The 60,948-nt window shown below is 63.6% G+C and overlaps 2 protein-coding genes across 2 annotated transcripts; both read left to right on the top strand.

Annotated features, from left to right (window-relative positions):
* Nucleotides 1–24,060: 24,060 nt before the first annotated feature.
* On the top strand, nucleotides 24,061–42,814 carry CSRP1 (cysteine and glycine rich protein 1). Its single transcript, XM_081114524.1, has 7 exons — nucleotides 24,061–24,127; nucleotides 30,106–30,224; nucleotides 34,314–34,482; nucleotides 35,370–35,499; nucleotides 36,888–36,981; nucleotides 37,436–38,559; nucleotides 41,864–42,814. Exons 2-6 carry the CDS (start codon nucleotides 30,113–30,115, stop codon nucleotides 37,510–37,512), a joined length of 582 nt encoding a protein of 193 aa, XP_080970650.1. The 5' UTR covers nucleotides 24,061–24,127; nucleotides 30,106–30,112; the 3' UTR covers nucleotides 37,513–38,559; nucleotides 41,864–42,814.
* Nucleotides 42,815–47,076: 4,262 nt separating this feature from the next.
* Nucleotides 47,077–50,230, top strand: PHLDA3 (pleckstrin homology like domain family A member 3). The gene is made up of 2 exons (XM_081114525.1): nucleotides 47,077–47,774; nucleotides 49,618–50,230. The coding sequence occupies exon 1, from the start codon at nucleotides 47,328–47,330 to the stop codon at nucleotides 47,703–47,705; it is 378 nt and encodes a 125-aa protein (XP_080970651.1). The 5' UTR covers nucleotides 47,077–47,327; the 3' UTR covers nucleotides 47,706–47,774; nucleotides 49,618–50,230.
* The last annotated feature ends 10,718 nt before the right edge of the window (nucleotides 50,231–60,948 follow it).

A 60,948-nucleotide genomic window follows, 5' to 3' on the forward strand; every position in this document is an offset into this window, starting at 1 on the left:
CCAGGGGCGCGTTAGGAGGTGATGTGATAGCTTGTGGTTTCCAAGCTGAGACAGCCACAGAGCCCCCGGCAGGACAGCTGAGCGGCTTTGGGGGGAGGCGGGAGGGCTGGGGAGACACCGTGGGAGGTGTTTGGCCGAGACAGGTTGTTGCAATCAGGGGAATGGTGCCTCGGGTGGGGGAGGCCGGGAAGCCGGGCTAGAGGGCTAGGGAGTGCAGGAGGCCGGCCCCCGTTGCTGCTCCAGCCCACCCCACTCCCGGCCAGCAGCTGAGTGTGGACCTAGGAACCAGGAGGTCAGGGTTCGATTCCCGGTCGGGGCACAGGCCCAGGGTGCGGGCTCCATCCCCAGTGGGGGGGGTGCAGGAGGCAGCCGGTCCATGATTCTCTCTCAGCGTGGCTGCTTCTCTCTCCCTCTCCCTCTGCCTTCCTCTCTGACATCAATAAAAAGCAGCATCTCCCCCGGCGGGAAGCTCTGGGTCCCACGGGGACAGGGACGTGTCTGCGTCCCCCGGGTCTGTCCTGGAGCAGAGAGGGGGCGGGAGCCGGGAGGGCACGGACGGCCAGCAGGACGGCCAGCACACCTTCCCGGGAGGCCTCCTCCGGGCCCCTGTGGTTTCAGCAGGCTCCGTGCTGGACAGCTCCCAGCTCGCCGGCGCCAGGGCTCAGCCTGGCGCTACCTTCTCACCAGGCCCTGCCCCAGGCACTGCCAGCCAGGCCGCTGCAGAGGGAGGGGCCCGCCCATCCTCACCCACAGCCCCTCCCTTGCCACCCGAGTGTCACAGAGAGAATCCATTTCCCATCCTCTCTTGAGGGACCATGCCCACCTCCCTCCCCTCCTTCCCTTTGTAGCAACCAGACCCTCAGCTCCCCTGGGCCCCGGGGGCCAGGCTTCAGCCCGTCCCATCCCAGCAGCCCCTGCTCCTTCCCACGCAGTGGGTCCCCCCTTCCTCAGGAGGGGAGAGGAGACTCGGTCACAGCCTGTCCCCCCACTGTTCAGCCTGACCCTGAGCCTGTGGCCCCGCCTGGAGGGTGCCCTGTGCTCCCTGGGGCTGTGCAGGAAAGGCAGCCCAGAGTTTGGGGGAGGATGGCCCCGTCATTCTCAATCTGCCCCCCCCTGACTCACTAGTGGGGGTGCGGTGGGGTCCTGGGAGGGAGAAGTGGGAGCCCACCTCTCAGGCCAGGGAAGGTGTCACACCTGGGATGGGTTCAGGGTGGGGCTGGGGGGTCTCCCTCCAGCCCAGAGCCTAGGGGGCAGGCGGCAGAGCTGCAGGAGGGGGTGGGGGTGGGGGCTATATCTGCATACATTTGCATGCATTTGCATAAGCACACCTCCCAGCGCAGCCTGGCTCCATACCCTCCCTGCTTAGGCTGGGAGTATGGGGGCCACGGAGCCCACGGCGCCCTGGCTGGGCCCCACTCAGAGAGGCTGTTCCCTGCTCCCCGCCTGACAAAGAGGCCCCCCCCCCTGGGCACACGCCGCCTCGTCTGACAGCCTGTCACTCACGCTGCAGGGGTGACACCTACCCAGCCCCCTCCCCCGCCCCCTCTCTCCCTGGAAGGAGGTCCTGGGAGGGAGACAAAGATCAGAGAGAAGCCCTTTGTCTCGCAGAAGAGGAGGGAGCTGGACCCCTGAGCCCCCTCCTGTCCTCAGGCCCCACCGTGTCGCAGGGAGAGGAGCAGGTCGGGGTGCTGAGCGTGCAGAAAAGACAGCAGCAGCCCGGCCGGCGTGGCCCAGGGGCTGAGCGTCGCCCTAGGAACCAGGAGGTCAGGGTTCGATTCCCAGTCAGGGCACAGGCCCAGGTTGCGGGCTCCATCCCCAGTGGGGGGCGTGCAGGAGGCAGCCGGTCCATGATTCTCCCTCATCATGGATGTTTCTCTCTCTCTTCCTCTCTGACATCAATAAAAATACTTAAAAAGAAAAGGAAGCAGGAGAAGGGATAGGGGGTGCCAGTCGGGGGTGACACTGTCTGGGGTCATGGGCGAGTCAGTCACCTACACCTCGCTGCCCCCAGCACCACGGTGCCCCACCCCTGCCACCCAGTTCCCCAAGGGCAAGGGGCCTGGCTGACTCAGCAGGCGGGCGAGGCCCCGCCCAGCTCCCCGCAGCCCTTCCTCAGGCATCAACACCGGGTCCTGGGAACCAGCAGGGCAGGGCCGCAGGGGCTGGGAGCAGGGGCTGGCGGAGAGGTTCGGAAGGGGTGGGATGCTCAAGCGACCGCACACATCTGTACACCTCACGGCATCTGGTCTCGTGGGCGTGATGCCCCCCTCAACCCGCACACACGCAAAGGCAGGCGGGACTGACTGTCAGCCAGCGGGGCTGCCAACCTGCAAAACCCAAGCCCCTCCGAGCAGTGGGAGGCGCCGGCCCGCCAGGCCCACCCCGACCGACACCGGCGCCGCCGTGGGCTCAGTGACGTGCGCGCTCTCTCTGCAGGACTCTGACCGCGGGAGGGTTGTGGGCCAGGACAGGGGCAGGGCTGGCTCAGTGGCTCGAGAAAGCGACCGTCTGAGCAGCGTCTCATGCTCTTCCACGGCTGCCTGGGGCAGGAGGGGAGAGACTCCCGGGCTCAGGAAGGTCAAGGTTGGCCCAAGGTCGGCCAGCCGGTCTGAGAGCCACGCCGGGCCGGCTGTCTGTGGAGCCAGCCTTTGGCTCTGGCACCGGCGGGAAGGGGTTACCGCCGCCCCCCCCACTGGCGTCTGCAGGTGCCCGTCTCCAGAAAGGCCCTCAGCCGGGCCGTGCAGACGACGGCGACGGGCGCGGAGAGATAACGAGCGTTCTGTCCTAATTGCAGCGGAGAAACAGGGCCGCTTGTTGGGGGGCCTGGACAATGAGCACAGCTGGGGCGCAGGGCGGCTGAGCTGGGGACGGGCCTGACCCCGCCGGCTGCTCTCCCACAGGCTCAGGAACCAACGCCGGGCCAGGCCGGGGCACACAAAGAAATCAGCGGGCGGAGGATGGGGGGCTGAGGAACCCCCACACAGGCTGAGCCCCAGACCCAGAGGTGCAGCTCAGACACCAGCTGAGCCCGAGGTCACACAGCCCTGAAGAGCCAACGCCAGAACTCGAACCCAGCGCATCTGAGCCGCTGTAGGATCAGGGCCCCTCTGAGAACCTCTGGGTCAGGGCAGCCAGTGGTCTGTGGACAAGCTCCTTCTCTTCTCCCGTCTCCCCCCAGCAGGGTGGGCAGTGGCGGCCTCCGGGAGATAAGGGCTCTCGGGAGCAGTGGAGGCCACACAGAGGGCAGGGCTGGGCTTTCTTGCGCCGTGCCCAGGGCGGCCACATCTGGAGCAGCCACAGGGCCGGCCGGGGGAGGAGACAATTTGGGCCTCCCTCAGCCGTAGCAGCATCCTGACTGCGAGCTGGCGAAGGAGCGTGTGAGGGGGTGAGGAAGGACCACAGATCCGTTCAGAACCGTGCGAGGAAGAGCTGGCCCAGGGCAGGGCTGGGCAGGGGATGGACACACACGCACACACACACACACACATGTGCGCGCGCACACTTATTCACAATCCACACATCTGCAGCGTGTGCACGCACACACGTATGCTCACACAACAGGTACACGTATGTGCATAGAAGCACATGTATGTTCACACATACTTGCACACGTGTGCACATGCATACACGCGTCTGTGCACACGTGCTCGTGTACTTATCATGCACATGCATAATCCAGTGTGCGTACACACACATGTTCGCACAACAGATACACATGTGTGCATACCGACACATGCATGTTCACACACGCACACACGTGCACACACACTCTGCAGAAGAGAGATCCTCGGCCAGCAGCCGTGTTCTGGGAACTCGGTGCTCGGGGGTCGGTGCCCTGCGGCCGGCCTCGGCCTGACCTCGGGCTGTCTGTGTGTCCTCCGAGTGAGTCAGGGTGTCTGGCCTGCAGGGTAGATCCCTCAGGGACTGGCCCTGCGCCCTCGTCATTCCATCTGGGCTTGACCGCCACAGCCCACACCACGCCAGGCTCTAAACAAAGCCTGACTGTGGACTGAAGGGGGGCTGGTCCGTGGGGCCTCCCCAGGGATGACAGCTGCTTCCTGGCCAGTCCAGAGGCACAGGCCCCAGCGCCGTGTCCGACTCCCTGCCCTTCTCTTTTCTTTAAAAACAAACAAACAAAAACACTTGTATGGATTTCAGGGGGAAGGAGAGAGAGAGAAACATCCAATCCACGCTGAGAGAGAATCATGGGCCGGCCGCCTCCTGCACGCCCCCCACTGGGGATCGAGCCCGCAACCCCGGCATGTGCCCCGACCGGGAATCGAACCCTGACCTCCTGGTTCCTAGGTCGACGCTCAGCCACTGAGCCCCACTCCCCGCTCTTTCACCCCCATGGTCAGTGGGCCAGGCAGGCCTGAGATGACCCCTTCCCCCCCGGCAGGGACAGGGCGACCACAGGGCCCCTCCTGCCTGGCGGGGTGGGGTGCACGCGGACACGACGGAAGTGGGTGCTGAGATTCCCTGACGCTCGGGAAACCCGAGGGCTTTGTTGCCTTAGCGACGGGCGACCGGGGTCAGCGGGGAGCAGAGGCAGCTGCAGGGCTGATGGTGGAAAACAGCCCACCCGTCAGGCCTGGTTCTGGGCATGGACACTCGGGAGGCGGCGTTCCCCGACACCTGGGGTCCCGGGAGCTGGCCTCGCTCAGAGCAGCCCTCAGACGGGGACGCTGCTCCCCGGGGCCCCTGAGTCCTGGCAGCGGCTCCTCAGGCCACAGCCCCGTCCCTTAGACAGACCCTCAGGCTGTGAGCAGGGGGAGGAGAGTTTATGTCCCCCACCCCACCCCGGGGGCACCAGGCAAGCGTTCCACGGCCTCTGGGGCTCTTCCAAAGGCAGATACCCTGAGGGTGGGCTGGCCCGTCCCCCCATGGCTGACCCGTCCCCCCCATGGCTGATCCGTCCCTCCCCCGCCCCCATGGCTGACCCGTCCTTTGCACAGGCTAGGCCTGCAGCCCCCGACCTTGCCCCAATTCTTCATGGATTGTCCCGCGTCCGTGGGTGGAAGCCGGCCGACCTGGTGTGTGACAGATTCGGGATATAAATATTCCCCAACAAAGCGCGGTGTCAGCCTTGCGGAGCATGTGAGCTCAGACGGGGCCGAAAATAGCAGCCGGCGCGGAAACCCACCTGCGGGACCCGCAGACGCCCCAGATCGGAGAGGCGGGCCCGGGCCGGCCGAGGAGGGCGCCTGCCGGCTCTCTCCCAGCTTTTCTACGTTTGTTTTTGTGTTTGATGAACTTTTTCGCGGTGGTCGTAACATCAGAGGACAGTCCCAAGTTTTAGTGCAAGGAACCCTCCCTCCTCCACCCCCACCAGGAACCATTTCAGGGTATTGCTGACAGGCCATCCTTCCCGACGTGTGTTCATTTCATTTGCCACAGTCAGAGCATCCTGCGGACACCCCACACCCTCCCCAGCAGAAAATGGCACGGCCCAGCCAGCGTGGCTCCGTGGTTGAGCGTCGACCTAGGAACCAGGAGGGCACAGTTCGATTCCCCATCAGGGCACAGGCCCGGGTTGCGGCTCCATCCCCAGTGTGGGGCGTGCCGGAGGCAGCCGATCCATGATTCTATCGCTCTCTCTCCCTCTCCCTTCCTCGCTGAAATCAATAAAAATACATTAAGCCCTCGCCGGTTTGGCTCAGTGGATAGAGCGTCGGCCTGCGGACTGAAGGGTCCTGGGTTCGATGCCAGTCAAGGGCACATGCCAGGGTTGCTGGCTCGATCCCCAGTGGGGGGGGGGGTGCTGGAGGCAGCCGATCAATGATTCTCTCTCATCATTGATCTTTCTATCTCTCCCTCTCCTTCTCCCTTCCTCTCTGAAATAAAAAAATATATATTTTTTAAAAAAGAGAGAGAGAGAGATCCTTTGGAGCCTCAAGCACCACGTCCCTACGCTGACACCTTGGGCACATGATGTCATTTGCACACACAGTAGGTCCACATTGCTGGTTCTCACGCAGACGAGTCTCTGAGAACTGCTGCCCGTAGAATAACAGGGGTGGCAGAGCCCTGCGCTGGGCGGCTCACCTCCCCCAGACGGGCAGGGAGCCCCATGAATCTCAGCAGGTCGGCTCCCCTCGGACCCAGCCCATGCCCTCGAGTCGGGGGGTGGGGGTGGGGGGCAGCCCTGTCAGAGAAAACAACAGCGGGGGCCCCGTGCCAACAGAAGCTGGCCCCCCACGGGCAGGGTGGGGTGCTGGTCGGCGCCTCAGCGACAGGCAGGAAGGGCAGGGCGGCGGGGGGGTGGTGGTGCTGGGTACCCGTTTCCAGCCACCACCCAGTCCAAATCCTAATTGGCCAAGATCCTAATCGCGCCCCATGAGCAGCAGCTGGTCACCTCCCATCTTCCCGGGGCCGGGGTGGGGGTGGGGACTCGCGAGGTCACGCCCTGTGGTCTGGGGAAGACGAGGGAGGGGCACGGAGGGTGGAACCCATCACGGGATTCGCACATGAGCGACCTTAGAAGCCGCGCGTCTGTCTAGGGTTCCGGCGACAGGGAACGGGGGTGGTACCATCACAACAGAGCACAGCACACACAGCCGGCCGGAGAGAAAGAGAGAGAAGGTGCAGGAACTGCGACCGGCCTGGCTTCTCGCGTCCGGGGTTATGCGTCCGGGGTTATGTTTCTCTCTCTCCCTCTCCCTCTCCCTCTCCCTTCCTCTCTGAAATCAATAAGAATATGTTTAAAAATAAATCAACAAACGGCCGTGGACCGCTCTGCGGATCCCGAGGCCGCCTGGTGACAGAGGCCATGCCTCTCCCCACAGAGGCGGCTCAGTGCCCGCAGCGCCCGCGGGGACCTGCCCGCCCCGGGAAGAAGGGCCCTTCTGTTCCCCCGTGGGCTCGTGAGGCACGGCCCCGGGATGGTGCGGGCCCCGTGCCCGCTGCTGGCAGCCGCCCTCGCACGGCACAAGGAAAACTGTGTCTCCAGGGCCTGGAGGGGAAGGAAGCTGCCAAGATCAGGGTCAGTGTCTTCCCAGGCGGCGGCGGGAGAGACAGAGGCCGGGGGACACCAGGCCCCGCCCCTCTCGCTCAGAAAGTGGCGTTCGCCATGGAGTCGGTCGCCAGTGGCACTCGGTGCGTGCCAGTCACTTACGTACGTTACCCTTTAAAAAACTCACATTTAGCCCGGCCGGCGTGGCCCAGGGGCTGAGCGTCGACTTATGAACCGGGAGGTCAGGGTTCGAGTCCCGGTCAGGGCACAGGCCCGGGTTGTGGGCTCGATCCCCAGTGTGGGGCGTGGGGGAGGCAGCCGGTCCCTGATTCTCGCTCATCATGGATGTTCCTCTCTCTCTCCCTCTCCCTTCCTCTCTGAAGTCAGTAAAACATCTGTATGTTTTAAAAAGAATGCTGACGTTTAGCTGGGAGGGTGGTGGTTAGCGGGAGCTGGAACCAGAATCGAGAATAAGAGAACTTTTGCGCTGGCCCCGGAGCTCAGCTGGTTGGAGTGCCGTCCCCAGGTTGTGGGTTCAACCCCCGGACAGGGCACACCCGAGAATCAACCAGCGAACGCATAAACAAGTGGGACAGCCCTGGCCGGTGTGGCTCAATGGATAGAGCGTCGGCCTGCGGACTGAAGGGTCCCAGGTTCGATTCCGGTCAAGGGCATGTACCTTGGTTGCAGGCACATCCCCAGTAGGGGGCGTGCAGGAGGCAGCTGATCAATGTTTCTCTCTCATCGATGTTTCTAACTCTCTATCCCTCTCCCTTCCTCTCTGTAAAAAATCAATAAAATATATTTTGAAAGAAAAAAGAATGATGCTCCCAGCCCCAGGTCCGGTCGGTCGGAGAGGAAGGACGGACCACACACAGGCCACTTCCAGCCCGAAGATGCCCAGAGGGTGGGGACCTCTGGCTTTGGCTGGGCAATTGCTCCCTCTGGTGGCGGCAACGGGAAGTGCATGGCGTGCAGACAAAAGGGGACCAGCTGCGCTCCCGCCCCCAGCATCGCCCAGCATCGCCCCCAACATCGCCCCTCCCGCCTTTAACTGGGCACCTCCGGCCGCAGCCCCGGTCCCTGCCCTTGGAGCAGCGAATGGACAGCACCAGCCTGGTCCCGAGGGCTCCTGAACGGACAAGCCCGCCCCGGGGAGAGGCGGCCAGCTGCTCCCTCTGCACAGGCACAGCCCTCGGGGGCATCTGGGCCACACAGCTGAGTGTCACCCCCTAACGACCCTGCCCGGGGCTCGCCTCTCCTCGCCCGCAAAGCCGGCTCTGCCCAGGGGCCCGCAGCACCCGCCCCCCACCCCCGCCCACAGGGGCTGAGCCTGCAGCGGGCGGGGCGGCCGCTGGGGAGGGTTTGTGCCCGGGCACCCATGTGCCACCTCCCTCCTGGCTCTCTGGACCGGGTCTCCCCGCCCAGACCCCGCCTGGGTCTTTTTCACAGGATGTTCTCACAGATTAAAAAATATATTTCTTATTGATTTCAGAGAGGAAGGGAGAGGGAGAGAGAGAGGCATCCATGCAGAGAGAGAATCATGGATCGGCCGCCTCCTGCACGCCCCACGCTGGGGATCCAGCCAGCAACCCGGGCATGTGCCCCTGAGCGGGAATCGAACCCTGACCTCCTGGTTCCTAGGTCAATGCTCAACCGCTGAGCCACGCCAGCCGGGCTCTCACCGGTTCTTGAATGGCCGGCCCCGGGCAGAGGCACGCCTGGTGACCCCAACCCCGCTGCCAGCCTCCGGGCCCCCCACTCCCCTTTCCCCGTCTTGGCCTCACTTTCGGAAACACCTTTTTCCTGCCCGCGGTCACCGTGCTTCCTGGCAGGAAGGGGCCTGTGACTCGGGAGGGCTATTCAGAGTGCTAGCCTGGCCTCTCCTTCCAGGCCTCACAGAGGTCGGGGCCCGGGGCTGCCCGGGAAGATGCCCCGGACGTGATTTCAGAGGAAGGGAGAGGGAGAGAGAGAAACATCAGTGAGGAGAGAGAAGCATGGACCGGCCGCCTCCTGCACGCCCCACACTGGGGATCGAGCCCATAACGCGGGCCTGTGCCCTTGACCTGGAATCGAACCCGGGACCCTTCAGTCCACAGGCTGATGCTCTATCCATGGAGCCAAACCAGCCTCGCTCATCATGGATGTTTCTCTCTCTATCATCTCATCTCTGAAATCAATAAAAATATATATATTTTATATAAAGTCAGGGATTGACATTCCAGTGTCTCTCTCTCTCCCAGGGTCTCCCTGGGGCTCTGCTCAGCGCTGGCCCATCCAGGCCGCAGCCGGGTCTGCACGAGGCAGATGGCAGCAAAGAGAGCAGGCGGCTCAGGTCCCGGGCCACTGGGCACGGCTCTTCCTGGCTGAGATGCCAGGTGTCTGGGCGGACCGTCCATGGGGACCCACTGCCATGGAGATGCGCCCCCCCAACCCCCACCCGCCAAGGCCTGTATTCTGGCTCATGGGCCAAGCTCACCATTTCACACACACACCCCCACCTTCCCGAGAGCTTTGCCGCGGCCACATCTGTGGCCCAGTTCTGTGTCCACGGCCCTGGCAGCAGCCTGGGCCAGGTACTGAGCCGGCTTCGTCAAACAAAACCCTGGCCGTCCACTGCCCCTCCCCCTCCAAGGGGCCCGCAGTCGGGACCCAGCCGGGCCCGAGGGACCGTGCGTCTCCCACCCGTCTGACCCTCAGACAGGGAAGCTCCTCAAACACCCCTCTGGGGAGAAATCCACCCAGAAGCACGGTCTGCAGGGCTGGGGGGGGAGGGGCGTGAATGTTGGCGACACCCTTGCCTTCGTCCGGTTGCTGTGCCAAGCCTGCGTTTACCCTCAAAGGACCACGGGCAGCGGGAGCCAGGGGCATCCAGGTCGGGGTGAGGGTGACGGCGAACGTGAGCTCTGTGCTTCATGTTTGGGACCCTCCCCACCCCCCAGTGCCCCTCACGATACGGTGGTGCAGGCATCACTGTACCCATTTTACAGGTGAGGAGACTGAGGCTCAGGCGGTTGCCCAAGTCAGGCTGACTCCACAGAGGGCCCAGGAAGCAGGGAGGCGCCGGGTGAGACGAAGGATCGGACATTCAATCCTGCCTGTCCGTCAGCTTAGGGACAAACCCATCCCTCTCCCCGCTCCCCAACCCCCAGGAACCAGCAAGCAAGTATTTCCTGAGCCCGGACCGTGTGCCAGGCCCCAGCTCGGCCCGTCCAGAGGCCAGTCCAGCCGCGTGTGCCCTGCGGGCGCCTCTCTGCCCCCGGCGGCCTCTCCTGACCGTATCAGCACGCCAGCCCCGAGGCATCTGGCCCGGCCCAGCCTTCCCCAACACAGACGCCTTTGTCTGGGACAGACGGACAGGGCCACGGGAGTGTCACTGTCGCTGTGGCCGGCCTTCCCGCCCCCTTCCCACGGCCACCCCAACCCTGCGGTCACTTCCGGGGCCTCCCCAGCGGCCTCGGCTTTCTCTCAGCGGGGGCTGGTGGGAGGGAGCTGGGAGGTGGCTCAGGGGAGCGACCCGGCCTTAGCAGACGGCCCTGTGAGGAGAGGGGCCACCAGTGACGGGAGGGAGAGACCTGGACGGACGCCCCCGGAGATGTGTACACGGGGAGGGGACAGCTTACGAGGCCCGGACCCGCTGCCCAGCCGGCGCCCGCCCAACACAGGCCCGATTCCCGCATGACTTCTGTCCTCAACTCTGAGGACCAGGTGAGAAACGGATCCACGTCTAACACATTCGCTGGCACCCACCGCGGCTCTGACTCCGTGAGATCAGCCCGAGGACACCCCGGGGGGACGGGCTCTCGCGGAGCTTTCATTACAAGGCGAACCCGAAGGTTGAGTCAAAACAAACGCAAGAGCAAAATGAACGATAAACACAGGTCTGTCTGCAGTTAGTGGTTGAGCGTCGACCCAGGAACCAGGAGGTCAGGGTTCGATTCCCGGTCAGGGCACAGGCCCGGGTTGTGGGCTCGATCCCCAGTGTGGGGCGTGCAGGAGGCGGCCGATCCATGATTCTCTCGCATCACGGATGTTTCTCTCTCTCTCTCCTTCTCCCTTCCTCTCTGAAATCAATAAAAATATATATATATTAAATATATTTTATTGATTTTACAGAGAGTAAGGGAGAGGGATAGAGAGTTAGAAACATCGACCAACTGCCTCCTGCACAACCCCCACTGGGGACGTGCCCGCAACCAAGGTACATGTCCTTGACCGGAATCGAACCCGGGACCCTTCAGTCCGCAGGCCGACACTCCATCCACTGAGCCAAACTGGTCAGGGCAAAATATATATATTTTTTAAAATTGAGTAGAGCGGATGGATTGGGTGGGGACGGTGGCGTGGGCTGCACAGGATGTGCCTAAGGAGCTGAGCCACCTCCATGAGCAGGTGGGCCTGCCTGCGCCTCAGCCGCCCGCCTGCCCGCCCGCCCGCCCACCTCCCTTCACGTCCCCAGGGTCACAGGAAGCCGAGAGGCAACATCCCAGGCCCTTGGAGGAACTGGCCTGAGTCAGCTTCCCGGGAGGCAGAGGGGCCAGATTCGAACACGAGGCTGTTTACGGAAGAGGGTGGTTCTCACTTGAACTTCGTTGGGGGTTTCTAAGTGGAAGGAGAAACTAAAAGTGCTTTTGGCCTGGCCGGTGTGGCTCAGTGGTTGAGCGTCGACCTATGAACCAAGAGGTCAGGGTTCGAGTCCCGGTCAGGGCCCACGCCCGGGTTGCGGGCTCCATCCCCAGTAGGGGGCGCGCAGGGGGCAGCCGATTCTCATCACTGATGTCTCTCTCTCTCTCTCCCCTTCTCCCTTCCTCTCTGAAATCAATAAAAATATAAAAGTGTTTTTAATTATGGTTTTGTGACAAGGGGCCAGGAAGAGGCACCGGCTGCCAAGTATTGCCACAGTTCTCAGTTCTCCGCGTCCCCAGGCTGGGCTGTGGTTGGTCCCATCACCCCGACAGCCCTGCTCACCCCCCTCTCCTGCCAACGGACACGGACACGTCACCCCTGGACGCGCCGGGAGAGGGCACGAGGAGTGCCAGGAGGGCTGGGCGGGGCGGGGAGGGGCCCAGCTGCATGGCTCAGGGCCCATCCATCCCTCCGTGAAGGGGACCAGGGCGGGAGGGGCAGCCGTCTCTGGACTTGGGCATTCTAGCTTTTCTAAAGGCCAAACCCTTTAAAAACTCAAAGGACTTTTAAAATAGGTTTATTATTTTTTTTTATTGACTCCAGAGAGGAAGGGAGAGGGAGAGAGAGAGAGCTAGAGACATCCACGATGAGAGAGAATCGTGGAGCGGCCGCCTCCTGCACACCCCCTACTGGGGATCCAGCCTGCAACCCGGGCATGTGCCCTGACAGGGCATCGAGCCCTGACCTCTTGGTTCATAGGTCGATGCTCAACCCCTGAGCCACGCTGGCCGGCGGGGCCCTAAGCTCTTTTAAATACCACCTGGCGAGTCACGGCGGCCAGGCCCGAAGAACTTTAAGAGAGAAGCGGCCCTCTTGATGGGAAAAGGGGAAATGAAGAGACAGATTTTCAAAGACGGACAGGAGGAGCTTCTCGCAGGCTGGCGATCTCTCCGGAGGGGCCGGGCGAGGGAGGAAGGACAGACGGTTCCTGTTTCCAGCTCCCCAGGCTCCCCAAGGAGATCTCAGAAAAGGCCCGAACGCTTCGACAGCTCACCCGCTCTCGGGCAAATCAACCTCCTTACGGACCCGGCTCTTCAGGGGGAAAGGGATGAAGACTCATCACACACACCTGCCCGGCAAGGAGCACACGGCACCTGCACGGGACGGGGGGGCCTCTCGGTGGTACTTGGATCCCCCCCCAATTGTATTCATCCGGCAGACATTTATAAAGCGCCTACTGTGTGCTGGGCACTGCACCCAGTCAGAGAGGGTCTCTGGCTGGAAAGCAAGGAGATGAGACCTGTGCACACACCCCCCCCAATGATCCTGTCTCATCATGGATGTTTCTCTCTCTGATTCCCTTTCTCTCTGAAATCAATATAATTTTTTTAAAAAAAGAGGAGAATGTGAAACCTGCCCCGAGGGTGCCCCGGGCCGGGGGGGCTGCTCCCTCCCAACCCAGGAGGCTCAGGAAATCCACCCCCGGGGACTGGAGCTTTTGGCCTCCCAGCCGGGGCCGCTCCCAGCTCCATTTCACAGAAGTGCAAACAGAGGCAGGAGTTTTCACTGAGGCACTGTCTGCTCTCACATCCTCCCGGCAACACAGGCAACAAACACCCAACGACCCGACCCGCAGAGCGCAAACTTCCCCCAGAAACCCACGGGGAGCTCGTCTTAGGGACGGAGAAAACAACACCCGTGTCCCAGCCGGTCCCTCTCTCCATCCCCAACAGAATGCCAGAGACACCCACCAGGTTCAGAGCGGGACAAAGCGCCCTCATGGGCAGCCCCGCCGGCTTGGCTCCGTGGATAGAGCATCCGCCCCTGGACTGCAGGGTCCCGGGTTCAATTCCCATCAAGGGGCTGGTACCCCTGCTGCAGGCTCCTGCAGGCTCCTCCCCGCCCCCCAGCCCTGGTCCGGGCATGTGCGGGAGGCAACCAGTGGATGAATCTCTCACATCGATGTTTCTCTCTCTCTCTCTCTCTCTCTCTCTCTCTCTCTCTCTCTCTCTCTCTCCCCCCCCCCCCCCCCGTCTTCCCTGGGGGTGAGGATTAACAGCAAAACAAAACATTCGTGGGCAGGCTGGAGTCACATGCACCCCCACTCTGACCAGGAGGGGCTCCCTGTGTGAGCCCCCTGCGCCCCTGTGAGTTGCGGGGAGGGGGGTGGGGACCCCATGTAGCGGGAACCCGCCGCCGCCACGAGAGGGAAACGCAGGCAACGCGGAGCCCCTCGGCCTCGGATCTGAAGGATTTGAACGGGCCAATGGCCTCCCGGTGGCTGAAACAGGAAGCCAGATAACAGCAGGCGGTGCGGGCGGCGCGCGCTTCCCCAGAGCCGGCGCCAGCTGCGCCCCCGCCGCCCGGACAAAGTCCCCAGGACCCAGCAGCCGACTTCCCTGTGCGGGGCTGGGGCGGGGGGGACAGGGCACGTTCCCTGCTGGGGGGCATCACCCCTGGACAGCGCCCCTACCGCCCCCTCCCCTCTGAGCCCTCAGCAGACCTGGCCGCGGCTCGATCCCGTGGGCTGGGTCTGTCCGCGCGGAGGACAGAAGGGACCGCGAGGGCCCGAACCCCGAGCGCCCTCGGGGGAGCTCCCGGCGGCGATCACCCGACCTCTCCCGCCGCCTCGAGGTTGTCCCCCGGGATCGCGATCTCTGGACGCGCGCCCAAGAGTGCAGCGCGGGGAGACGCGGGGACAGGGAGGCTCTGGGCACAGGTCCTGCCCCGGCGGTTCCGTAGCACTCGCCCCGCGGGGATGCGAGGAGACGCGGCTGGGGCGCAGGGTGACGGAGCCCCGGGCGTCTCGAACGGTGGGGTCTCCACGCACTTTAAGCGGCGGGTCTTCCCGGGGAGGGAAACTGACGCTCAGAGGTGGGAGTTGGCTCCTCCGGTGAGTCAGCCCCCGGATGGGACGCGCAGCCTCGTAGGGACGACGGGACTCAACTTCCCGGGCAGCCGCTCCCCCTCGTGTGATCCCAGCGCCCCTGCCGGGCCGGGCCTCCCCGGGCACCGCGCGCACCTCCCGGGACTGGCCCCAGCCCCCCCACCCCCCACCCCGAGATCGGCCGGCCGAGCCCCGCTCAGTGCACCCCCCGACCCCGGCCCCCATCCCCAGGCCCCGACAGCCCGGCGCGGGCTACTCACCGGGGCGCGCGCGCTCGGGTCCCGGAGTCCGCGCCACGGCCGCGCACAGCCGCGCATCCCGGGCAGCGCCGGCCCGGCCCCTCCCGGCCTCGCGGAGAAAGTTGCTGGCGGCCGCGGGCGGGGGCTCCTCGCGCTCCGGCCTCGCGCTCGCACTCGGGCGGCCGGCCCGGCCCACCCGGCGGAGGGAGGCGCGTCCAGAACAAAGTGCGTCCCCCGCGCCGGGCGGGGCGGAGCCTGGTGACCCGCTGCCCCGGGCGCGCGCCGCGGCCCCTGCGCGCCCGGCCCGCCCCGCCCCGCCCGCCGCCGCCTCCCGCGCGGTCCCCGCCGAACTCCCCCAGGGGCGGAGGCCCGGGTCCGAGCAGAACGGGTCACGGCCGAGCCCACCCACCCCCGGCCCTTTCCGCCGGCGCTTCCCGCCCCGCCTCCCGGGCGCGGAGAGGCGGCTGCGGGGGGCGCGCTGGGCCCGGGCGGCGCGGCGGAAGCCCGAGCACAATCGAGCCTTTCCTGCGCCCCGACCCGCCGCCGCCGCCCGCACGCGCCCTCGGGCCGCTCAGTGGGCGCAGGGCCCGGGTCGCCGCGCCTGGCTCCCCCCGCACCCCCCCCCCCGTTCCGGGCGCCCCCTCGCCGAGCCGGGGACGGGGTCCAAGCAGAACGGAGGCCCCACGAGTGCGGGCAATAGTAGCTGCTCAGTAAAATGCGCGACTTCTTCCCATTTCCTGACTCGGCCTCCGCCCCTCCCCTCAAAGGGCCGTGGGGGGCGGGGGGGGGTAAAGAGGGGGGCAGGGGGGCCTTCCCGGATCGCCAGGAGGAGAGGGACCCGCCAGCTTGCTCGCCCTGACAACCTGGAGGCTGATTCAAGTCCAGGGAGGTGTGTGTGTGTGTGGGGGGGGGGGGGAGGGGGGTTGGAGGTGAGGGGGGCGCTGAAATGGGAACCCCAAAAGCCTGCTCCCTGGGAGCAGTCGGGGTGCGCACCCCTGAGTCCTGCCTGAGCCCCTCCACATCCAGCCGGTGGGGTCACGGTGGCTGGACGCAGGGAACGTGGGGACAGTGCCCTCCCCCCACCCCCCCAAACCGGAAGGAGGGCCCAGGCCACGGCGCTGTCAGGGTTAAGTCTCTCCCACCGTGAAGGGCTGGGCACACAGTCCTCCCTGCCCTGCTGGTGGGGGGGGGGGGTCCCCAGGACCAGCCACAGTGGCATGTGGACAGGGTGGGGGCAGGGGATAAAGGCCAGGGTGGTTGGGGTGGGGGGCGGGCGGGCAGAGGGGGTGAAACTGGGTGCTCGGACTGACCGGAGCAGCAGAGAGAAGCCAGACTGTGGCCAGGGCTGCGGGGTAGAAGCAGGGACACCCCCCGCCCCCCATCCCAGGAGCCGGCCAAGTGCCTCCTTGTGATGGAGTTTTCCTCCAAAGCCAGGATGACTCAGGGGCTCTGAATCAAGCAAATGGATTTTCCTGAAAACGACCATCGATAAGAGGTAGAGGGAAGCCGGGGCCTGGCTTGGGGAGAGCAGGGTGGAGGGGGGTGGGTGCCGGGGAGTGAGATTCAGGGGGGACGGGACCCTGGCCACTCACCATGGCCCCCACCCCGAACCCCACCCCAGCACCTAGAGGGTGGCCTCCAGGCCCTGCTGACCTTACGAAGGAGACCCCTTAACACTCAATAGCTCCCCTGTGCCCCTCCTCAACCCCCGGCTAGAGCCAGTCCCCAGTGGGGGCAGGAGATGGTTAACAAGAGGATGAAAGCCAGCGTGGCAAATGCGTTTTAAAACATCACCGCATGCCCCGCTGGCGGGCGTGGCTCAGGGGTTGAGCATCGACCTGTGAACCAGGAGGTCACCGTTCGATTCCCAGGTCGGGGCACATGCCCGGGTTGCAGGCTTGACCCCCTGGTGAGGGGCACGCAGGAGGCAGCCAACCGGTGATTCTCTCCCATCATTGATGTTTCTCTCTCTCTCTCTCCCCACCCCCTTCCTCTCTGAAATCAATAAAAATATATTTAAAACAACAACAACAACAACAAAGAAAACATCAGCCCCGGAGCCTGTCGCCCCCATAGCCGCTCAGGCCTGGCTGGAGGTGAGCTCTGGGGGCTCCAGGAAGCGTAGGGAGTGACATTTCCAAGCCCAGCCTCGCTTCCTTGAGGCCCGCGGCCTGTTCTGACGTGTCTGGGCCCGTGGGGATGGGGGCTCTGGCTGGACTTTGGGGACTGGAGCCGGCAGCCCTCCCTCCAGGCCCCGTCCACGAGCGTGAGGCCTGGGCAGGCTGTGCAGACTGCACTCAGCCTTCTTGTCCTGAGCATTTAAAACGCCACTCAAACTGCGGAGGCGGAGCCCGAGGGAGCCTCTGGTGGCCTGCGCTCGGGCACAGGGCAGGGTGGAAATTCACCGGGCACCCACGGCTGCTCCCTGCAATGCGTCACCTCACTTTGCCCGTCAGCAAAAGGGGTGTGGGCGCCCAGGGGACAAGGCTCGGGGGAGCGCTCGGTGAGGTAATGGAGCAGCAGCAGAGGTTTGTACCAGCTCGGGCAGAGGGCACCAGCGCCCGTCCCGGCCCCTCCCCCTCCCCACCCTCCTCACGGGCACTCCGGCTGTGGGCTCAGTGCTTGAAAAGCCACGACTGGGAGATGGAACGCCAGCCGTCCACAAATAACCTGGCCCTTCCTTGTTTATTTCAAAGACCTTTTTATTGATTTCAGAGGGAGAGGGTGGGAGAGATGGAAGCATCAATGAGAGGGAATCGTGGATCGGCTGCCTCCCGCGCGCCCCCTCCTGGGGATCAAACCCGCCACCCGGGCGTGTGCCCTGAGCGGGAATCGAACCGGGCACCCTTCGGTCGCAGGCCGACGCTCTGTCCACTGAGCCACACCAGCCAGGGCTCACCTTGTCCTTCCTAACTCGACTCGTTACCCAGGAAGGGGCTTCGTGGCGGTGGGATGGTGTGGGGCCCGGGCAAAGCCGGGGTCCCCATCGAGGCCACTCTGGCCCAGAGGACTGGCCCCGGGGCCCCCGGGAGGAGGGCCGGCCGTGCTGATTGCTGGAGCTGACGGGGAGACGAGAGGAAGTCTGTGGGGAACGGGCTGGTGCAGCCATGAGTGTTTTATGAGAGCGAGCGAGTCCTTGCCTTATCGGGAAGCCGGTTCCTCCCTCCCTCTCTCTCTTACCAGGAATGAGATGCGCCAAAAGCCATCAGTGTTTTTCCAAAGATGGCTTTTGAAGAGGAGTGCTTCTCCCGGGAAGGGGCGGGGGACGCTGAGAGGTGGGGCTGCCGGGGACTGGCCGGCGGGCTGTCCCCTTTAGGAATCGGGCGCGGTCGTGCCACGCTGGGGGAGACAACCAACCGTGGTCGGCTCCGGCCAATTATTTAACCCACTGAATCCTGGCAGCAACGCCAGGCACCAGGAACCACTTTAACGTCCAGTTTGCAGGTGGAGAAATTGAGGCCAAGTTGCTGGGAACTCCCAGCTGGTACCTGATGAAGCCAAGTTTTGGGGGGTTTTTGTGTTTTTTAAAAATATATATTTTATTGATTTTAGAGAGGAAGGGAGAAGGAGAGAGAGATAGAAATGTCAATGATGAGAGAGAATCATTGATTGGCTGCCTCCTGCAGCCCCCCACTGGGGATCGAGCCCGCAACCCAGGCCTGTGCCCTTGGCCAGAATCGAACCCGGGACCCTTCAGTCCGCAGACTGATGCTCTATCCATTGAGCCAAACCAGCCAGGGCAGCCAAGTTTTTTTTTAATTTTTTTTATTTCTCTCTTTAAAAATAAATTAATAAATATATTTTTAATTGATTTCAGAGAGGAAGCGAGAGGGAGAGAGAGAGAGAAACATCAATGGTGAGAATCACTGATAGCTGCCTCCTGCACGTTCCCTACTGTGGATGGAGCCTGCAACCCCAGTCGTGTGCCCTTGACCGGAACCCGTCCCTGCGTTCCAGCGTCGTGTGTCTGCAGGGGAGGGGGGCTCCGGCCGCCCCGTGGGCCGTGGGAAGGGCTCTCTCACCCTCTGCCCCTTTCACACACTACACCCCGGGCCCCGGGGGGTGCGGTGACTGACGGGCCTGCTGCATGCGCAGCTTCTCCCCATGTGCCTGGCGGCAGCTGCCCCACGGGGCCCACACCTGTTGCCGAGATCAGCTGTTGCTACCCCCTCCTGGGGAAGCAGGCCAGGTGCCCCGGCTTGGCCCAGGTCCTCCTTTCCAAAGGCAGGTGGGAAGGTGTGGCATCTGCCCATCACAGCAGCCGCACCTGGAGGGCTGCCTGGAGGAGGCGGGGCCCGGGGTCTCAGCTACAGGCTGGATGGTTCTCTGGTCTCTCCACCATCACATGGGACCCCCCCCCCCAGCTGTCCTAGGAGGTGGGGACGCTGTGGGGCTCAGCAGCAGCGAGGCCGGAGGACCAGGACCAGGGCTGGGGGACGGCTGAGGCTGGGAATGAGCGCAGGACTCGCTCTGTGTGGCCGCCTGGAGAGAATTCCATTCCCCACCGAGCCTGCCTGCGCGGGGCGTGGACTGGCCGGCACCGTGGGAGCGCCCGGACGGACGCGGAGCCAACCCCGAAAGCCAGGTCTCGGAGAAAATGTCAGCGAGGCAAAGCCAAGCCACACGGCCCCTGACATCCAGGCCTGCGCACGTGCCAACGCACATAAAACCTCGCAGCCCAGCACAGATGGGGCCTCGGCCTCCGCGCCGTCTGGGATCGCACCCACGCCCACGCGTCTCGGCCTCTCCCCGTCCCCCTCCCCCGCTCGCTCAGGGCCAGGCGGCCTGGACCTCCCTCCCAGCGGCGGGCGCGGAGCCCGGCCCAGGCCTCCGTGGGAGGAGCGCGGGGCTCAGCGTCAGCCCGGGCGGGGCCTGGGGACCGCGCGCTCCTCCGGGCGCGGCGCACGGCTGACCCCTGCCGGCGCTTTGCTCTCTGCAGCCGCAGGGGACGCCCCGACCTCGCCATCCATTGGGTGGGGGTGAACCCCAGCTCAGACTCCCCTCCTATGGAGTCTGGAGCACCTTTAAAATAAAATTAAAATAAAATAAAAATATAAAATAAAATAAAATAAAAATAAAATAAATAAAATAAAAAATAAAATAAAATAATAAAATAAAATAATAAATAATAAAATAAAATAATAAAATAAATGAAAATAAATAAAATAAAATAATAAAAATAAAATAAATAAAATAATAAATAAAATAATAAATAAAATAAATGAAAATAAAATAAAATAAAATAATAAATAAATAAATAAAACAAAATAAAATAAATTATATATACTATATATATTGATTGATTGATTTCAGAGAGGAAGGGAGAGAGAGAGATAGAAACAGCAATGATGAGAGAGCATCATGGACCGGCTGCCTCCTGCACGCCCCAGGCTGAGGATGGAGCCCGCAAGCGGGACATGCGCCCTGACCCGGGAATCGAACCCTGACCTCCTGGTTCATTGGTCGGCGCTCAACCCCTGAGCCACGCCTGCCGGCCAGGCCTCAACCCACCGACTTAAATGTGAATCTTATCCCCAAACACCTGGGCAGAAACACCCAGAACCACCTGAGCAAACCTCTGGGCACCCCGTGGCCCCGGTCGAGCTGACACCTGACATGTACCCTCCCGCTACCAACACCTTGCAGCTGAGCACGTCAGTCGGCCCAGATACAGTGGAAGTTCCTGCGTTGCGTTCCGTCCGCTGACCTGAGAAACCCCAGAACCACGCGAGAGCAACAGAAAGGCCCGTTGTCGTGTCCAGCTGCTAAGTTTGGGGCGATTTCCTGCAACCGATACCCCAGCGCTGCCCATCCGATGCCTGACCACCTGCACGACCCGCCCCTTGGCACAGGTAACGCCTTCCTCCCGCGGGGATTCCCGCCCTGCGGCTGCGGACAGGTGTCATTCCCAACTCCACCAGCAGGTGGCAGCCCTGCTCCTGCTTCTCACTTGGCAAACCAGGAGATGAATTTATTTATTTTAAATATATTTCTATTTATTGCAGAGACGAACGGAGAGGGGAGAGAGAAACATCAATGAGAGAGGAATCATTAACTGGCTGCCTCCTGCACGTCCCCTACTGGGGATCGAGCCTGCAACCCAGGCATGTGCCCTTGACCGGAATCAAACCCAGAACCCTTCAGTCCGCAGGCAGACGCTCTATCCATTGAGCCACACCAGCCAGGGTGAGATGAATTTACTCATAGAATATTACCGAAACACCTGCCCCGTGGGAGGCACTTCCTGGGCTGCCAAGGAGAGCCGGCTGCTCTGTCTCGACTTGTCTCTGGACCGAAAGTCCTTCCTCTTATCGTGGAGTCTAACTTCCCGCCACCCACCCGGCCCAGGTGTTGCCTGAGGCCAGCATTTCACCTCTGCTTCCCTGCCCTGACCCTCTGCTGTCTGGCCCGGTGACCACAGAGGAGGTGGGAGCAGAAAAGGCGGAGTGTCCGGGAGGCCCGGGATGGGACTGCATCCCTGAGGGGGGACCCTCCCCTGAGCCTTCAGCCCCTGCCTGTGGCCACAGCTGCCCAGGCCTCGGGGCTCAGGATATGGGAAGGTGCACAGTATGGAGCTCCTTCCCCCTTCACTCCCGGCAGCCCGCGTGCCTGCACACACTCCCGGGCGGGAGCCACCCTCCCCCCATACACATACACACACACGCATGCATGCACGCACACGCACATGCACACAGGCACATGCACACACACACACACACACACACCCCACAGAGGCCTGTTCTCAGAGGCAGCAAGTAGCAGGGCGGCTGCAGAGGGAGCGGAAGTAGCTGGTGGCTCAGGCCCAGGGGCGGGAAGAGGAAGTGGTCACTTGAAAAGGCATCCAGGCTGTTTCACCAGCCCTGAGGCTCCCCGAGAGAGTTCCCCAGCTCCCCTGGCCCGCCTCGGCCTTCACAGTGCGCCCGGTGTTGGTGTTCAGGGCCCCCTGGAGTCCCCCCTCACCCCCGTTCCTTTGGAGATGGATTTCCCCATTTTCCTGCCTCCAAGCATTTAAAATATATACATGTGTGTTGATTTCAGAGAGAGGAAGGGAACGGGAGAGAGAGAGAGAGAAAAACAGCAATGATGAGAGGGAATCATGGATCGGCTGCCTCCTGCACGCCCACCCACTGGGGATGGAGCCAGCCACCCGGGCATGTGCCCCGACCGGGAATCGAACCCTGACCTCCCAGGTCACAGGCTGATGCTCAACCCCTGAGCCACGCGGGCCAGGCTGCCGCCAAGCATTCTACCTTCCTGGACCCCCAGACTTCCCCGCCTCTGTGTTGGCCTGGTTGTCAGGCTCGCGTCCCCTGCAAACCCCCAGGAGTCCCAGGACCCGTCCTGGGGAACGTGAGTCCAGAGACTGAGGGTCCCGTCAGAGCCGCTGGGTCCCCCTTGACTTGCCTTGTCGCAGCCTCAGAACGCAGGGCTGGCCCAGAACCACCCAGGAAGATCCAGAGCCGGAAAGAGCCGGAGACGGCGCATCCACACGCTGGCCCGGAGGCCGCCGGGACTCCTGCCACCGCCCAGCGCAGCCCTGACCACGCCGTTGGTGCCGAGGGGGGCTGCTGGCGGCTGGGCAGGCCTGTCTGGTCCCGGCTATTTAACTGGGTCAGCCAGGGGCGCTCTGGGCACCTCCCAAGGACTGACGACGGCCTGTGATGTCAGCACCAGGCCCATCCCTGTGCATCTGGTCGATGACCTGCACACCTTTCGTCACCTCCACCCCAAAGCCCTCCCTGACCCCTGAGTCTTCTCTACCAGCAAAAAGGCCGTGGAAATCCCAGCCCAGCGCCATGCAGGGAGGCGTGGCGACCGCAAGGTGGAAGGTTCTGGAAAAACAGCAGATAAAGCAGGCCGGCGAGACCTCCCTTATCTCCAGCTCTGTCTGGACAGCTCCCAGGACCGGGGTCCTGACACCCTCTTGGGGTGGACGTGCCCGGGAAGCGCACATCCTGGTTGGCCCGGGGCAGTCCTGTGGCTGAGGGACGGCGTCCAGAATCATGGACACAGGCCGCCTCGTCCGTGGCCCTGCGAAGATGCTGCATTTTTCACAGATGATGAGTCCGCTGAAGGCTCAGAAGATGGTTAGCATTGTTAAGCCATGAAGTCCTTTTAGTGTTATATACGGACCGGCTGCCTCCTGCACACCCCCCACTGGGGATCCAGCCCGCAACCCAGGCCTGTGCCCTGACGGGGAATCGAACCTGGGACCCTTGAGTCTACAGGCTGGCGCCCTATCCACTGAGCCACACCGGCCAGGGCGGCGAAGTGGGGTTTTCAAGGAAGCACAGTGTTAACGTGAAAAAAACCATTGAAACCTGTAAAGAATTTTTGTGAGTTTATTTGAGCAAACTGACGACATATGCCGGGAAGCAGAACCTCGATGAATTGAGATGGTGCACCGGAGAATGGCAGGGTTACGTTTGTATTTATACGTTGCGATCAAAGGAGGGACGTAGGTGGTTACATGAAATTCATCGGTGACAGATTAAGGAGGAGGGAGAACAATTAACATGATAATGAAGGAATCTGTGGTCTCTGTCCTGGGACCCAGATACAGGGAAGTCACAAGTTACCCAGACATTTCAAGGGTATCTTATCATAGATGCAAAAACACAGATAGGCTCAGTGAAGGTAAAAGTTGACCTTGTCCGTGAGGATATCGGCTTAGGACGTGACTACCCACGAGAACCTGTTTGTAGTCAGATATTTAATTTCCAGACCATCTTTTGCGGTGACTTTAGGTCTCTGAGTTTGCAAGACTGCCTCGCAGGCCTCCCCTGAGCTTGTCAGGTTAGCATGTGGCTCCTTCCGTCCACAACAGGCTGGCCGGTAGGTGTGTGTGTGTGTGTGTGTGTGTCAGTCGCACCCACGTGTGCAGGCCCCCACCTCTCAGCACGGCTGGGGCGTTCTCCTTGGACAGCAGGGAACACCGTGGACATCTGGGGGGTCGAGAGCTGCCGGAGGAGGCGCCCAAATGTGTCCCTCACCCCTTTCCGCCCGGATACCCAACAGCGGGAGCCCCCCAACTCCCCCGTCCCCCCCATTCCCTGCGGGCGCGAGTTTATCAGGGTCTCAGATCACGTATCCACCTTACCATCTGGCTGACGGGAACCCCGTGGGAGGTTCTGAGCGCACAGTGGGTCGGTCCACAGGGCCGGCCGGAGCCGCGTCTCTCCCCTCCCACCGCACCCCCACCCCCACCCCGTCACCTCCCCCTCCGCGGCCGGGGTCGGGGAGGGGGGGCGCCCCGCGGGCCGGCGCCCTGACGTCAGCCAGCAGAGGGCTGAGTGCAGAGCCTTCAGCGGGGCGGGGCCGGGACACGCCTTCCCCGGACGGCACAAAACGGCGCGCGCGCGGGCGCACGGGACACCCGCTGCCGAGCGCTTCCTGCAGAGCCGCCCGACCCGCCCGCCGCAGGTGAGTGCGCCTGTTGAGCGCCCGGTGAGCGCATCCGCCGAGTGCACCCCGGGCCGCGCGCGCCCCCGGGCCCAGCCGGATCCAGGCGAGGGCGCCCCGGCTCCTGCGCTGCGCCCCCGGCACCGCGCGCCCCCGGCGCCTCCAGGTCGTCCCGCAGCCGGCAAAGTTGGAGGGAAAGTGGCGCGGCCGCGGGCGCGGAGGGAGGAGCAGCGGCGGCTGTCAGCCCGGCGGCGGCGCTTCTCTTTCCGGGAGGCGCCGGGTCCCTCCCCGCCGGGGCGCCCACGTGCCCTGAGCCGGGCGCCGGGCTCCCCCGCCATCCGCTGGCCCCACCGCAGAGCAGCGGGCCCGTTTGCGCGCCCCTGACGCCCACGGCGCTCCCCGCTCCCTCGCGCTCCCGGCCTGGGGACACGGATGCGTTTTCACTCCGCAAAGAACCGGGTGGAAGCGCAAGGCTCCCCCGTCCACCACCCACGAATCGGTGCGAATGGGGCCGGTTTCCGAGCCCGAAGGACCCACAGGGGTGCTTGGTGGCCTCAGTCCTTGAAGGGGGAGGAGGGGGCTGGTGTTGAGCTCAGTTACAGCGAGTTGCAATATGTTACCCAGCATGCAGCGGCCCGGCAGGTGTTTCGTTGTTTTGTTTTAAATTATATTTTTATTGATGTCAGGGAGAGGGAGAGAGAGAGAGAGAGAAACATCCATGATGAGAGAGAATCAGGGACTGGCTGCCTCCTGCACGCCCCACACTGGGGATGGAGCCCACAACCCGGGCCTGTGCCCTGACCGGGAATCGAACCCTAATCCCTTGGTTCATAGGTTGACTCTCAACCCCTGAGCCACACCGGCCGGTGGGGCTAGGCAGGTGTTCTGTCCGCTCACAGGCGGGAGAATATTCTGAAGGTCCCTGTGCTGGTCATCTGCTCCCGCCCACGGTCCAGCCCTGGGGCAGCAGGTGAGGTCAGGCCCTTCCCTGGAGGCCTGGGCTCCAGCCGCCCACATCCTGAGCCCTGACCTGTGGGGTGGATGAAGGACAGGCCCCTCCCAGCCCAGAGGGCTACCCTTGGGGTCCTGTGATGGCAACACCGGGCTGTCCACTGGGCCGGACCAGGAGAGGCACGGGAGGCTGGGGAGAGAGGGTTGGAAGGCAGACTGGCTGCTTCTTGACTTTGTGTGACCTCGGACAAGCGACTTCTCGCTGCTCAGTTCCTTTTGGGGTGGAGCGCAGGGACTGGGAACACACGGGGGTCGGCCACTGTCCTCTCCCTGACCCCCCCTCCCAGGTGGGGTTTTGGGGGGGACGATGACGGTGAATGTGCTCAGGTCCCCCTGCTCTCACTCAGCCGTGGTCATCCTCTGCCCAGAGAGCAGGTCCTCAGCCCCCGCTGCCCTCAGGCGGCCTTCTCGGCTGGGGACTGACCCTTGGACTCTGGGAGGATGTGGGGCTGGAGGCTGGACAGGGAAGGAAGTCTATCTGGCAGAGGGTGTGGTCTGGGCCAGAGGAGGGGGAAGGGAGCCCTGTCCCTTCAGAGGGTCCGGGGAGGACACGGGAGGAACTGAGGGGCAGACCCACCCGCGGGCGACGGGGCTGCTAGTAAAATGTGACATGGCCCCCCCCCCACTGCCCCGGCCCTCCCACCCAGGTCTGCCCCGGCCCCTTCCTTCCTGGCCCCATGTTTTCTTTCTTAATGGCAAGCGTCTGTCTCGGGAGCCAGGGTTCCGGCCGGAGCTGCAGGCTGGGAGCTCCTCACTGACCCGGGGGTGGCGATCCGTGAAAGGTTGGTGAGGAACGGGGTAGCCATGGCGGGTGGCGGAGGAGCTGGGACACGTGCAAACCTTGCAGACAGTCACCCGCCAGCTTTTCCCAGGAGCAGCCAGGTGAGGGGAAACGGCATTTTAAAAATATATATATGTTTTTATTGATCTCAGAGAGGAAAGGAGAGGGAGAGAGGGAGAAACATCCATGATGAGAGAGAACCACTGATCGGCTGCCTCCTGCAAGCCCGACACTGGGGATGGAGCCTGAAAACCCGGGCAGGTGCCCTGACCGGGAAAGGAACCCTGACCTCCTGGCTCCTAGGTGGATGCTCAACCACTGAGCCACACTGGCCGGGCTCCATGGGTACGTTTTTGTCAGGTCTGATGTGTGTTTGAATTTGGGGGCCAGGTTTGCAGGAACAGAGTCCGCTTGAGGGAAGACACGCGCACACACACACACACACACACACAGGAGCTGCGGGGGCGGGGGAGGGCCGGGGTCCTGCTGCCTGGGGTTCCCAGGTGTCAGTCATCGCCATGGTGACGCCTGGCTGCAGACGTTGCTTCCCAGGAATCCGTCTGACGTCAGCGCCCAGGGATTCCCATGTATGGTAAAGTGTGTAAATACGGAGGCGGCCGCCGTCCAGGCTCTGGCATTTCCAGAGCTTCCCCAGGAAGGCTGGGCGGAGTCAGTCCTCCACGCCTCTTGGGGGGGTTGGCAGGGGGAGCGGCCCAGCCCCCCGGGCAGCCAGAGCCCCCTGCCCAGGGTGCCCAGGGACGTCTGGATGGAGCTGCCTGGGATGCCGGCTGCAAACACCCTTTCTTATTTTTTATTTAATAAGAGAAGAGTGCTAACTTCTATTTAATTTTAATTTTTTAAGTATCTTTTTATTGATGTCAGAGAGGAAGAGAGAGGGGGAGAGAGAGAGAGACATCCATGATGAGAGAGAATCACCGATCGGCTGCCTCCCGCACACCCCACACTGGGGATCGAGCCCCCAACCCGGGCATGTGCCCCGACTGGGAATCGAACCTGGGACCTCCTGGTTCACAGGTCGACGCTCAACCGCTGAGCCAGGCCAGCCAGGTGGTAGCTTGTTTTTAAAAATGAATTAAAGGGAGGTCATTCAGACCTGTCAGCACGGGATCAACCGATGGTTACCCCTGGACGCTGGCATCATTCCAGAGGAAAGCAAAGAAACTCGATCCGTCGATTCCTCCGGGAGACGCATGAGGCCGCGGGGTTTCCTGTAAGGGTCTGGGCCCCTGCGTCTACCTCGGCCGACCTTCAGATTTCTGAGCTCCCAGGGGTCAGAGCTGAGCGGTGCCAGGCGTTGGGGGGCCGGCAGAGCTGGGGGCCACGGGCCTGGGGTGAGGCCGGCTCCCTGCTTGGGGAAGAGACTCGTTCGTGTTCAGGGCTCTGAAGCAATCCTAGCGAGCCCGGCTGGGTGAGACTCAGCTCTTGAGCTTTGACCCAGGAACCAGGAGGTCACAGTTCGATTCCCTGTCAAGGGCACAGGCCCGGGTTGCAGGCTCGATCCCCCGTAGGGGGCGTGCAGGAGGCAGCCGATCCGTGATTCTCTCTCATCATGGATGTTTCTCTCTCTCTCTCCCTCTCCCTTCCTCTCTAAAATCAATACACATATATAGGGCGTCCCAAAATTCACGCAAGAAGTAATTTGGATAGAAAACACAGGTTTATAATTAAAAATTGCAAATCTTTTATTGATCCTTAAAGTATACAGTCTAGGGTTATGTATGGAATAGCACATCGGGTAAACGGCCTCCACGGCTTTGCTGGCACAGACGCAAAGCTGTGGTCTTCATTGGTCTTCCTTGTCCCTGCTCCTGGGCCATCATTGGGACTTGGTGATGCTGATCGAATGGAAGGGATTGACATCCAAGGGCCACAGATATTAGAATCTGATTCAATCAACCAAGTAAAATTAGGCTTTTATTTGTTGTTGTTGTTGTTGTTAATGCTCACGCAAAATTCAAATCTTGCGTGAATTTTGGGACACCCTATATACAAGGAAATAAGGAATTCTCGTGAGATGTGGGGGCGAGGCTGAGCCGGGGTCTCCACGTCGGACGGCCACGTGTCCCCTGCCAGCGACCATCCTTCTCCAGTGAGGTCTCTTCCTGGGCTGGACGGTGCCACCTCCAAGACACGGGCGCTGGGCCCTGAGCCGGGGGCCCCGCCTCCCGCCTCCCTCTCCTTGGCTGCCCTCCCGACCCAGGGCCTGCGGGAAAGGCTGGGTTCCGTGTACCTGGCCGGATACCACAGGGCTCAGGTAACGTGAGAGCACGTCCCCGACTCCGCAAACACCTGACAGGTCCCGACCAGACCGCGTGCGTGGGTGGGTGGGGACCTGGGCTCTGCCCAGACGTCGCTCAGTGGCCCCGGGGAACGTGAGCTGCTGGACGGGGAGAGGTGGGGTTTTTCCACTGGACACAGGGCCCCGGATGGAGGATGGAGCCGGGTGTCGCTTGACTGGTTGGAGCAGAGGAGGGTCTCCTCCGGGCACGTAAGGACCATCCACCTCTGAGATGGTTTCTCTTTTTAAAAAAATATTTTTATTGATTTCAGAGAGGAAGGGAGAGGGAGAGAGAGGAAGAGAGAAACATCCATGATGAGAGGGAACCATGGATCGGCTGCCTCCTGCACGCCCCCCACTGGGGATGGAGCCCGCCACCCGGGCATGTGCCCTGACCAGGAATCGAACCCTGACCGCCTGGTTCCTAGGCTGATGCTCAACCACTGAGCCACACCGGCCGGGCAGCAGCCCTGAACTCTCGCTGAACCAGGCAGCTGGCCCCTGGAGTCCCCATGGCAGGAAGGGCGGGATGGACTGTGGGGCCGGAGGGCTGTCCCCGGGGATGAGGGCGCTCAGGCCCCAGGAGGGGTCCAAGGACGGTGCAGAGTCAGGTGCCATTGGGGAAACCCTACCTGCGGGTGTGTCTGGGACGTGCGTCAGCTGTGGCCCGTCCAGACCTGCATGGGGGAGCCGGCCACACGCAGTGGTCAGTAACCCGTCACAGCCGCGTGGAAAGGGATGGCGGCCCCAGCTCCATCCCCCCACCCCTGCTTCGTGCAGCCCCCCTAGCTCTGCACAGGCCTGACCCACCACTTCCTCCGGCCAGACCCTGCCCTGGGCACTGAAGGGCTGACTCAGCGATTCAATCACCAGGGGGTGTGCCCGGCCAGTGTGGCTCAGTGGGTTGAGCATCGACCTATGAACCAGGAGGTCACGGTTCGATTCCCGATCAGGGCGCATGCCCGGGTTGTGGACTCCATCCCCAGTGTGGGGCGTGCAGGAGGCAGCCGATCCGTGATTCTCTCTCATCATGGATGCTTCTCTCTCTCTCTCTCCCTCTCCCTTCCTCTCGGAAATCAACACAAATATTAAAAAATAAACCACCAGTGGATGAGGCGCAGGAACAGGTGATGGAGCTAGAAAGTGAGCAGAGGCTGTGCCGTGGGGGATCCTCAAGGGTTTGGGGGGGCTTGATGTTCTCAGGCACTAGGGAGCCACTGACGGTTGTAGAGCTGAGGCAGCCGTGGGCGGTGGATTGGGACAGAGATTCCAGAAGCTGCGTCCTCAGAATCCCTGTCCCTGGGGATGCGTTCGGTCATAAAGGGACCGGCTCAGCAGTAAAGGGGGTTTGTTTTTTTTTCTTTTCTCTTTTTTTGTTGGTTTCTTTAACTGGAAAATGCAGAGAGGGTTTGGCTGAGTTTGGTGGCTTGATGAGGTCACCGCACACTGGGGTTTCTTTGTCTCTCCGCTCTGTGTTCCCAGCTGTCGGCCGCCTCCCGGGCCTGCCTGCCCCTCTGGGGACAACGACCCAGAGTCCCTTGCTCCCCTCTCCTCACTGGGGGGGGGCTGCTTCCAGAAGGTTCTCTCAGAAAATCAGGTTATTTCTTTCTTCTGAGCCCCCACGGTTTCCTTCTTCTGTATCACTGTCCTAAATACAGGGTATCCTGGCCCATCCGGGAGCCGGGAGCCAGGAGCCAGGAGCCAGGGATGGTTAGGGTAGGCCGGGCCATGCTTTGTGGCTGAAAGTTGGGGGTCGCCACCTAGAAAAAGGTCCGCAGACCGACGCTCTGTCCATGGAGCCACACCGGCCAGGGCCGGCCTTCTCCCCTTCTGTCTCTCCTGGGCTCGCCTGTCCCGGGCAGCCTGCGTGCCCTGGTCCTGGGGGTTCACGCCCGTCTCTATGCCCAGGTTCACGATGCCCAACTGGGGAGGAGGCAAGAAGTGCGGGGTGTGCCAGAAGACGGTGTACTTCGCCGAGGAGGTGCAGTGCGAAGGCAGCAGCTTCCACAAGTCCTGCTTCCTGTGCAGTGAGTAGGCCTGGCCTGCGGTTGCCATGGGCACGGGGGTTGGGGTGGGGGGGGCACCCCAGGGCCGGGCCTGTCGGAGCTCCTGGGAGCTGGCCCCGTGGGATGTAAACAGCTTGACATTTGGCTGCAGCCCCGGCTTTGGGGGGGGGGGAAGGGGGGGTGGGAAGCACTTAAGGGCCCTTTGTTCCCCTTGGAAGCCGCTCTCCAAGCCGACACAGGCCAGGGCCAGGGCTGGAGGGGGCGGCGGGCGCGGGCCGCGTGCCAGGCTGCGAAGACGCGGTTAGGAAAACTTTCCACTCGCTCTCTCCTTTCTCTCTCTGCCACAATCCCGTGTCCTGGAAGAGGAAGGCGGGCCGATTCTTATTCCTGGTGCGGAGGCCCCCGCCGGCCGCACCCCTGGCTGCCCCTTCCCCCCCCTCTGGGCCAGCCCTCACCTCGGTCACTTCCCTGCCTGCACCCACAACATGGGACAGGCCCCGGGGAACCCAAGCTCCTTGGTACCCGCTCCCAACAGCCCAGAGCAGGGCTCACTCCCATCCCAGCCGGGACCAGGGGAGCAGGCAGCGGATGCCCAGGGGTCGGGGGCCCTCGGGTGCCCAGGGACCGTGCCTCCTCCCCTTTGCTGGCTGGTGCCCCGGGGCCCCGGGGTGTTTTCCCAGCTCCCAGGAGGTGACGACCTGGGGAGGCGTCCCCAGTTCATTGTGATCGGAGCTGAGGATCTGGGTTTGAGGAGGTGACAGCTTCAGCCGACAGGTTGCCCTGGAAGGCGGGCAGAGGGGACGCTGGGGTGACCCAGGTTTCAGCCAGTCCTGTTGTCAGGGTTTGTGTCGGGCCCGGTGCACGAAATCCGTGCAAGGGTAGGGCCCCTAGGCCTGGCCAGCGATCAGGGCCGATCGGGGCCTTCCTTCGTTCCGCGCCGCCCCCTGGTGGTCAGCGCACGTCATAGCGAGCGATTGAACTACCGAGGGGACAATTTGCATATTAGGCTTTCATATATATAGAAATTTTTATTGATTTCAGAGAGTAAGTGGAAGGGAAACAGAGAGAGAGAAACATCAATGAGGAGAGAGAATCATGGATCGGCTGCCTCCTGCACGCCCCCCTGACCGGGAACCGAACCCCGAGACCTCCTGGTTCATAGGTCGCGACGTTCCACGACTGAGCCACGCCGGCCGGGCAGGGCCAGGACTCGGCCTTATCCTCTGTGTGGTGGTGGGCAGGTTAGTCCACGTCTCTCGGGCTGAGTTTTCTCGCTGTTTCCCGGGAGACAAGGACGCTGGGCTGTTGTGGGGATCCCAACGCAAGGAGCTTGGGAAGCGAAGCGCCTAAAGGAAGAGCGAGTGTTCAGCAGGGGACCTCGGGGAGACGGGGTCACAGAGGAGACCCCGCAGGGGCCGAAGACCCAGCCCCCGGCCCTCCTCCTGCGTCACAGGAAGCACCCTTTGGAGAGTTGGGGGCGTCTCCGTCCCAGGTGCCTTTCGATCCAGGTGGGAACCAGTTGGGCCACCTGCTCGCCAGGCCTCTCCCCTGGTGGATGGAGAGGGCCCCGCCCCGGCCACAGGGCCTGATGAATGAGGAGCGAGCACGCCCTGGTCTGCCTGCCAACGGCAGCATCTTATCATCAGCACCTCACTTCCTGAGGAATGTCCAGGCCGCTTACGTTTTCAGGGCGACCAAGAGGGCTTGGGGTTGGCCAGGATGAGGGTCTGGGCTGCTAGGGGCCCGTGTTGCTTAATCACTGACGAGGAGGCCAGCTGTGGCCAATCCCCCCCTCCCCGCCTCCCATCCCCTCCTGACAGTCCTGCCTGTGGGGGTGGCTGCAGGTCAGGCAGTGGAGGGGAGCCAGGAATTCAGGGGCGAGGGCGTGAGGAGGTGTGGACGATTAGAAACAGTTGTGCAAGTCAGGCCATGTGGTCCGGACGGCGTGGCTCAGTGGTTGAGCGTCCACCTAGGAGCCAGGAGGTCACGGTTCGATTCCCGGTCAGGGCACATGCCCAAGTGGCGGGCTCCATCCCCAGTGTGGAGCGTGCAGCAGGCAGCCGATCCGTGATTCTCTCTCATGGATGTTTCTGTCTCCCCCTCTCCCTTCCTCTCTGAAGTCAATAAAATATATTTTTAAAAAAAGTCAAGCGGTGGAGCAGGGCTGGAGGGGGTGTTGTGAAGCTGACAGCCCCGCGTGGGGAGCGGCTCAGGTCCCTGGGGTCTGTGGGATTGGAGCTCAGGCGGGGCGGGGTCCCGGTGCCCAGGACGGCCGCGGGCACTCAGCCGCCTGTTTGGAATGGAGAGGGTGTCGCTTTCCTCGGGCCGTGAAACGCGTCCAGCTCGCGCTCAGGAATTCAGAGTAACCCACAGAGTCGCAGGACTTTCCCTTCTAAGGAAGAGAGAGGCCGCGGGGCCTGGGCCTGGGCCTGGCTGGCGTGAAGGGCCGTAGCTCCCGGCTGGCCAGGCCCGAGTGTGTCCCCAGTGAGCCCCCCTGACCACTCCGGTCCTTGGCTCTGGGTTGGGCTCGGCGTGGCACCTACATTCCCTTTCTGGGTCTGGGACGGACAGGAAGGCAGGATGAAGCAATAGACGAACTCGGGGGGTGTGGCCTTTGACACGGGAGCAGGGATGGAGGGGGCCTGCTCTGGGCTCCTGTGGCTGCGCACAGTAGGTGTGGCGCACACAGTAGGTGTGTTGCACACAGTAGGTGTGTCGCGCACAGTAGGTGCATAATACATGTGATCAGCTGGCAGGAATGCTTAGCTCCTCAGTGAGGGACCCGCTTCCTCAGCTCTTGTCCTACGACGTTAATTTGGTTCCGGGACATTCCTTAAGTATCGGGATTCGGCGTGCCCCACCGACTGTCCCTTCAAACTCGTGGGGAGGACAGAAAGCCCCGGAGAAGCCCTGCCTGTCCCCTCCCCCTCCCTCCTCCCTCCTCCCTCCCAGGAGGTTTAAAGCTGAGCTCCTTGCAACCGGGCCCCCTCTTGCCTTTAAAGGGCCAGCCCCTGTCCCTCTGAGCCCCAGGTTGGAGACTCCAGACTAAATAAGGCCCCTCTTGTCCTGCCCTCGAGATCCCCACCTCATTCCAGCGCTCGGGGCAGCCCAAATACGGAGCTCCCCGGCGCCTCCCTGGGGCTTGGCTCCGGACGCAGGGAACAGCAGGCCAAGGCCTCCAGCATTCCCTTCTAGGGTGGGAAGTCGGGACTCGCTTCCTGTAAGACCCTGAACGAACTGAGAATTCCAGGACCCGGCAGGCAGCGGGCGGAGGAGGGATCTCATCCCACGGGTCTCCCCGGCAGGCGCCCCGGGAGCTCAGCCAGAGGGGACCCAGGGCCTGCAGTGGGTCCTCAAGGGGCTCCCTGCCGTGTGGACGGAGCCCCGACTTCTAGATCCTGCTGACAGCCGCCCGCCATCGGGCTCTGCTCTGCCTGCTCTCCCTCCCAGAGCCCTGTCCTGCCCACCTCCCAGACTCACCCGCTCAGGGCCTCCCCTTCCCACTCCCCACTCCTCCACCCCCCCATCCCGTCAGCACCCCCAAGTGCTCCCACTCCTCAAGGTTTCTTCTTCGCCCAGGATGTGGTCAGGGTTCGATTCCCCGTCAGGGCACAGGCCCGGGTTGCGGGCTCCATCCCAGTGCGGGGTGTGCAGGAGGCAGCCGGTTCATGATTCTCTCTCATCATTGCTGTCTCTCTCTCTCTCTCCCTCTCCCTTCCTCTCTGAAATCAATAAAAATACACTTAAAAAAAAAAGGAAATGTGTTTTAAAAAATAATAATAAATAAATACTAAACTTCCCTTTGGGGCGCATGGCTTCACCTGCACCCCCGCCCCCCAAGTCGACACAGATGGTCCCCCCTGGACCCCAGTGTTGGGAGCAGGAAAGCCCCGCCCTTCTCTTCCTTCCTGTCTTTTTTCTCCTCTCCTGTCGGGACACGGGACACGTGGTCGCTTTCTCGTGGGCAGAGTGAAGGCCTCCCCGGCCTCCCTGAGGCTGGGCTCAGCCTGGCTGCTGCCTCCTCCAAACCCGGGGAGGCACGAGGGCTGGGTGGGGGCTGAGGCAGAGCCGCGGGGGCCTCACGCGCTCCGTCCCCCCGCCCCCCCGCAGTGGTCTGCAAGAAGAACCTGGACAGCACGACCGTGGCTGTGCACGGCGAGGAGATCTACTGCCGGTCCTGCTATGGCAAGAAGTACGGGCCCAAGGGCTACGGCTACGGGCAGGGCGCTGGCACGCTCAGCACCGACAAGGGGGAGTCGCTGGGCATCCGGCACGAGGAGTGAGTACCAGAGACCCTACCCACCCAGACACTCTCAGCTGCTGCTAGTTACGCATCGACGGCTCCGAAGGCCGATTTCCAGTGTCTTCGTGGAAAGAGAGAGAGAGAGAGAAACATCCATGATGAGAGAGAATCATGGATCGGCCGCCTCCTGCACGCCCCCCACTGGGGATCGAGTCCGCAACCCGGGCATGTGCCCTTACCGGGAATCGAACCCTGATCTCCTGGTTCCTAGGTCGACGCTCAACCACTGAGCCACACCGGCCGGGCCCCTGTTCACAGATGAGAAAACTCAACCCAGTGTCAGGGACTTGTCCAGGGTCCCCAGCCGGCGAGGGTCTGAGCCAGGCCGCCCTCTGCCATCTGTCCCTTGGGAATGCCGCAGGGCGTCTGCCACCAGGTCCCCGGCACCCGGTGATCCCTGACCCCTGACCTGCTGTCAGTGGTCCCGTCCGCAGCCACCCCGGCCGGCTCCTCGGCCCCGGGGGATGGACGGACGGAAATGACTGATGGGAGGAATGAGCTGCCACGTGCCAGCCAAGGTCGTGACCCAGGGGAAATGACTGGTCAGCAGGTTTGTCCCGGAAAGAGTCCGAGAGCGGACAGATGGCGGGAATGGGGACGAGGCGGGCGGATCTCAGTGACGAGGTGTGAGATGATTCCCGCTGGTAACCAGGCGACTGGGGGCCGTAGGGTGTTTCCGGGGAAATAGCATAACATTGTGGGGCCCTGGGTGTCCCCATCGGGGACATGGGAGACCACCCAAGAGCTCCCCACGGCCCTGGCCCTGTAACCGGCTCGGAGAGCTGCCCCCTGCCCACCCCGCGTGAGATGGAGGCGGGGTCGTGCCCACGCGATGCAGACCCACCTCGTCCTCCCTCCTGCAGGGCCCCTGGCCACAGGCCCACCACCAACCCCAACGCCTCCAAGTTTGCCCAGAAGATCGGGGGCTCTGAGCGCTGCCCCCGCTGCAGCCAGGCCGTGTACGCCGCCGAGAAGGTGATCGGCGCCGGGAAGGTAAGGCGGCCGCCCCGTCACGGAAGAGGAGGAGGAGGAGGGGAGGCGGGCCCATGACGCACCTTCCAGACACGTGGGTTCCGGGACTTGGCACGTCCGGCTGTCGCTTTTCTTCCTTAAAAATATATTTTTATTGATTTCAGGGAGGAAGGGAGAGGAAGAGAGAGAGAGAGACATCAATGATGACAGAGAGTCACGGATCGGCTGCCTCCTGCACGCCCCCCACTGGGGATGGAGCCCGCAACCCGGGCCTGTGCCCTTGGCTGGAATCGGACCCTGACCGCCTGGTTCATAGGTGGATGCTCAACCCCTGAGCCACGCCGGCCGGGCTCTGTGTTGAGGCAGGAGAGGTTGCAGGAGCTCCCCTCCCTGACCTGGGCCGAGAAAGAAACCTTGAGGAGCAGGGCATTTGGGGGTGCCGACTGGGGGGGCGGCGAGGCCCTGAGCGGGAGGGTGTGGTTTGCACGTGAGTCCTCCTCCAGCTTGGAGAGCTCGGGCAGGGCTCTGGGAAGGGGCTGGGTTGGGGGGTTGGGGGGCGGGGGGCCCCCCTCCCGTGTCTCCGTCGCTGGGAGGAGGAGGCAGTGTGCAGAGGTCTGGCAGCCAGGAAATCGGAGTTGGTCCAGTTTGCCCCCTCGCCTCCAGCCCGGGACGGGGGCTGCGCTGAGGGGGGCCCTTTGCCCTTAAAAGGCCTGGTTCTGTTGGGCCTGGTGCCGCCTGCCTCCTGCAGGGCCGTCTGCACCTCCGCCCCTGAGCCTGCGAGGCTGGGGCTGCTGGAGCTGGTCTCTGAGGGGCCTTCCAGCCCAAGCGGCTCCATCCCGGCCAGGCTGCCCCCCTGGGCCCTGTGCGGGGGTCCCCCCCCCCCATACCCCCCCCCCCCCCGCTCCTCTGTGGGCCTTTCCGGCCGAGTTCAGTGCACGTCACAGGCCCGTCCTCCTTCCAGAGTCACACCAGGCGCCACTGGCTCAGGGCCCCTCTGGCCAGGCCAGCCCACCAGGAAGGCTGCTGGGGGAGGGGGGGACCGCCAGCTCCTTCTCCAAGAGGGGATGGCCTTTGGGCGAACGAGGCCCCCCCTTTGTAAAGGTCAGAGGTCAGGCAGCCCCCGCGTACCTAGTTCCCACGCTCATTCTGCCAGGTGGGCAGAGGCCCCGGAGGAGGAGGCGGCTGAGGCCGTGCAGCTGGTAAGGGCAGGGCCTGGGCAAGCCCGTGCCCACCCCGCTGACCCCACGGGTCTGGAGGAGGCTCGGCTGGCTGCACCGGTCACCAGGATGGGGAAGGGGTGCAGATTGGCATGCGACAGGGCCCTGGCCTGCAGGAGACCCTGCTCACCTGGGCCGGGGTCACCCTCGTCCCCGGGGGCAGCACTAACGGTGGGCTCCCTCCCCCCGCAGTCCTGGCACAAGTCCTGCTTCCGTTGCGCCAAGTGCGGCAAAGGCCTGGAGTCCACCACCCTGGCCGACAAGGACGGCGAGATTTACTGCAAAGGTGGGTGTGGCATCGAGCGCCCGGCCTGGAGGCCCAGGGGGCGGGGGCTGGGCGGCGATGCCCTGGCTCCGTGTAAACCGACCCCTTGCCTTGGGGTGGGGCCCTGAGCATCTCGTAGACGCCCCACCTGACAGAGGAGGCAGCCCAGAGGGAGGCCTGGCCAGAGCCTGTGGGCCATGACCTTGGGACTGTGACCTTGAGGCCATGACCTTTGAGTCTGTGACCTTTGAGTGGCACATGGGCTGGGCGGGCCGAGCGGGTGCCCGGCCCTGGTCCAGGGCTGTCCCCGCAGACAGCGCTGTCCTCTCTGTTGAGGGGGATGGACAGGGCGGGGCCAGGACCCTCCTCGCTGTGGGGTTGGGGGGCTGCAGAGGTGGGGTGCGGGGACGTCACAGCCGCAGAGCCCGGCGGGCCCTCGGGGTGGCGTGTCTGCAGGGGGTCTCTCTCTCCGCAGGATGCTACGCTAAGAACTTCGGGCCCAAGGGCTTCGGCTTCGGGCAGGGAGCGGGCGCCTTGGTGCACTCGGAATGAGACCGCCTGCCCTCCCCGCCCCCCCACGTGCCGTCTCCACCACCCGCTCCCCCCAGCCTCGGCCACCCCCGGATGCCTCTCCTCAGCCCCGCCCCACCCACGTCACCAGTGACCGGAGCTTGGTGTCTGGCCCCCTCTGGTTTGGGGGCAGCCTGAGGTCCCTCCTCAGGGGCTCCCCCCGCCCGGGTCTGCGCCGTCACCGGCGGGAGTCACCGGCGGGAGTCTCCGTGGTTTTAGCCTCCCACACCCGCCCTCAGGCCTCCGTTCTCAGCCTCCTCGGCTGAGCGTCCACCATCATCTGAGCCCACATCTCGGGGCCCAGAGGGGAGGCTGTGGTTCCGACCCCAGAGCTTCTCCTCTGCGAGAAAGAGGGAGTCCCCCCAGCTCAGGAGTCACCGGGGCGGGGGAGGGGACAGAGAGGCATGAGAACCTCTCCCCTAGGCCATGACCTTGAGGCTGTGACCTTGAGACCGTGACCTTGAGGCTGTGACCTTTGAGGTTGCAACCTTGAGGCTGTGGGGAATTGGTGTCCTTCCCCGGGGGGTGGGAGAACACCCAGGTCTGAGAACCCCAGAGTCCACACATAGTCTGACCTCCCAGCTCCCCGTTTGATGGGGGTCCCCATGAAACACCCCAGTACCCAACTCTGAGGGGCGATGGCTCTGCCCCTGACCCGGGGTCCCTGTCCACACACCCCCAGCCCAACGCCCCGCTGCCCTGCCGCTCGCCCTCACACGGAGGCCCACAGCCCCAGTCCTCGTCTGGACACCCCTCCCCTCTGCACCCCGAGCTCAGGATCTTCCTGGGGTCTCGCCCCGGCTGCCCTCCCCTCCCCTTCCCGGGGGCCCTCTTTGTCCACGTCACCCCTCCCTTCCAGGCCCCCAGGTCAGAGCAGCAGGAGCAGGGAGGGGTGCCCGCGATGCTCCCAGGGACAGAAAGAGGACCAGATGGATGGAGCTGGGCCTGGAGGGCTGCGGGCCTGGGCTGTACTCAAGCTGACCCCCCACTTGGTCAATAAAAGCCATCGGAACGGAGCTCTGGTGTCAGGTCCGCGTCACCGCCACTGCGGGGGGTCAGGAGGGAGCAGATTGGAGACTCCATGAGCGGGAGGAGCGGGGGTCTGGAAATGGAGGGGTTTGTTCTTGCGCTAAAGCAGCAAGTGGTTCTCACTGAACCCCACATCTGGGCGTGTCACTGTGTGGACTTTTTTAAAAAAATAAATTTTTATTGATTTCAGAGAGAAAGGGAGAGAGAGAGACATCCATGATGAGAGAGAATCACGGACCGGCTGCCTCCCGCACGCCCCACACTGGGGATCAAGCCCACAACCCGGGCACGTGCCCTGACCGGGAATCGAACCATGACCTGGTTCATGGGTTGATGCTCAACCGCTGAGCCACACCAGCCGGGCAAGGACTTTGGAATTTGAGGGGCTCGGCAAGGCCCCAGAACCCCCGGGTCGGAAAGCCCCAGCGTGAGAGGGGAACTCGGCCATGGGAACTTCCCTGTGAAATCGAGAGCTCGCTCTGCCCGGGGATGGAGGGCAGGGCCTCACCCACGCCCAGCACTGTCGGGCCCTGCCTTCCTCCGTGCAGCCTGCTCTAGTAACACACTGCGGACGGGGTGGCCCATCAGCAACAGAAATTCATTCCTCACGGCCCGGCCAGCCTGGCTCAGCGGTTGAGCGTCAACCTAGGAACCAGGAGGTCAGGGTTCGATTCCCGGTCCGGGCACAGGCCCGGGTTGTGGGCTTGATCCCCAGTGGGGGGTGTGCAGGAGGCAGCCGATCCATGATTCTTCTCATCATTAATGTTTCTCTCTCTCTCCCTCCCTCTCTGAAATCAATACAAATATATTAAATTTAAACAAAATAAAACAATGAGCAGATACTTCACTAGTAATAGCAACAGGCCTCCTGAACATCACACCCCGACCGCCAGACCCAACCTTGGCCCTGGCAGACCCCCTCCCTGGCCCTGGGGCGGGACCTAAGCCTGTATGGGACCAATCAGGAGTGCAGGACTGGAGGTCTGGGCCAGGTGACTGACAGGTAACCTAGCGGGGGGTGGTTCAGAGGGTCCAGCTGAATTCCAGGAAGGGCAAGGTCTCCGGGTCCAGAAGGGTTTGTGTTGGGGGAGGAGGGAGGAGGGAGGATGGATGGATGGATGGATGGATGGGTGGATGGGCGGATGGGTGGATGGGTGGATGGGTGGGTGGGTGGATGGATGGATGGATGGAGGGATGGGGGGATGGATGGAGGGATGGGGATGGGCGGATGGGTGGATGGATGGATGGATGGATGGGTGGATGGATGGATGGATGGAGGGATGGGGGGATGGATGGAGGGATGGGGATGGGCGGATGGGTGGATGGATGGATGGATGGATGGGTGGGTGGATGGATGGGTGGATGGATGGGCGGATGGATGGATGGATGGATGGGTGGATGGATGGGTGGATGGATGGGCGGATGGGTGGATGGATGGATGGGTGGATGGGTGGATGGGCGGATGGGTGGATGGGTGGATGGATGGGTGGATGGGTGGGTGGATGGATGGATGGATGGGCGGATGGGTGGATGGATGGATGGGCGGATGGGTGGATGGATGGATGGGCGGATGGGTGGATGGATGGATGGGTGGATGGGTGGATGGATGGATGGGCGGATGGGTGGATGGATGGATGGGCGGATGGGTGGATGGATGGATGGATGGATGGATGGATGGATGGATGGGCGGATGGGTGGATGGATGGATGGGCGGATGGAGGGATGGGTGGATGGATGGATGGGCGGATGGAGGGATGGATGGATGGGTGGAGGGATGGGTGGATGGGTGGATGGATGGATGGGTGGATGGGTGGGTGGATGGGTGGATGGATGGAGGGATTGGGGGATGGGGGGATGGGTGGGTGGATGGATGGGTGGATGGATGGATGGAGGGATGGGGGGATGGGGGGATGGATGGACGGGTGGGTGGATGGGTGGACGGGTGGATGGGTGGATGAATGGATGGCTCCCCACATGCACCTGGATCCTCTTCTGCTCTGGGGGAGGCCCACAGGAGAGGCCCGAATGGGGGTTTGAGACCAAAACTGAGGACAGGCTGCCCTCTGCTGGCTGCTTGGAGCAGGTCTCTGCACCCCAACACTAGGCCAGTCCTCCTGCCTCTCTCGCCTTCCTGAGCAGCCCGTTGTGGGGAGGGGGCTGGACGCACCCCTTGGAGTGAAACGCGGACCCTGGCCCGGAAGCCCCTGAGCGCAGTGTAGTTGTGGGGGGCGGGGGGGGGGAGGGACAGGAGAGAAGGGACAGCACCTGCGGGGGTGGGGTTGGGGGTACCTTGCAGGGAGCAGGGCGCGCCGCCAGGTGGCGCTGTGGCGTCGGAGCAGGAGGCCGGCGCCCAGCCCGCACACCCTCCCCTCCTCCTGGGCCTGCGGGCGGGGCTCACCTGGAGGCCCAGGTGGGAGCTGCTCCCCGGGAGGGTTTCCGGCCACCGGGCCTGCGCACTCACACCGCCGGGACCTGGCCCAGGAGGGGGCGAGGAACTCGGTGCCCATTCAGGCATTGCCTCCCTCGGCCTCTGCCCTGGGTGCCAGGGTGCAGGGCAGCCGGAGGGCGCATGGGCAGAGCTGCCGCCTCGTGGGAGGCCAAGTTCAGGAAGCCTTCCTCCTCCCAGAGCCCTGGCAACCTGTCTGGGGCACCTGGGGGCGGGGGGCAGAGACCGTGGAGCCCATAGAGGGGTGAGGCCGGGAGGAGGGAGAGTCGGGGGGGTGGGAGGGGCCCACACCTGGACCAGGTGAGGGGGTGGCAGTGAGCCCAACAGGGGGAGAACCCTCAGGACAAACTGCGCGATGGTGCCCAGCCTCCTGCCACCCCTGGTCCCATCTCCAACCTCCCCCCTCCCCCCAATCATGAGAATCACTTGTGGAGCCTTTTAAATATATTGATTTCAGAGAGGAAGGGAGAGGGGAGAGAGAGAACCATCAACGAGGAGAGAGAATCACTGATTAGCTGCCTCCTGTACGCCCCCTACTGGGGATCGAGCCCGAAACCCAGGCATGTGCCCTTGGCCGGAATCGAACCCGGGACCCTTCAGTCCGCAGGCCGACGGTCTATCCATTGAGCCAAACCGGCCAGGGCCCCAGGTCTCCTTTAAAAGAATCCGTGTGCGGGAGGTGGGAGGAGTCGTGCTAGGACCATAGCAGTAGCCAGCATGCCCTGAGCACGCACTGGGGGCTGGCGCCCGTCCACCTGCGGTCTTATTGGATTCCCACGTCAGCAGCCGAGGTGGTTATGGGATGGATCCCTGCATCACAGAAGAGGGGGCTGAGCTTTGGTGAATTTTTTTCAGCAGCCGCGTCGACGTCACAGGCAAGCAGGCAAGCCGTGGTGCCGACCCGGGAACCAGCCGTGTGGCTCTGGCCTCCTCCCCTCTGGGCCGCCATCAGCGCCAGAGGAGCGCTCGCTTCCAGCAGGGACCTTGTGAAAATGCAGATGCCACCCTCCCGCCCGCCCCGGTGCTTGGTGCTTGGGGTGGGGCCTGGGACCCGGCTTCTCCCCGCGGCTCCCAGGCGAAGGCGGCGCTGATGCTGTGACCCTGGCCGCACTCCGGGGACCCGCCCGCCTCGCACGCTCTGAGTTTACGGGCCCAGGAAGACTCGCCCCAGAGGCCAGGAAAATTCAGGAAGCAGGTCGTCGGAGCAAAGCCCTTCGTGGGCATTTTCGTGCCCGGACAGGCCCTGGGGCGTTTCCGAAGCCGCTGCCCCGGGGCCTCCCGCACTTCCACTCTGCTGACCGCGGCCCGACTCCTCCAGGGGGTCCGACTCCTCCAGGGGGTCCCGGGCTTGGTCCCGGGCCCCAGGGGCGTGTTTCTCCCGGCCTCCTGGCGACGCCCGAGGGTCCCTGGTGGCCTCACTGCTGGTCCCGTGGGGCTGGACACTCTGTCTGCCCATCTGGGTCACACGTCTCTTCCTCCTTTGAAATGAGCGTGCCCTCGTGGTGTGGCCTGCGCTGGGCTCTGAACGGAGATGAGAACTGTCCCTTGTGAGCAAAACTCTATAAGAGCCTCCGGGGGTGCCCTGGCCGGCTTGGCTCAGTGGGTAGAGCGTAGGCCTGCAGACGAAAGGCTTCCGGGTTTGATTCCCTGTCAAAGGCACGTGCCTGGGTTGCAGGCTTGATCCCCAGCCGGGGGCGTGCAGGAGGCAGCCGATCAGTGATCCTCTCTCATCATTGGTGTTTCTCTCTCTCTCTCTCTCTCTCTCCCGTCCTCTCTGAAATCAATACAAACATATTTTTTAAAACTTTTAAAAAAGAGAGAGAACTGTCCCCCCCCCCCCCCCCGGTGCCCAGCCAGTCCCACGTCCCTGCCCCTCAGCCCAGGGTCCCCGAGGACCTGGGTCACGCCAGGGAGGCCCCTTTGCCCATAAACACGAGCGCCCAGAGGCCAGCACGATCCGGGAAAAGGGGAGAGCCTGCAGGCCCCGACCTGAGCCCCGAGCCCACAGGTCCCGTCCCGGCCGGACCCACGCGGGGATCAAATGCCCGTCAAGCCCAGACTCGGCCTTGGGCGAGGGGGCAGCGAGCGCCCTCCAGACCAAAGGGATCCCCGTGAGTCAGGAAGGTTATGGGGCTGGAAGGCGATGAAAGAGCGAGCGTGGGAGGGGATTTCCAGCGAGAGCGCCGGGCGCGGAGCAAGCCTGGGCGGGTTGGCCCCGGGTGCTGCCCGCTCCAGGCCTGTTGCAAGGGAGCCCGTGCACCCCGAGCCTCGCTCAGAGCCTCGGAACCTCGGTCCGTTGTTTCCCTCCGAGGACGCCCACAGCTCTGGCGTGGAGGGTCCACAGCAGGTCGGGGGGGAGGGAGGTCAGCGGGGGGGGGCGGTATCCCAGGGAGAGGGGGAACCTGTGGGTGGAGGGTGGGTGCAGAAGCAGGGCTGGGAGCACACCTGGGGGCCTGCCCTGTCTGGATGGGGAAGAGCTACCTGACCCTGGGAACCTGGGTCAGGCTGAGGAGGGAGTAGTAGCAGGAACCTTAAAAAAAAAAAAAAAAAAAATATATATATATATATATACACATATATATATTTTTATTGATTTTATAGAGAGGAAGGGAGAGGGATAGAGAGTCAGAAACATGGATGAGAGAGAAACATCGATCAGCTGCCTCCTGCACACCCCCCACTGGGGATCGAGCCCGCAGCCAAGGTACATGCCCTTGACTGGAATCGAACCCAGGACCCTTCAGGCCACTGGCTGATGCTCTATCCACTGAGCCACACCGGTCAGGGCAGGGCACTTTTTTTTTTTTTTTTAAATATATTTTTATTGATTTTTTACAGAGAGGAAGGGAGAGAGATAGAGAGTTAGAAACATCGATGAGAGAGAAACATCGATCAGCTGCCTCCTGCACACCCCCTACTGGGGATGTGCCCGCAACCCAGGTACATGCCCTTAACCGGAATCGAACCCGGGACCCCTCAGTCCGCAGGCCGACGCTCTATCCACTGAGCCAAACCGGTGCTGGCCACTTTTTTTAAAAAATATATTTTTATTGATTTCAGAGAGGAAGGGAGAGGGAGAGAGAGAAACATCCATGATGAGAGAGAATCATGGATCGGCTGCCTCCTGCACGCCCCCTACTGGGGATGGAGCCCGAAACCCGGGCCTGTGCCCCGACCGGGAATGGAACCGTGACCTCCTGGTTCCTAGGTGGACGCTCACCACTGAGCCACGCCTGTTGTTTCTTCCCACCTTGTCCTGGAGGCCACGAGAGGGGACCCAGGCTCCCTCCTGTGCGCGGCTCCTGGGACGCTGTGTCACCGAGCGCGTTCCAGCTGGACCCAAGGGACTGACGGCCTGACGGGCAGATCGGCTTTCCCCGGGGGGGGGGGGGGCAGGGGGAGGGGCCGCTCTGGCTGCCACCAGGGCACATTCTGTCCAGCAGCCCGTGTGCAGTCAACAAGTCAATACGAACAGAGCGCCTCCGGGCCCAGCACTGCCCCAGCCGAGGGCCCCCAAAAGGCCAAGTTAGGGCTCCCCTCCCAGGGGCGGGGCAGGGGTACCCCAGCAGGGAGGGAGCACCAGCCCCTGCCTCCTGCTCCTCCTGGCTCCCCAAATCTCCTCGATCCTTCTCACGGCCCGAGGAATCCACCCCGGGCCCGAGCCGCTCCCCGATGGGGAAAGGTTTAGAATGAGTCATCGGCTCCCGTGCCAGGAGGCAGGTCATGAGACGGGAGGACAGGACTCCCAGGTCCCAAGGACCTGCCTGGGCCGGGGTGGCATCACCGACAGAGGCCGAGTCCTCTCGGCCACCCCACATTCCCATTCCGGCTTTGCCATGGACAAGGCTGTGTGGCTGTGCTGAGGTGGCTTGACCTCTCTGAGCCTGGCTTGCTTTCCTCCTGGTTCAGGGGGCCCTGTGGCCCTGCAGAGCCCTGGGGGCTGTGAGTTGACAGGGGGCGGGGGGGGGGAAGGGTTGTGGGGGGGCTAGAGCGAGCCTTTAGCGTCCCAGGCCCCGTGATAGGAGAGCAGTGAGGGACAGGTGGAACCTTGAGTCACGGTGGGACTGTGCCCGGCTGGGGCGCTCAGGGGAACTCCTGGGGAGGGGTGGAGAGGGGTGGGGGCCAGAGAGAGGAACCCCAGGAGGGCATCGCTGGCAGATGGCTGAGACCTTGGGGGTCCCTGAGTCAGGGCTGTGGGCGCCTTGAGCGCCCTCCACGGCCACACTCTAGGCCTCAAGGGACACCCATCTGGGCTCCCCCCTTCTCTCAGGGTGCTGCCCACTCTCTCCCGAGGGGGTGGGAAGGTCACTGTCCCTTGTGTGTGGGGTCCCCTGCAGCTCCCGGACTGCAGAACTGGGATGGGCCAGGCCGGTGTGGCTCAGTGGTTGAGCGTCGACCTATGAACCAGGAGGTTGAGGTTTGATTCCCGGTCGGGCACAGGCCCGGGTTGCAGGCTCGATTTCCAGTGGGGGGCGTGCAGGAGGCAGCCGGTCCATGATTCTCTCTCATCATTGATGTTTCTCTCTCTCGCCCTCTCCCTTCCTCTCTGAAATCAGTAAAAAGATATTAAAAAAATAAAGAATCGAGGTGGGACATGACAGCCTCGCCAACCCCCCCCCCAGGGTTGGGAACCCCCTCCCTTCCACCCTGGACCCTCCATGTCCCCATTAGGCTCCGCCTCCTTGGGCAGGAGGGTGGAAGCGCCAGGTGTGGCTACAAAGAAATCTCGTTATTGCCATGACTACACTATCTCCACCATCATCTGTCATTAACACTCAGTGACGAGGTCCTTAAGACGAGGCAGGGCCTGGCGGGCCCACCCGATGGGGCGATGGGGCGCAGTGGCCAGCGTCCGGGATCCCCGTCCCCCCTAAGGCAGTGGAGGTGGGGGACGGGGAGATCACATTTGTTGAGACTCTGGGACTCGGGGAGGTGACCGGCCCTGTCCCTGGCCTTCCACAGACATTACCTGATGTGTCAGAATCCAGGCAAGAAGAAGTGAATCCTCCCATTTAACAGATGGGGAAGGCGGAGGAGAGAGATGCTGCCCGAGGTGGGCAGGACTCAGAAGGGAGAGGAAGAGTGGAGGTCTGAACCCCAAGCTCGTGTGTGTGTGTGTGTGTGTGTGTGTGTGTACACATATATACTGTATATATATAAAGTTTATTGATGTCAGAGAGGAAGGGAGAGGGAGAGAGAGAGAAACATCCACGATGAGAGAGAATCATTGATCTGCTGCCTCCTGCACACCTCACCCTGGGCATGAAGCCCACAACCCGGGCATGTGCCCCGACTGGGAATCGAACCCTGACCTCCTGGTTCATAGGTCGAAGCTCAACCACTGAGCCACACCAGCCGGGTCACACAAAACTTTTTAGGCAGAAAAGAGAGGGAAGCCCCCCCCAACCCCAAGTCTCCCCCCAAACTCAGTCCAGGGACACGGCCTTTCTCTTAGGAGGGGGAGCATCAGGCCTGGGGCTGAGCCGTGTGTGATGGAAAGGACTCTGGGCAGTGAGACCCCCAGGTCACCCCGGCGTCCCTCCTGCCCCCCGGGGAGGCTCAGCGACCTCCGGTTCCTGTCCTCTCCTCCGTTCGCACTGGCTTCTCCGCCAGGCCCCCCTCTCCGGGTGGGGGTGGGTCTTCCCAGCAGAGACAGCTGGGCGCAGCCTCTCCAGGGCCCTGCGCCTCGAGAACTCAGCGGGTGAGGGAGGAACCCCGCGCGGATTCCCGGATTCCTGCCCGGACCCCAGATCTCACGCCTGTTTCTCAAGGCACAAGCCCGGGGTGGGGTCGGGGGGTGGCCCGGCTAGGAGAGCGGGCCGCGGCTGCGAGGCCAGGTCTCGCGCGGGCACCCAGCAAGCGCCAAGCCTGCCCCTCGGGGGCAGCGACCCCCCTCTCCTCTCCCCACGAGCCCGGAGCAGCGGCCAGAGGCCCAGGCTGTGGTGTGAGCGGCTCCCTCTGGGCACCAGCCCGCCCCCCGGAGGCCCCGCCCCCGGCCCGGCCCCGCCAGGCGCGCTGCGCGCAGGGGAGGGACCGCGGGCAGGAATGCGCGGCGCAGGAGGCAGCGCGGGACGTGCAAGGGCAAGTTCCCCGGGCGGCCTCCCTGCGCGCAGACGGAGCCGGGGCGAGCCAGCGAGCTGCGGGCCGCGAAGCCGGGCGCACGGGGCCGAGGCTGCGGCGGGCGCGGGGTGACCAGCGCGCGTCCTCGGGGCGGCGGGCCGCGCGCACCGGCGGTCGGGGCGCAGCGGGCGCAGGGGGCGCGCGCGCGGCCGGGCGGCGTTCCCGGTCCCCGGCGGCGCTCCCGGCTCCCGGGCCCGGGCCCATGACGGCGGCGGCGGCCGTGCTGAAGGAGGGCGTGCTGGAGAAGCGCAGCGGCGGCCTCCTGCAGCTCTGGAAGCGCAAGCGCTGCGTGCTCACCGAGCGCGGGCTGCAGCTCTTCGAGGCCAAGGGCGCGGGCGGCCGGCCCAAGGAGCTCAGCTTCGCGCGCATCAAGGCGGTGGAGTGCGTGGAGAGCACGGGGCGCCACATCTACTTCACGCTGGTGACCGAGGGCGGCGGCGAGATCGACTTCCGCTGCCCCCTGGAGGACCCCGGCTGGAACGCGCAGATCACCCTGGGCCTGGTCAAGTTCAAGAACCAGCAGGCCATCCAGACGGTGCGCGCCCGGCAGAGCCTGGGCGCCGGGACCCTCGTGTCCTAAACCGCCGGGCGGGCGCGCCGTGGTGCCTCCCCCGCCTCCCACGACTCGGGGCCGCCGGGGTCACATGGGGTAAGCCATCTGGGGGGGAACTGGGCGCTCTTTCTCTCCTTACCCCCCTCCTCCCCTTTCCTTGAGACAGAATGGGGGACTCCTGCCAGCAACCCCCTTAAAAGATGGACTATCCGCTGGGCTGGTGTGGCTCAGGGGTTGAGCATCGGCCTGTGAACCAGGAGGTCACGTCGATTCCTGGTCAGGGCACATGCCCAGGGTTTCGGGCTCGATCCCCAGTCAGGGGGCGTGCAGGAGGCAGCCGATCCATGATTCTCATCAATGTTTCTCTCTCTCTCCCTCTCCCTTCCCCTGAAAAAAACAAACAAAACAAAACAAAAAACTGCACCATGCTAGGGCCAGCAGAGATGAGGAGCTCAGGGTCTGAGCCTGGGAGGCCTGCCCTCCCCTCCCCGTGCCCCCCCCCCCCCCCAACTGGATGCCCCGTGGGGACCAGGCAGGGGCACCCTGCGTGCGTCTGGGAGACAGATGGGTGGGACAGGCCTCGCCACAGGTTGCTTCTGCCATGACTCAGTGGAGAGAGGCTGGGCCGTGGCTTTCTGGGAATTGGGAGAACCCCACGTGAGCTGGCCTGAAGCTTGCCCCCTCCTGCTGGATGCACGCTCCTCCTAGGAGCTGGGAATCGAGGCAGACGGGTCCCCTCTATTAGCGGGGTCAGTGGGGCTGTGGACAGACCGAGGAACCCCACTTGCTAGGTGGGGTCTTACGGGGGGCGCTCGGCTGGGCTGGCCCGGGTTCCACCACCCGTTGTTTGTTTGTTTGTTTTTAAACAAAATCTCTATGGATTCCAGAGAGCAAGGGAGAGGGAGAGGGAGAGAGAGAAACATCCATGATGAGAGAGAATCATGGATCGGCCGCCTCCTGCACGCCCCCCACTGGGGATGGAGCCCACCACCCGGGCCTGTGCCCTGACCGGGAATCGAACCCTGACCTCCTGGTTCCTAGGTCGACGCTCAACCACTGAGCCCCGCCGGCCGGCGTCCACCACCTTTTGTTGGCAGTGGGCCTGGGGCTGAGCTGCTGGGGATCCAGGGGAGTTGGCGGTGGGCAGGCCAGGCCATCGATGCCCTGAGTGCCAGCCAGTGCCCAGCGGGGCCGGAGAAGCTGGGGCCGGTGGGTGGTGGGGGCAGGAGGGGGCCATGCTGTGTTCCTGGAGATGTCTTCATCTTCTGTGAGCACTAGGGCAGAGGGCGGGGGCGGATTAGTGTCCGGAAGTCCCAGGGGAGGGACCAGGAATAGAACCTGGAGGGCAGGCCGGGCTCCCAGCCCCGTGCCCTCTCCCCCAGTTGCCACTCCCTCCCCTGGGAACCAGGGCCGAGGCTGGCGACGGGTTGGTACCCTTCCGGGTTTTTGTCTTGTTTTTGTTTTTGTTTTAAAATATATTTTTATTGATTTCAGAGAGAGAGAGAAACAGCAGTGATGAGAGAGAATCATGGATCGGCAGCCTCCTGCACGCCCCACGCTGGGGATCAAGCCTGGGACCCAGGCCTGTGCCCCGACCTCCTGGTTCATAGGTGGACGCCCACCCACTGAGCCACACTGGCCGGGCTGTAGCATTCCGGTTGTAAAGCCCCCTTAGCCCCCCGCTCTTCTCCTCACCTGCCTGCCCTTAACAAGGGGAGTCCTCCTGAGCACCCCCCGACCCTCCTGTGAACGCCTGCTCGCTTGGCGTGGGGGCCGGCCAAGGATGGACCCTCATTGGTCCCTCAGGTGTGGGGGGCAGGGGGCTCCCCCGTCCGTCACGGTGCGTGGTGCAAGCACTGTTTTCTCTGTTTGTCCCCGTGTGCAAGAGGCCGGAAAGCTGGTGTGGATACTCTTTCTTTCTTTCTTTCTTTCCTTCCAGCGTCCGGGCCCCTTGGGTGCGCGGGCCAGGCCACGTCACGTTCACGGTCATGGTCACGTGCAGGAGGCATTGGAGCTGAAGGGTCAGGTGGCCGGCCCGGGAGGAGGGCAGAGGCCACGCGGGGCTGAGGATGAAGATTCAGCCCCTGGACACTGGGACTCTCGGGACGTCCCCGGCGCGGAGCCTGCTGGCCACGGGCCCGACTCATGGATCGCGGGGCCCCGCCATCTGTCCTGCCGACGGCTGTCCGCCCCGGCTCGGTGCCCGCCCGGAGGAGGAGGGCAGTGCCCCACGGGGCGCCGAGCCTCAGGACACAGGGGCCGGCCTGGCCCCCAGGGGGGCACCACCTCTGGACTGACCTTGGTGGGGGGAGCCGCTGGGTCTGCCGCCCGCGCGCGGGGGGGTGGGGGGTTCTCCTGCTGCTTATGTCCCTCTGGGACCCCCACCCCTCCAGGCCCCCTCTTCGCATACGTCTCCCCCGCCTCCTGTCCTTCTACCCCGCCCTGCGGTGCTAGGCCTGGAGGGGCTGGGGGTGGGGCGGGGTCTGGCCCTTACCATTTCATGCCTGTCCGTCCCTGAATGAAGACGCCCTGCCCGGGGCAGTGCCCACGCTGTCTGCCGAGTGAAGTTCTTTGCCCGCGAAGACCCACCAGGGCCGGGGGCATCCCCGTCCTCACCCCACTTTCCCGATGCACAGTCTGTTCTTTGTTTTTTTAGAAATATGTTTTTATTTGTTTCAGAGAGGAAAGGAGAGGGAGAGAGAGAGAAACATCCATGAGGAGAGAGAAGCATGGATCGGCTGCCTCCCGCACGCCCCTCACTGGGGTTCGAGCCCGCAACCCGGGCATGTGCCCCGGCCACGAATCGAACCCTGACCTGGCTCATAGGCCGACGCTCAACTGCTGAGCCACGCCGGCCAGCAGGCAGGAGTGTGTCTTTTTAAAGATGTGACCCCGTGGGGAGAGGCTGTCTCTGCCTGGAAGGGCTCCGCCTGCTTCCCGGGTCCGGGGTGTCCCCTCTGTTCCGGGAGCTCCGGATTCGGAGAAGGAGCCTGGGCCTGGGGAATGCCCGGCGGGACCGCAGAGTGGGGTCAGGGCCTCCCCGCGGGCAGTGCCAGCAGACATGCACGGGATGGAAAACTTTGCTCAGCTGGATGGCAGGGAGAAGCTGTGGCCACTGTCTGGCGCCCCCCTCCCCCCGCCGGCCCTGGCAGCCCGCCTCCCTCCTGCCCACCCGCCCGCTGCGGCTGCCTGAGTCATCCATGGGGCCAGGAGCCGGGCAAGTCCTGGCCCAGCGACTGGGAGGCTGAGGAGGCCTAGGCTGGGGAAGGGAGGGGGGCTGAGGGGAGACGGGGTGGCTCCGGCCGTGCAGGGTGCGTGGGGCCGGGGCTGAGGCCTCCAAGGGAGTCCGAGCCTCAAACAGCAGCAGGAGAGAGGGTGGCAAGCCTACCGGGCGCTGTGGTGTGGAACCCCAAAACCCACCCTCCCCAGAAGCGGGGTGCACAGGCACCCAGCCTCCGTGGGGTCGCAGTGAGCCCCGGCTTGGCCCCCTCCGGGCTTCCTGCCCGCGTCTGCACACCTCGGTCCTCTCGAACGTTTTCCCCCCCAAAATGCAGCTCATTCTCCTCGGGGAGCCCCCCAAGGCTGCAAAGGGAGCAGCCTGGGCCCCTGGGAAGCGCCCCCCGCAGACGGAAGGGCCGCCCCCGGGGAAACCGGGTGCTAGCAGCCGCCTTCCCAGAGTCATTGTGAGGATTAATTGAGGAAATGTCTGCGAGGAGATAAGACGCGGAGATATGGACCATAAATGTTTGTTGTTACAGCGCGATAACCCTCGTCCGCCTTAGAGAGCCGCCTCAATTAGCCCCGAAGTAGCAGCTGCCAGGCCCTTCCCTAATATGGGGGAGCCGCGGAGCCCGGGGACTCGCACCCCTTCGAGGTAACTGTCCGCATCCTCAGGACGCTCAGAGGCGGGAAGGCGAGGCCCCCCGACTCAGACGCCGGGGCTTATGCCGGCCTCGCTCCCACCAGGGGCCTCTGGTGTCAGCACCTCCCCGTGAGAAGTGAGGGTGGCCCGGCCGGCGTGGCTCCGTGGTTGAGCGTCGACTTACGATCCAGGAGGTCACGGTTCGATTCCCGGTCGGGACACAGGCCCGGGTTGCAGGCTCGGTCCCCAGTCGGGGGCATGCAGGAGGCGGCCGATTCTCTCTCGTTATTAGCGGGGGCGAGGGCTGCCCCGAAGGGGAGAAACGGAGGCACAGAGCAACCCAGCACCACATTCCCACCTGGAAATTCAAGTCTGAACCCCCGGACCCGCTTCCCAGCTGTTCACTGTCCCCAAATGGGCAGAGGCCCAGGACAGCGGACAGGGCCGGCTCAGCCTCACCCCATCCCCGCCTGCTCCCGGCCCCCGGCCCCTCTGTCCTGGCTTCCCCGGTGGCGCCTGCGTGGGAGGCCCTGGCTGCGTGACAGGGGCATCTGGCGGCCGATCGAGGCCCCTGCCTCTTCTCTCCCTCACACCACGTCTTGCCCCGGCTCAGACTCGCCCCCTCCCCCCCAGCTGGGGAGGCTGTAAGTCCACACGCCCACGCCCACGGGAAGCAGCTGGGCCCCAGGCACCACCTGTGCTCTAACCCTTTCCAGCCTGCTGACCCCTCCCTGGGCCCGAGCTGCTGCCCACGTGGGTGGGTGGGGCCCCGGAGGGTCTTATGTCCGCCCCCGCTGCCAGTCCCCAGAGGAGGGTCAGCTGAGCTCCCACCGTGGCTGGAGAGGACGGTGGCGGGAAGGGGGTCTTTTGGGAGCCAGGACCCTGTTTCTCTTCAGCGGAGAATAAATTCTGCATACGTGACCGGAACGATGCCGACATGCCCAGCTGTCCCAGGCGGTCCTCCCGCCCCCTCCCTCTTCTGACATGGGGTGCACTTGGTGACGTGATCATGGGCTGAGGGTGTGAGGACCAGCTGGGAGGGGGCCCCCCTCTCCATGGGGCCAGGGGGGCCATCTGAATGGCAACGACCTCTGCCCTGTGGCCTGGGAACAGTGTCACAGCTTCGTAGCGACTGTCTTATCTTCCCCACCGCCTGGAGCGGAGACCTCCCTCCCCACTTTGTGGGCAAAGACATTGAGGCCCGTCTGGCGTGGCTCATGGTTGAGCATCGACCTAGGAACCAGGAGGTCACGGTTTGATTCCCGGTCAAGGGCACGTGCCCGGGGTTTCGAGCTCGATCCCCAGTTGGGGGTGTGCAGGAGGCAGCCGATCCGTGATTCTCTCTCTCCCTCTCCCTTCCTCTCTGGAATCAATAACAAAATATTTAAAAAATATAAAGAAATCGCTAATCCAGAGACAGCTAGCGATTAGCTCAGCGTCACACAGCGATGGTGTCGTGAGAACTAGGTCTGTGGTCGGCCGGGCACCGGGGACACGCAGGCCATGGCGGGCAGGAGGCCGGGGCCAGCCTCGGGGGGTTTGGGTCCTGCCCTGGGTGACCAGGGCTGGCGGCGGCGGGGCAATGGGAGATGTTACTGACCACCAAGGCGGGCGGGCACGCTGCTGGGGGCACTGCATGAAGGGCGAACGATTCCCTTCATCAGTACAGTGAGGGGACGAGGGTAGGATGGAGGCTGTGAGGGGGCAGGGCACAGTTCACTAGCCTGGAAGGTGTCGGGCCAGGGGGGTGGGGGTGGGAGGGAGATGGTCCAGGCTGTGAGCCGGCCACTGGTCTGATCCGGATGGACCCCGACAGGCCCCTCCCCCAAGCACAACGGAAGGACAATAGAGCCAGAGAGGCTCCTCCTGGGCACAGGATGGACGGGCGGTGCCAGCCTGCCCAGCGGGACAAGGAGCCCTTGTGTCTCAGCCTCAGATCCTGCCCCACCCTCCTGGCCTGGGGGTGGTCAGCCTTGTTGGGGGGGGGGTCGGAAGTTTAGATGCTGGGGTGGGAGGAGGCCGGGTCACCTGGAGGTCTCAGGGAGCGTGGGGGTCGTGGGGGGGGGACTGGGGAGCAAGGTGGGGGTTTCTGGGGCCTGGAGGAGGCTGCAGGCAGGGGGGGGCTGCCTGGCGGGGTCCCCTCCGAGCAGAGGGAGCAGGGATGCTGAGTGATGAAGATCTTCCGCGTTTGATCCTCACAGGTCCTGGGAGGCAGACACAGAAGGGGTGGTGCTCCCATTTTATAGATGGGAAAGCCGAGGTTCAAAGAAGCCCTGGCCTCACCCCAGGCCACCCAGGGAGGAGGGGGAGCTGGGGTTGCCAGCAGCTCTGGGAATGGGTTAGCAGGTGGGGCGAGACGTTCATTCAAGGCTGAGTGGACTCAGGATGCGGGGGGCCATGTGAGGAGTGGGAGTCGGCGCCCCCTCGCCCACCTGTGCCACCTACTTTTCCTACCACCACCACCCCCCCGCCCCATCCCCGGGCTCCAGGGAGGGAGGTGCGGGGTCCCGGCCCACAGCCCGACTTTCCTCAGCTTCTCCTTGAAATTCCACGCACCCTGGGCGTTTGGCAGGAGCCCTGAGCTTCACGGAACAATTTGTCTTTCATGGCGCATCTGCATCAATCACCCCATTGTTCGCCCGCCCCTTCCTGGACCTCGGGGCTCCCCGTGCGCCGCGGGCTGGGCTGTGAGCGCCCCCTGGTGGCCGATCTGCACCGCCCCGTCCCGGGGCCTCGGGTCTGGGCTGTAACAGAGCTGGGAGCGTGGTGAGCCCTGGGCCCGCCTGTCACCAGGCCGCACCTCCTCCCGGCTCCATCTCCTCCTGCTTGTCCCCAGGGTAGTCCTTCACACCCTAGTGAGAGCAAACTGCCCACAGTCCCCCAGACCCCACCCCACGCTCCTCCATGCCCCTGCGCCACTCACTGCTCCGCCTGCTCATGGGGTCCTGATGTCTTTCCTCCTTGGCTGCCGGGGCAACTCCTAAACTTCCTAAAAACCAAACCAAACCAAAGATCTAGCTCAGGGGTCACCGCACCCTTGGGTGAAGCCTGTTTTGGGTCCCTTCTGTGCCAAAGCGCACGTTATTGCGCGCATCACGTGCTCCCTCTGGTGGCGAGGGGCAGAACTTCACCTCCGGCTCCTGGGCACAGGCCAGGGCAGGCAGGACTGAAAACTAAAGGGTGTCCCAAAATTCACGCAAGATTTGAATTCTGCGTGAGCATTAACAACAACAAATAAAAGCCTAATTTTACTTGGTTTATTGAATCAGATTCTCATATCTGTGGCCCTTTGATTTCAATCCCTTCCATGTGATCAGCATCACCAAGTCCCAATGATGGCCCAGGAGCAGGGACAAGGAAGACCAATGAAGACCACGGCTTTGGGTCTGTGCCAGCAAAACCGTGGAGGCCATTGACCCGATGTGCTATTTCATACATAACCCTATGCTATTTACTTTATGGATCAATAAAAAATATACAATTTTTAATTATAAACCTGTGTTTTCTCTCAAAATTACTTCTTGCGTGAATTTTGGGACACCCTTTACAAGCGATTCCATGCAATTTCCTTACGAATATTTCCCTAACTTGTCATCTCAGGGGCATGTTATTAATCCGGGAGACCACACCCCCCAGAGCTCGCTGCAGCGGCCAGCCCCGCACTGGCCCTCGTGGACAGAATGAAAAGCCAGGCTGGAATCAGGATGATAATAATAGTAATCTACTGAAAACAGGGACTAAACCTTTGGTTGTTGGCCGCAGCGATCAACAGTAACCGTATTCGACAGTAAACTAAAAAGAAAAACATGTCTTCACTAATTCAGGCCCCGGCCGGCGTGCCTCCGTCGCCTGTAGCACCGTCCCAGGCACCAGAAAGGTTGCGGGTTTGATTCCTGGTCAGGGCACGTCCCTAAGTTGCAGGAGAGCCACTTGGGAACTGGTGAGAAATGCAGCTTTCTGGGCTCCCTCCCGGACCTGCCGAACCAGACACCCTGGGGTGGGGCCCCGCGTGAGTGTTGCCCCAGCCCTGTGGGGGTTCTGACGCATCCAACAGGCTGAAACCCACGGGGCCAGCAGAGGCCTGCCCTGCCCACACCGGGGTGAGTCCTGAGGGGCCGACAGAGGACAGAAGCCCCGTCGCCTTCCCCCAGACCGGTTTCCACCTGAGGAGAGGGGACAAGAGGCCTAGAACCAGGGGGCGGCACAGACAGAATGTCCTGTGGCAGGAGACACAAGCGGACAGAGTCTGGGAAGGCTTCCCGGAGGAGGTGGCTTCCAGCAGCGCCCAGGGGGCTGGGTAGGATGGAGGGAGAAACCCTCCCGCTGTGGAGACCTGCAAGCTCCAGGGTGCAGACACGGAGCCCCGGATGGGCTGGGAGGCGGCAGCCAGGCGGGTGCAGGGTGGAGGTTCGGGCAAGCTGGCAGCTGGCAGGAGAGACCTGGGTGGGGTGGGGGAGGGGCCGGGAGGCGGGATTGGGAGAGAATCAGCCGGGTTCCCAGTCCCAGCCTCGCTGCCTGCTCACGTGCTGTGCTTCTCGGGTGGGGTCCACCCCGTTTGCTAGCTCCCTCTCCACCTCAGCCCCCTCCCCACCCCCACCCCCCAGCCCTGCAGGATCCAGCCCCAAACCCCACCTGCTTATTATGGGATTTCTGGAGCAGCAGCCTGGTCTGCAGGGACGTGCCAGGACCTGGCCCCAGGCCCTCAGGTGTGAGGGCTCAGCTGGCAGTGCAGGGGGACCTGGGGGTCAGGGGGTGGCCTTCCATCTCCCCCTCCTCCACCCCAGCCCGGGACTGTGGGGAGAAGGGCTCGGGATGGGAGGGTGGAGCTGAAGGGCCCGCAGCTCCAGGTAGACGAGGGAGGCAACAGGTTTGGGCAGCGGCAGTGGGTGTGGGAGGAAGTCAGAGGGTGGGGTGGGGGTGGCTCTGCAGGCGAGGGTGTGAGAACCGCACCAGCTGGAGGCCAGGGCCGCCCCAGCCCGGAGCCTGACCAGAGCCTGTCTGCCCACCCCTGGCCTCTCCCTCTCCAGCTGGCCCTGCGAGCTGCCACTCACCCAACCCTGGCCCCGCCCAGACCTCCTCTGGCCCCGCCCAGGCCTCCTCTGGCCCCGCCCAGGCCTCCTCCTCCAGGTGCTAGTACTAGTACCACGTGTTAATGCAGCCAAACCACTTAAAACTGAGCTATCCAGAGAATCAGCAATTCGGAGCATCACTTACCGTTTTAAAAAATACATATTTTTTATTGATTGCAGAGAGGAAGGGAGAGGGAGAGAGAGAGAAACATCCATGATGAGAGAGACTCATGGATCGGCTGCCTCCTGCGCGCCCCCCACTGGGGATCGAGCCGGCAACCAGGGAATCAAACCGTGACCTCCTGGTTCCTAGGTCGATGCTCACCCACTGAGCCACACCGGCCGCGCCTCAGCTCAGCTCAGCTCACAGCAGCTGCTCAGCCGGGACCGCCACCTGGGTTCACAGGGAGAAATGGAGGCTCCAAACGTTAGTCTGGGAAAGCTCCCGGGCTGGGGTTCCTGGTGGGTGGGGGGCCCCTGAAACTCCCCGGCCGGCGCTGTGTCTCTGATGCCACTGGCTTCGTGCTGAGCCCTTTTGTGGCCGAGAACTGCGGGGTGGTGACGTTCGGGGCCTTTGTTCCCTCTGCTCTCACTCCTGAGCCCCCAGCCTGGCCGGGGGGGTCGGCCATCAGCCCCAGGAAACCTGGCCCTGGAGCTAGGGGGGTGTGGGGGCTGCAGGTGGGGGTGATGGAGGCGGCGGGCGGGGCTGTGGCTGGCTGTCACTGAGGCCGTGGCCCGAGCAGCCGGGGCGGGCGGGCGGCGGGAGGGGCGCCCGGAAGGCAGATGCTCTGGGGCCTGGTCACCGGCTAATTTGGGCTCCTCGCTCCCCAGACAATGCCCGGCAGCTGGGCGGACAGGTGGGGAGGGACCAGGCCCTCAGTCCACACCCAGGGCCTCACAGGGCTTAGCTCCCCCGGCCAGACACTCCCTTCCCTGCCCCACAGCCCCCCACCTCCTGGGAGGGGCCTCTGGGACCAGGGACAGGGGCTCCGGCCCCACTCGGCCCCACGGAGCCCGGGAGGAGTCGCGCCCGATACCCTCAGAGTCTGTGACTCCCCGAGGTTCCCTGTGCAGAGGGGGGCCTGGTGGGCGGCACACATTCACCCCATGTTGTGGGTGCCTCTGACCACCCTTTGCTCTTGTCCTGGTCAGTCTGCTCTCTCCATCTTTCCTTCTCAAAGAGCAGGTCAGCCCAGCCAGCATGGCTCAGGGGTTGAGCATCGACCTATGAACCAGGAGGTCACGGTTCGATTCCCAGTTGGGGCACGATCCCCCGTGTGGGGGGTGCAGGGGGCAGCCCCCGCCCCCCATCCCTTCTCTGACCTCAGCTGCTCCCCACCGGGTGCCTTCATGTTCCATCCCTGTGCCTCCACCGGGCAGCCTGCGCCCAGCTCCCCCCTCTGCCCCCCATGACGTCCCAGACCCTGGCCTTCCTCCCTGGCAGCCACCCGGAGCCACAAGGTCACCTCCGCTGGGCCCCAGGATGAGTGTCCAGAGAGCGGGCCATCACCCCCGGGCACGAGGGGTGCGTCTCCTTAGGACGCCCGTCCTGAGCTCTCTCCTCCACCAAACAGGGGACCCGGCGGGCGCCCCCACCTCCTGCTTGCCAGGCCTCTCCCTAGCCTCCGAGGGGGTCAGCACCCTGCTGTCCTGGCCCTGCCTGGCTCTGCCCCGCGGGCCGGCCGACAATAATAGCTTGGGATTAACATAGCGGGCATTGTCTTTCTCTGACTATCGCTGGGTACCATGGGCTCATCCTAAAAATACCCTGCAGACAGGTGCAGACCTGAGGGCGTGGGGCCGGGGACAAAGGGGGAGCGGGGGGGGGACTGTCTCCCCAAGGTCCAGGCCTGGGGAACATCCATTCCTGGAGGCCCACCTGGAGGAGGCGCCGGGAGACTGCGGACCCTCAGGCTCCCATGGGCCGCTGCGGCCACGCCAGCTCCGCCCGGACACGCGCCGGAGCCGGCCTGCAGCGCCTCACACAGCACAGGAGCCCCCAAAAGATGTGGGCTCGGGGCCTGGTGCCCACTTTTCCTTTTCCTTGTAGGAGATGGAGGGGCGCCTGACCGGTGTGGCTCAGTGGTTCAGTGTCGACCTATGAACCAGGAGGTCATGGTCCGATTCCCGGTCAGGGCTCGATCCCCAGTGTGGGGAGTGCGGGAGGCAGCGGATCGATGATTCTCTCTCATCATGGGTGCTTCCCTCTCTCTCTCTCTCTCTCTCTCTCTCTCCCTTCCTCCCTGACATCAATGAAAAGAAAAGAAGGTGGTGGGTCCTCGAGACAGTCCCGCCCCCCGCCCTGTGCCCCCAGGACTCCCAGGGCCCCAGGTGTCCCCTCCTTGCCCCCCCCTCCCTCCCCTGTCAGTCGGCCTGTCCATTCTCTCCCCTCTGACTCCGGCTCCCTGGGTGGTGCTGGGGTTCCTGGGTTGGGGGCCTCTGTGGGCACACAATGTGAGTGTCTTCCGAACCCCCAACTCCTTTCCCCCCCAGACACACATCTGCAAGCCCAGGGCCTGCTGTGTGCAGCGTGTGTGTGTGTGTGTGTGTGTGTGTGTGTGTGTGTGTGTGTCTCCTGTGGGAGGGGTTGGGGGGAGGGGGCGGCGGGTGGGGGAGGGGCGGCGGGCCCGTTCTATTTTTACCGGCCAGTTGCTGAGGGCCCTGGAGTTCATAGCCTCCCTCCCCGCTGCCCCCACAGTCTGCCTTCGACTTCGGGACCGGCGAGCCCAGCTCTCGGACGGACAGACGGACGCTGACCCAGGTGAGTGTCTGCAGCCAGATCCAGTGGAGCCCAGACCCAGACCCGGGGGAGGGCGGGGCGGCCGGAGGACAAGAGGCTCGGAGATGGAAGGAGGGGATTCTGGCTGGGACAGTTGTCGGGGAGCAGCCGGGTCCCCCGCAGCGTCTGTGGCACCTCTCCTGCCCATTGAGGCTTTCTACAAGGTGCCGCCAGGAGCCCAGGGCACGGACTAACGGCTCTGTCTGCATACGGGGACCCCCAGCAGTGCCAGGAGGGAGGGGACGCCTTGGGGAGGGGGCGGCATTGGGGATCAGGGGCGGGAGGGGGGCTCAGGCTGCGGGGGGAAGAGCTGGGGGGCAGCGAACGTGAGCAGTCCCTGCAGCGGACAGAGAAGTGGTGGGGTGAGCGGGACTCGGGGAGCCTGGAAGACTGGACCGCGGGGCCCCTGAGCCAGGGAACCTCTGGCCTCTTTTTCTTTGTCTCAGAGGGACAGGCTTCGCCCCCCGTGCCCGTCGGACGGCAGGACCAGAGCCGACGAGGGCGGACTGCCAGTCCTGGGCACCGCTCCTGGCCCTGAGGGGGGCGGGGGACAGGTGGTGCCCGCCTTTGGGGCTGCAGCCTGAGAGTCTGTGCTCAGGGCACCGTCCCTGGGGTCCTCGTGGTGGGGCGGGGCTCTGTCTGCCGCGGGGGGCTCCAGGCAGCACCTCCAGCCATGATTTAAAGATACTTCTTTTTACAAATATATTTTATTGGTCTCAGAGAGGAAGGGAGAGAGAGAGAGAAACATCCATGATGAGAGAGAATCATGGATCGGCTGCCTCCTGCACGCCCCACACTGGGGATGGAGCCCACAACCCGGGCCTGTGCCCCGACCGGGAATCGATCCCTGACCTCCTGGTTCCTAGGCTGATGCTCAGCCACGGAGCCACGTCGGCCGGGCTGGTTCTGAGATGGGGCTTCCCCGCTCAGAGCTGGGGTGTGGGCCCACAGGCATGGGCTTGGGGGACAACCCTGGCTCACGGCAAGGCAGGACCAGACGCCCTTGAACTGGGGCCGAGGTCAGGGGTGGGGAGCAGGAGGAAGAGCAGGGGCCTGAGGTGAGAAGTGCGTCCCTGGTCACCAGGTAGCAGGGAGAGAGCCCAGGTCCTCGCCTTGCACACTCACACTCACTCACACTCACACACTTGGTCCCACACTCTCCTCCCCACGGGGCCTCACTCTCTGCTCCTCCCTCCCTGCGGTTGCCTGGTATCTCCTAGCTGCCCACTTGGGGGGGCGGGGAGGGGGAGGGGAGACAAGGAATGCTGCCCCCCCTCCCATTTGCTATCTGCCTCCTGCCTCCTTATCAGGCCCCTGTCTGTCAAGGGGTCCCGTCCGCTGGGAATGGCAGCCCAGGCCGGACCCTGGGGCCTGGTGTTTGTCAGCGGGGCAGGCCCTGGCGCTTGGCAGGAGGCCTGGACGGGTGGGCAGGGGGGCCCCAGGCGCTGACAGGGGGCTCTCAGAGGCAGGGGCGAGCGCAGCCACGTGCCCGCCTCAGGGTGGGGGGAGGCGCACCCCGGATGAGACACAAGATGCTGGGCTGAGGCCTGGGACCTGGGC

This window comes from Myotis nattereri (assembly GCF_964212035.1).
Source record: "Myotis nattereri genome assembly, chromosome: 20".
Taxonomy (NCBI): Eukaryota; Metazoa; Chordata; class Mammalia; order Chiroptera; family Vespertilionidae; genus Myotis; species Myotis nattereri.

Coding starts and splice junctions, on each gene's coding strand:
- PHLDA3 (XM_081114525.1), top strand. CDS start 47,328: ATGACGGCGGCGGCGGCCGTGCTGAAGGAGGGCGTGCTGGAGAAGCGC.
- CSRP1 (XM_081114524.1), top strand. CDS start 30,113: ATGCCCAACTGGGGAGGAGGCAAGAAGTGCGGGGTGTGCCAGAAGACG. Junction 34,483..35,369: donor CTGGGCATCCGGCACGAGGA/GTGAGTACCAGA, acceptor TCCCTCCTGCAG/GGCCCCTGGCCACAGGCCCA. Junction 35,500..36,887: donor AGGTGATCGGCGCCGGGAAG/GTAAGGCGGCCG, acceptor CTCCCCCCGCAG/TCCTGGCACAAGTCCTGCTT.